The 71,283-nt window shown below is 44.8% G+C and overlaps 2 protein-coding genes across 2 annotated transcripts in view; both read right to left on the reverse strand.

Moving 5' to 3' along the window:
• Positions 1 to 15,815: 15,815 nt before the first annotated feature.
• Positions 15,816 to 36,604, reverse strand: TNFSF15 (TNF superfamily member 15). Its single transcript, XM_084299095.1, has 4 exons — positions 36,221 to 36,604; positions 29,755 to 29,806; positions 29,341 to 29,388; positions 15,816 to 24,104 (listed from the first exon to the last, which is right to left on the reverse strand). Exons 1-4 carry the CDS (start codon positions 36,416 to 36,418, stop codon positions 23,677 to 23,679), a joined length of 726 nt encoding a protein of 241 aa, XP_084155221.1. The 5' UTR covers positions 36,419 to 36,604; the 3' UTR covers positions 15,816 to 23,676.
• A 32,779-nt stretch (positions 36,605 to 69,383) lies between these two features.
• TNFSF8 (TNF superfamily member 8) overlaps positions 69,384 to 71,283 on the reverse strand; it is a gene marked incomplete at both ends in the record, with an annotated part of 14,043 nt that continues 12,143 nt past the window's right edge. The window contains 2 exons of the mRNA XM_084298787.1: positions 69,384 to 69,781; positions 70,158 to 70,229. Coding sequence (XP_084154913.1) covers positions 69,384 to 69,781; positions 70,158 to 70,229 — 470 coding nt within the window. The remainder of the gene's footprint in view (positions 69,782 to 70,157; positions 70,230 to 71,283) is intronic.

Here is a 71,283-nt window from a genome sequence, read left to right on the forward strand (position 1 = left end):
TGCTAAAAGGTCTTGCTAAATGCAAGTCAAGATGAAAATAAATCGCATTGGCTTTTAAGACAAGCCAAGGTAAATCAATTTCTTTTTGTTGTGCTCTGATCAATTCTGCTGATTGGAGTGGGGTCAGGCTCACACTAAATTACAGCCAGCTATTTTCACTCTCTTTGGGCTGTTTGTTTTGGCCCAAACTGGAGAGGTCAAAGTCACATTAGCTGAAAACCATAAGTCTGGTTGCTTGCAAGCTGATGAGTGTAGGCTTGAAAAGACCTACTAGGAAGATGACTCAAACTATGTCAAGAGTTCCCTGTTTGTGATGAGATGGGTAGATGCCAATAGCTCTGCCATTGGTTGTACTATTTCTGAGGTATGAGTAATTCCTATGTGGGATGCTTCTTGCAACAGGAAGGGAGAGGCTATGTAGTCTATTGACTCCAGATATTCTACTGTTGAATATTTAATTTTAAAATTTCTGTATGTAATTTGTCTGAAATTGTATATACTGACCCACAGGACAAGGTGTACTTGCTGCTACCTACACAGCAGTATTTATAGTGGGCTCATTTGACTAAGCACTACAAATGGCACTCCAATCCTGTTTGTTTCTGAAGCAGGTAAGCATGTCTGAAATCATACATCGGTTATTTGGGACAATACTCACTGGCAGGCAGTGCAGGCTGGCAGTTTTGAAGACGCATGAGTTCTTTGAATCAGAGGGAAAGTGATAAATTTTCCTGGCATTTTAATTGGAAGTTGCATTAGGATTCTTAGTGATTACAGCCTACTAATTAGAATCAGGTATCCTACTCCCATTCAGTTTTAACAGAACACTTGGGAGAAAAAGTCTTTTCCTGGAAGTCAAGGAAGTGAAACTGGACAACATCCATCACTCTGGCCTCTGACCAAAGATAAGAACAAACTTTACTGATCTCTTGATAGCCTCTATATGAAATGAAAAACAATTTTATATCTAAGAAGGTTTTTCTCTTTGTGTCACAGAAGACAAACTTCTTTTGGTTAGCTTTCTCATGCAACCTGAACCCCATGGCCAGGAGATTCAACTCTGTCCAACCTTCATAAGACTCAGGCGGTACTGATCCAGCACTTGGTTCCTTGTAGCCATTGTTCTGTCTGACGTGAAGCCTCTCAAGAGAAATGGAATGACAATGGGCACATGGGCTTGTTGTACCCCTGTGCATCCCCGGGTCCCATCTGGGGCTGATTTAGGGAATTCACACTGCTCCTCAAGAGCAGGCACAGTGGAGTCATCTGGTTCTGGTCTGGCATCCTTCAGTTGCCTCGGTCAAAGGCTCAACCACTGTGATGTTGGGAGGCACTTCCTGGCCTCCTGGTAGGCTCAGTTTTGTTCTGGGAAGATTTTGAACTCAGCTGATGTTCAAAAGAGATAATAGGGAGTGAACCTTTCCCTTTGTTCTCTAAAGCATGGTGAGAATCCACCCTGTTTACTGCTGATCCCTGCCAAGGTAATAGCAGGCCTGCTTCATGAATTTAATGTGGTGCTATTAATTCTTCTGGAAGGGCCTTTGGAGAGATATTTTGGCCTCTCCTATCCAAGAAAACATCTGTGCTTGCTTTCTACAGTCCTGCAGGAGAGATGTTGGCTTTGGGGTTTGTCATGTTTCCATGTGTACATTTGGTTTCCTTATTCTCTGCCTCTTTGCTCCAGGCCAGTTACTTATATTTCGCAATGTTCCTGAAGTAATAAAGCTTCACAAAGCTGTTCAAAGCTGCTTGCCCTCGCTTCTCTACCAGATATTCTTGGGAGGTTTTTGCGCTGCTGTTTCATGATGGCCATCAGCTTTGGGATCAGCCTCATTGCTGAGGCTGGTGGAGTTCAGGACCAGCTGCAGAAAGGCCATACAAGGGATATTATAAAGGTTGAAGAACTGGAAAATGGCACTGGGAACTCTCCTGAAATTTAGCAGCCCTCATTGCTAGTCCAGCTTTGATGTAGATGAATTCTGTGATCTTCTACTTCACCTCTGGTTCTCTGCTTTTTATCTTTTTGACTACTTAAGCCAAGAACAAGTCACTAGAGGTTAGTGAAGGCCCTCACCAGGTTGTCTCCAGTGGTGTCTATGAGGTGTCATGGGTCTAGCATGCAGCACTGGCAGCATCTTAAGTCCCAGGTTGGTTTTCCAAGGTCTTAAGGGCACTCTTCTCCCTGGTTTTCATTGTAGTGTGCCATGACAGTGTGCTCCTTCACCTGCCACCTGTGAGGTCTCTGCCCATGCAGGGCTAACATCCTTCTCTGCTTCCAGCCTTGGTCCTAACTTCAGCTCCCCCCGATGCAGGACTTCCCAGGTGAGTCCTGACTTCACGGCCACCTGTCAGTGACTGGAGTCATCTGCCAGGCTCCTGGCAGATGGGCACTCAGGGATGAAAACCAGCAGAGAGATGTGACAGCCCTATGCAGGGGGTGAGACCCCAGCAGCTCAGCATGCCCATCTGAGCCCGGGCTGTGGTTTGGGGTGCTTGGCTCCTTGCCTCTCTGTCGTGCACGGTGACCTGAGAGCTGTCCCCAGTCTCTTCAGCACACTTTGAACTGACATATGAGCAACTATTGTGTCTACACCATGTGAAAATAAATTAAAAAACAACGCTTCTATTTTCCTTATCTTTATGCTTTATAAATTCAACATCCTGTTCCATTTCATCGATGTAATAAGCCAAGAATGGGAGTAAATAGCAAAAAAACCCAGAGTTCCCTAGTTTCCCCTACTGTCCCTCTTCCTACAGTGGTATTTCCACGGAAACCTCTCACAGCAGCAAACCAAGCAGAAAAAAAGGCAGCCAGGAATAACGAAACAAGGAAAGTATCCCTTGCAAGCCAAGGGCAATGGGATTTGGTAACTTCAACATGAGCTGCGGAAAGTATTTATGTCTGCGCAGAGGTTTCAGTGCTGGGAGCAGCTTCGTCTTGCAACCTTCAGACAAAGACAGGAAGAGTCCGAGCTGGAGGTGGCATCGGGTGCTCCCTGCAGGTCAGAGGGCTGCTTTGTGGCTGGAGATGTTATTTACTAAAGGTCAGAGAGGATAATTTGTAACGATGTTCAAAAAGTGGGGAAATGCTGTCCTGATTTTCTAGCCAAGGTCAGAAAATTGCTGAGGCTGGAATTGATCCAAATGTCATCTTTGTGCATGTCTTGCTAATGCGTGCCTGAGTACTGTTATCAAAATTGTTAACTGTGGTGTATTTAGAGTTGGTAGTTGGCACGTTAATGCAAAATAAGCAGAAAGAGAAAACTGGGCTGGCTTTGGGGGGGGGCTCTCCTCTCTGCCCATTCACCAGGGCGTTTTTCCTATGTTTTGTCACACTTTTTTTTTTTTTTTTAATAATCTTTTTGATGACCTTGAAGACAAAACTACCTTGTAAAATTCAAAAGCAACTTTGATTTTTTTTTTTTTTTAATTTCCTGATCTATTTCCCTTTTTTATTTTTCCTGCATGTCTCATTTCATTTGTATGTGAAAAGGCTCTTGGTTGTAAGCTTCTTCCTCTGAAAAATAATGTGAGTCATTTTCTGGCTTCTTGTCAGTGGCAAAAGTATGCGTAGAACTAACAAATACATACTCCAAGTGTAATGGCATTTTCTTCAAGATTTGCAATGTTTGTTCATTGTAATTTAGTATGAAATGAGTGGCATAGTACTGAAATACCTGAAGTATATATATAAATATATATATATATATACTCTCTCTATATATACACTGAAATACTCCTTTTCAGAGCAATAAATCCACTATCATTCTAAATTTTATTTTTCTGTGTCATGTTAGGTGTTTCTGTGGTGGTTTGAAAATGTTTTTTGAAATAAAACCATTAAATAGGGTTCAAGACCTAAACTTGAAATTTAATTTGAATAAAGGTTGAGTATAACTAAAACAATAATCCCAATGAGACATCATGATACACCAAATTGGGTATTTTTCATGGGAATATCATGTTCTAAAGCAAAACTTCTGGTTTTAAGATAAGGAAACTTCAATGAAAAATGTCTGTAGGGGAGATGTTTTGAAACACCAACATTGGAAATGAAATATATTTCTTTAGAAATTACAGAAGTTTTTGTTTCAGCTTCTTCAAAGAAAAAAAATCTTAGGTGGCTATATTCAGTGAACTTTTACATTTTTACTTTTCGTCCCCCTTTAAGGTAGAAAAAGCAAATGTCAGAAATTGCCCTGGGATGGAAGTTCTGGTTTCGAGTGTGGTAGACTGAGGCTTCAAGGCCACAAGTCCCTCTGTGTTCCCATCATTAAACTTGCTTAGAAAAAATCATTGTTTGTATGAATTCAACCTGTTCTTCCCTCTTTGCTTTGCTAGTTTTGCATATTTGAAGGTTAAATATTTCAAAGCTGTTAGATGTAGAGCTTAGGGATATGGTTTAGTGGGGACTGCTAGCGTTAGGTCAGAGGTTGGACTCGATGATCTTGAGGTCTCTTCCAACCTAGAAATTCTGTGATTCTGTGATTCTGTGTGACTTTTAACTGAGGAGTAAATGCAGAAATAAGTTTCTTTTTTCTTTCTTTCTTTTTTCTTTTTTTTTTTTCTTTTTTCTTTTTTCATTTTTTTTTTCCTTTTTCTTTCTTCTTTTTTCTTTTTACTTTTTTTCTTTTTTCCCTCCATATCTTTCACAGTAGGGCTTGAAGGAAGGCAAGCAAACCATTCACTACAGATCCTATGGCATGGAGATGACCTCTCACATTTTCCTTTGGCGAAAGGATGTAAGATTCCCATGCTTGCCCACTGGCACAGTTAGGTTCCTGTTACCTATGGGTGGCCATCACATTTTTCCAAACCTCAGCCTCTGAAATGTCAGGTTTGATCTAAAACCACCCCTGGGCATGTCAGGGAGATTCGGAGGTGACTTCCCCAGAGGAAAAGCTGTTCTGCAGCCCCCGTGGCAGAGTTCACTGGCGTCCAGCAGCTCCTGCCATTGGGGATGGGGAAACCAGAGTGAGTGATGCTCGTGTGGCTGCTCGGGGGCTCACAGGTGAGCGCGGCTCTCAGCAGCTCCCCTCGTAGGGTTTGGTCAATGGGAGATCATGGGGCTGGGGCTTTGCACCTCTCGTGCAAGTCAGTCAGGAAAAGAGGCGTTGAAGACGTCGGGCTGTGTTTTGGAGGTCGAATGCCACGACCAGTCCCCCACTCTTGGCAGAGCAAAGCTGTTTGTCTCAAGGCACTGAAAAGAACCAACAAAACCAACATACCCTAAAGCAAATATACCAAAATGAAAATCCCAGTTTGCTCAGTGGTGTTGAAGAAGTGTGAGCTCAGATCCACCTCCTGGCTGTGCTGTGGAATTTTGGAAAGTGGAATTATGTTTAATTTCCCCATGCTATGGTCTTCAGGTTTTGCTAGTCTCCTGCCCTCTGGGTGCTCTGTTGCTTTGCTCCTAGACGTTTCCATGCATTTCTGTGCTGTGCTCCTCCTTCCACGTCTCCTCTTTTGCCATTGTCAACATATCACAGAATCACAGAATTTCTAGGTTGGAAGAGACCTCAAGATCATCGAGTCCAACCTCTGACCTAATGCTAACAGTCCCCACTAAACCATATCCCTAAGCTCTACATCTAAACGTCTTTTGAAGACTTCCAGGGATGGTGACTCCACCACTTCCCTGGGCAGCCTGTTCCAATGCCTCACAACCCTTTTGGTAAAAAAGTTCTTCCTAACATCCAACCTAAAACTCCTCTGGCGCAACTTTAGCCCATTCTCCCTCGTCCTGTCACCAGGCACGTGGGAGAACAGACCAACCCCCACCTCGCTACAGCCTCCTTTGAGGTACCTGTAGAGACCGATAATGTTGCCCCTGAGCCTCCTCCAGCTTCTTCAGCCGCTCCTCGTAGAACTTGTTCTCCAGAACATATCCCTTTGCATGTTTATCTTGGCTCCAGCTTTAACAGACAAGTCCTTAATTTTGCTTAAGTAAATTTGGGAAAGGGAGAGCACTTGGTGAGGTCCTGGGTGAGAAGCCCTGTTGGTATCTACAGTGCTCAGTCCCTGGGGTAACTGCAGGGAGGCTGTCTGTCTGTGCACAGGAGACAAACAGTCAAGGTCCCAAAGTTGTTTTTTTTTTTATTTTTATTTTTGGTAAGTTTGCTCAGCATACTTTGTTTATTCAGTGAGTCTAGTTGAGTCAGGGAAGAAACACCCTAGGGAGGGATCCCTAGAAATAGTGAATCCATTAAAAAAAATACTTGAAGGACAAAGTTGATAGTGACTAGCCATTCAAGGAGAGGTCTTGTCCAAGAACCTTGGTGCATGAACACTTGCTCAGTTCAAGCTAAAGCTCAGATGCAGCTCAGCTGTGCAGGCAGATGTTGTGCATGTGGTTTTTGGCATGGTGCAGAGCAACATTTGTGCTGCGGTGCAGACAGGCCCCTGCATTCATCCAGCCTTTACTCACAGCATCTGGCAGTCTGCTCTGGTGCAACTCTTGCCAGAAAGACCTTCAGTCCAACACCCCAAACTCCTGAAAGTGCAGCGATCTACAAATCACGCACAGCATGCAGGATTTATGGCTCTGTTAGATGTTGTTCAGGAAGTCTCTGATTTCAGAGAGATTAGTCGAATAAAAGGTTATCTCCAGGGGAAAAAGAGATTAGTCAAATAAAAGGTTATCTCCAGGGGAAAAAATTATTTGGACACCTAATCCAAAAGATTCCTATAGAAAAATGTACTTGGAAAATTCAGAGTCTGCGTAGAAATCTACGTAAAAGCTTGTATACAGCTCCCTGGGGAGAGGAGGTGAGTGTCCTGCTGCCAGTCAGCCTCCTCTGCGGTGATTTACCCCCTCCTCTTGCTGATGCTGCCCCGAGGAGGCCAATGCTTTCCCTGGCTGTGGAGTATGAGGAGCAGAGATGCTCCAGGGTCTCTGCAGGAGCACTGTATTTGTCAGCCAGCACAATTAAACTCATATTTTTCTGCTTGTTTTGGCAGACTGCAGAAGTTGGGGTGCTAATTCAGTTGTTCTCTGGGATCTCTGGAGTGCAGAGTGTGACTTCACTGAGCTGGAAACATCTGCGGGAGATGATGTCTTGCTTTATGACAGCATGTTTTCTCATGAGCTGTGTCTATTTAACAGGTCCAAGGGTGCATCTCAGCCATGACTTGAGATCACACCCAGGTGTGTATCAACAACCACTGTCCCCAAACCACAGCAATTTCCATGGGGGGGACAGCTGGATGCTCAGGACAGGCGGCGGCAGCAGCTGGAGCTTGCATTTCCCACTGAGCTGGGTGAGGGGGGCTCTGGCCTCATGTGAAATCGTTTGCATTCAGTGTGGAAAAAACTTCCTCTGATGCTGGTGGGGATTGGACAGGCTCTGGGAGAGGACAGGGGCTCCTCTGCTGGTCATCAGCCTGTCCTATCGAGGTGAGGATGGCAGACATGCAGCCACTGATGCTGCTCATGGGAATGTTATTTAGGGGACTTCACAACATTTGGTGAACAGCCCCTGGTAATTATTCTCTGGCACCTCCTTCTCCTGCTTGTTGCAGCGGTTGGTGAAGGTGTTTCATGCCAGCAGATTTCCCCTTGGAGGCCCTGCCACGGGGATCTCCTTGGCTCTGCATTACCCCTGGAAACTGGTGAGGGGCAGCCAGGAGAAAACATGGGGTGCTAACAGCAAAGCAAGCCACTTGGCTGGATAATAAATGCTTCACAAAAGTTTATTACTTCACCACAAATCTGGAAGATGGAACAGATATTTGTTACCCAAAGGATTGGTGTGTGGGACCTCGCGCTGCCCCTGTGACTTCAGCAGTTTTGTGGGAGGCTGGGGAAACATCAGGAAACTGCTGACCTCTGAAAGCTCCACGCAGGCTTTGGGCAGCTGCCGGGCTGCAGGTGTGCCTGCCTGCAGCTCCTGAGCAGCACTTGTCCCTGTTGCCCCCAGCTGTCCCCAGGGCTTGGCAGGCTGCTGGCTTCCTGGCTGGTGACTCTCTGGAGTGAGACCAGGAACTGCAGTTGCTAATTAGAGGCTCTCATCTTGCACAGGTGATAATAAGTCTGGGAATGAAAGTGGATGACCATAATCAAGGACTGGATCAATAGTTTTAGTTCAGGAGCAGAGACAGCCCATATTAATTCAAAGTAAAACCCTCTAGGCTGGGATTAATCTGTCTTCCTTTTTTTTCTTTGGTGTCTCCAGCAGAGGTGGATGAGGACAGGAATGTTGCGTCAACATTGGCTGTGGTTTCCCGTTAAGACAGCAACAGACTGGACATGAGTGTGGGGAGACACATTGCGGGGCAAGAGGAGAGAAGCCAGCAGGCACGGATGGATCAGGACACAGACGTGAGCCCTTTGCCAGCCCCATAGCTGCTGAGCCTGGCTGTGGGTGTTTGCATCTGTTGCAGCAGAGGTCGGAAACCTCTGCTCTGCTGCTTGCTAAGGAGCCTGATGGACACATCCAGTGTGTGCTCTGCTAGCCCGTAATAACTGCTGGCAGCTGCGTGGCTGTGGACCTTCAGCAGTTTCCTGAGTGCAGGGTATTCCCCTTGGCTGTGAGGGTTTTCCCAAGGGTATCCAGTCCAAGGCACATGTACGCTGCAGGGACAGCCTGCCCTGGGACCATCCTGGAGATTTTCTTCTCTGGCCCCACTGTGATTTGAGCTCTGCTCACTAAATCCTGACTTCCCTCCCCTTTCCCAGTGGGTCACCACAATGGGGGTCATCCTCTTCATAGCCCAAGCTCCTCAGACAGGACACATCCCATAAAAATATCACAGGGAACACAGGAACAACCCCTTTTTTACCCAAAGAGGGTTGCATTTCCACTGTATTTCCACTCTGTATCTCCAAATATATTTCCACCCCTGATGACTGACCATCGGGGGCTCTGCACTGCCCCATGGGGAGTCTGAGCATGGTGTTCCTGTGATCCTTCACCCACCTGCTCCTGCACTCATCCAGGCCATCTCCTCGGTGGCTGCAGGCAGTGGCGGGCAGGCACAGCCCATGTCACAGCTCAGGGGACAGCAGCGGCCACCGCTGGCTCAGCCCGTGCAGGAGGGGGAGGTCTGCACCATCTTTGCCTGCCTGGCTCCACACATGGGGGCTCTCGCTGTCTCCTGACCAGCAGCTCCCACATCTGGAGCTGGGGAATGGCAAAGAGGTGAGAGGACATGTGGCGACCTTGGGGGACCTGTCTGATTCCCTTTTCTTCCTCCCACTGCAGATTTCCTGTGTGACTGTGGGCAAGTCATTTAGTGTCTCCGCAGTTCCCCATTTGCAAAAACGGACTTTCCCTATCTCACAGGAATGATATATGGATAAATACGCTAATGAGCCTCAGATACCGTCCCAATGTAGGCCAACCGAATCCTGTTAAGTGAATACCTCCGCTGAGTAAAAAACCACAAAACATCCTGATTTTCTGAGAATGCATTAGTTATTCCTAAGAAAACAAGCAATATATTTTATGACGGCATCAGAGCACACGGTGGTCTTTGGGAGACATTCTTGATAACTAATTTCATTTGGTATTTATTGAATACTGTAGTTCAGTTTCATTACAGGATGCTGCTTTCGGTTGTTGAATGCAAGAAGGAAAGGATGTAAAGACAGAGGAAACAGAGAGTATGGAGAACATAACATGTTCTCCAATGTAGACAGTAAATATTCTTGTTGAGAACATCAACAACAAGGAACTTACTAGTGAAGGGAGCCATCTGTGGATGGGGATCAGGGCATCACTTGCAAGCGGGATGCACAAGTCAGAAGAGTGGTGATGGGAACCTTGGCTTGGAGGCCAGACCCACGCAGCAGGGGAGAAGGATCCTAGAGATCTCAGAGGGCTGGAAAGCACCAAGGCAGTGCTAGAGGGTTTTGATCTGGTTTTGTCGGCTGCTGTATTTTCCTGAAGAGGGAGGTGCAGCACAGAGGGACTCACACAGAGCTTGCACTGGGTTGGAGAAGTCCTCCCAGGGCAGGTGGGCTGATGGGGTGGCACTGGCTTGGGTCAAGAAGGTGTTAATGATGGCTAATTGGCTCCATTAGCCCCAGCTTGCTTTGTTCCTGCAGCTGTGTGCTTGGGGAAGATGATAAATGGGTGAGTGGGAGAAGCAGGTGGTTGTGTTGTGCTGGGGTTCCTTATGCAGGGTGTGTGTGTGGGGGGGAGGTCTGCAGTGTGTGCCGGGGAGGTCTGCAGTGTGTGCCAGGGACAAGGTGTCTGTATGCCCTCATCCCTGAAGGTATGGGGGAAAGTGAGGTGTTTATGTCTTGTCTGGGGAGGCTGGCTTCTTATGTTGTTTATTTAGCTATTTAGTCAACTCTGAAAAATAGTCTCTTTAAGAACATGAGTGGAAACTGCTCAAATAATGCAATAGTTCAGGCTAATGCTTATGTTATGTTTCCTGTTCCATGTGACTCTGAGTTAGTGCTCAGCTTCTTCAGCCAAAGGCTTTCTCTGCTCCCTATCCACAGAAGCAGTTGATAGGGATGACTACTGGGTGAGTGAGGAGACGTTATCCTGCTGCCTGAGACTGTTGGCTTGACTTTTGAAATTCCTTGTAAATCCCTGCTGTGTGGGAAGGCAATATTGTGGCAGATAGCAACCTTATGCTCCTCCTTAATCCCTGGAACATGGCTCCCCAAGAAGCATGGGGTGGGCTCCTGGCTCTGTGACCACATGCTCTGGAATCAATTGGGAAAGAAGAGAAGAAATACTTGGGGTTTGTTGAGGAGCCACATGGAAAAGCCTAAAAAGGGGAAAAGGCTAACAAGCCAGCTGATCTGTTTTCTTTCTGTCTCCCACATCAAAGACTAAGGGCATGTAAAGATGAGGGAAGGAAGGCAGGACAAAAAGGTTTATCTTCTCAGTGGTGTTTCTTATTGGAGATGGGAAGCTAGCTGGGACTATCACCTAGTCCTGGCCTCTTTGACTAAGTTGGTCCTTACAGCTCCCTTTGACACAGGGCCCTAGTAAGGATCTCTCTGCTCAATGGAGAATGCTCTCTAATGTTGCTGTAAGCTGACTGCCCTCTGGGTTATTAGCATCTGTGCTGATTCCTGTGGCTTCACATCAGACTTGGTAGAGAGGAATGCCTACAGCTCAGATGCTGTATCCCTATGGGAGGGAAAGACTGTGGTTGTGGCTTCTGATGAGGTTCCTCTAATGTGCTACAGGTTCCTGGATGACAATCAGCAGGAAATATGGATGTTGACACACAACTGTCGTGTTCCAAAGCCTCAGCCAAGAAGGAGAGTGTCCCAGATGAGACTAAGCTCATAGCTCCTGTGCTCCAGGTGAGAGGTGCTGCCCTGGCTCAAGGGCTTTTATAATCTTCAGGCTGAAACTGATAGGAGTGTTCTGGCACAGCAGACATGGAATTTAAGGAGTCCCTCAGAGGAAACTAAGGCACAAATAATTCTTACCAACTTGTTTATGGAATGACTAATCTGTTCACGAGTCTTTCTTTTAGTCATGAGTTCAATATTAAAAGGAATAGGCATGAATGTACTTTCTGAAATTATTGTTACAGTGAATGGTGATGCAATAGTACAGGAGGGAAATGCAACAAAGCCAGTGATCAGACCCATGTGTTTTCCCTAAACAGCATCTTCTACCACAGTTGTTAAAGGTCTAGCCTGATATCTTGCGATGTTTCTTGTGCTTTTATGGTCTTCAGTCTTTGCTTTAGTGGGAGAATGCTCTTGCTGCTGGGTTATTGACTGGCAGTGTGTCTCATAGACTCCAACAGACCTCCTGGGAGGTATGGGCTGTGTGTAGAGCATTTGGCGAGGGGTGTAAAGGTACATTCAGGGCACTGTATGAGAGCCTGGACAAGAGGAACCTGTGGCTTCTATCTTCTCCTGGTGTGTGTAATTCCTTCCATGGAAAGCAGGGGAAAGGGTGAGATGGCCTTTTCCTGGGTCTTTGTGGTTTCTGGTTCTTGCCAGGTCTCTTTAGACTTGGCAATACTCTTGGCTATTGTAGCTTCTGTCACGTAAAAAGCTCCAGCTCAGAAGAATCACTTTTTAGTGGCACAATCCTTGGAAGACTGGTCAAGGGCTCTGAGAGCCTTTGTGGAGCATGGCAGGGCCTTGCAGGAGGGGACCGCTGGAGGACCTGCACTGTGAGGACCCTCAAGGTCTCCAAGGTTGTTAGAAATCTCATTTCTGACAATTTTTTTTTTTTTTTTTTTTTCAAGAATCACAGAATTTCTAGGTTGGAAAAGACCTCGAGATCATTGAGTCCAACCTCTGACCTAACGCTAACAGTCCCCACTAAACCATATCCCTAAGCTAAGAACTTCTGTTAAAGCTGTTATCTCCTCACAAAAACCTCTTGTGTTACCAAGTGGTGTTCTGGGAGGTGAAGGGGTGACCTTCAGACTCATACCAACAGCTTGTCCTGAGGCAGAGCTGTTTGCTCCCATGACTTCCAAGAAGAAGGGAGTGGCAGCGTGACTGTGATGTTAGCCTGACTGCCGGATTGATAACAAGTGCAAAAGAGGTCAAAGATGCCACTTGGATTTCTTCCCCTCCTCCTGCAGCTGCAGTATGGGACTACTCTGAAGTAGTGTAAGAGAAGCAATGAACTGACTGAAGTGTGCTGCACGCAGCTGGTACTGTATGTGTAATGGGGTAAAAGTCTGGTTTCCTTCCTCTGAGTGCTGGTAGGTTGCTTATCCAAGGTTGCTTGGAGGAAAGCCACTGAAGGCAGAGTGTTCTCAGAAGCTGGGGGTAGTGATTCCTGAGGTCAATAAATGGTGCTGGAGGCCTTCAGTGAGGACCAGGAGTGTGTTTTGTGAAGCATGAGATGAAGTTGCTGTTTGTTTGCTGATTTCTAAGCTGTAAAAATATAAAACTAAATGTGTAACCAGGATGCGTACTGAACTGGCGCTGGAGAAGTCTTAATGTAAAATAGCCTAAGCTGTATTGCCTACTGTGGGAGGAGAGTTATCCTGTGTGGGAGCAGAGGGACCAGGGAGCCTTTAGGGTTGGGGGATGAGTTTCCTTCTAAAGGGGTGGCAGGGGTGGGTAGAGACAAGCTATGTTGGGGCTGTGCACATTAAGGAAGCTATCAGCCACCTTCTTAGGCTACCAGAAGGTGGGTATAAACCCATAACTTAGGAAATAAGGATAGCTGGCTTTAGCACTTGGAGTTTTTGTCCTGGTGATGTATATACTAAAGGGTGGGTGACACAGCTCAGAACCGCTGGGCTTGGGAGTGTCCTAGAAACCTGCCTGGTGTCCCTTGGTGTCCCTTTTCTTCTGGCCTGGGCCTGGCTTGGGTCACAGAAGATGCAGGCAGGTAGACCACAGGCAGTGCTTTGACCTTCTCTCTGCCTGCAGGAGGTCAGCCCTGAGGTCACAGCTGACTCACTGCAGCCATGCTCATAGCATGTGTGCCTTCCTCTGGGATTTTCCACAAAGTAGAGATCGGGTGCTGCTGTAGCATGATAGTCAGCTTTATCACTTAGGAGATCCACCCTGTGACACAGTGGGGCATTTCTGGGAAGAAATTTCATGAAAAATCCTTGTGGCAACTGTGCCAGTGTGCTGCTTTGCCCAGGATCACTGCAGTAAAAATAGTGGGTTTTCCTCAGCTACCTCTTGGGAGCTGTCTATGAGAATAAACCAACTAAAACCTCCTTAAAGAACTATGGTGTACTTGTTGCACTTACAACCTTAAAGCACAATCCCCACGGTGCCCCCCTGAAGCAAGAAAGGACTCCCACAGAAAACTATGCTTGCCAAAAAAAATGGTTTGTGGTTATGTGCTTTGCTTTGATTTGTTGCATAAGTGCTTTCCTGAAACTTGGACTGTAATTGAGGAGCTGGGGTAAGGAATAGCAAACGTATTCAACAGGATGTGCCAAATGAATCAGCATCCAAGTCTGGTTTACGACTGTACAGGGGCAGCAGTAATGGGATACGCAGGAGATCAGTCCTATGCTTCTAGCCAGAAGTGACAACTAGATGCAGACACTGGGTAAAGAAAAAGCCTTCTTCAGTACTCTTTGTCTCACCTCTTCTTTTTACCTCCTCCTTTAAAATACGAAGGGATGACCTCTGAAGGAAAACTAATGAGATGTCACCATGATTAAGGTGGTGGTAACAGCCCAAGGAACTGTCTAGTTTCAGAGGACCTAGATATTTGTACAGACAGGGGAGTTCTCCACACATTAATACCTACTTGCCAGATAATTCAGTAGTGAAGAGGAACAGTCCCACTGCTATAGGAAAAAAGTTGTTTCATATCTCCTTGTTTTTGTTCTAGAGATTCCCCTGATTTACATGCAGAAAAGGAAGCGGGACATCTGCAAAGAGTGAAGTCATCCAACTGAAGGGCTGGGACATAAGCAGCGCTTTCTGCTAGCCGTCTCTTTGAGAGGATGCCGTTTTCCCACCTATGCTTTTAGGAACTTATGAGAGAGGAACTTATGTGTAGTGAACAAAACTATTTTGCATGATTTGACAGATAATCCTGCTATGGCAGCTGTTTGCTTGATTAAGTTCTCTTCCACTTTCACCTTTGCATGCACAACTGCCTCTGTATCCTGCCTGCAGAGGGGAGATGGCTGCGTGCCTCTGTGGTAATCCCCTGGCTGGACCATCAGCAGGGAGCGATGGACCTCTTCCCCTCCTGTGGTACAGGGAGGGCTCTCCTACTTTAATGAATTTATATCAGATAAAGGGGTGGAATACAAGGGAAAAGCCAGATGCCTTGCTGTAGTGTTGGTTGTTGGAGGGGAACAGCCACAGGGGCTGGTGCAGTAGCCAGCTTCAGGCCCCAGTTCTGGCAGCTGCTGAGAGGTCGCAGACCAAATGGTCACTTTCTCAACCCAGAACTGAATCTCAGTGTGTGATTCCTATTGCTTAACCTCAGCTGTGCTGGAATTTCTAGCTGTATGCAGTTAATAGAGAAAGGGACATGTACCCAGAGCGCAAGTCACCCCATCTTCCTCTGGCTTCTGAGGAAGTCAGACTAATGACAGGCTTCCGGACTGCAGGTAGGAATCACCACTAACTTTATTTGACAGCCATGAACAAAATGTATTAATGCTCTTTTTAATATTTTTTTCATTGCCATTCTGGCAGAAATATTAGTTTATAGGGTTGGTCAAATGGATTGTGTTGTGAGACTTAAGAATTCAGTTCGCCCACATAAAGTTCTTTTCTGGACTGCAGATGTAGTCCTGCTCAAATGTTATGAAATTCTATACGAATCTCAGAACATAATGAGTTTTTACTAAATATTACTGGTATTGAACAGAAAGCAGTTAAATAGGGATTTTTTCATACCGAAGCATGGTAGGTGGTTTTCAGGATGTACTGACTCTTTGGTTGGTGTTTTTTTACTTTTTGTTGCCACAGAGTTAAACACCTTAAATGATGGTGAGATTCAGCTAGCTTTGTCTGGGGGTAGGGAAGGGGGAGGAGTAACAAGACTATAACTTTCAGTTCCCTGATATGATTGTACGCTACTGGACCAAAATATTCTAATTGCAGGCGTTAAAACAAAGGCTGAAGAAAATGTCTGAAACTGGTCCTCAGATGAAGACCAGTTCCATGCTCCTGAAATACTAGGATTTATAACTTGCTGAGTGTATATTTGGTATGCAAATGTATTAATAGCTTGCATACAAAAAAATCTACACATCTGTGAAGTCATGTATTATGTGAAAAATATAGCACACTTAAACATGTTGTTATGGGTAAACAAATGTCTGCCTTTCCCAGCTGTAAATATGAGCACTTGGTAGATATTAGAATACAGACAGACTCAGGAGTCAAGGTGAATAGAAGTGCTTTTATTTTTTATTTTAAGGCATGTATTTAAAAAATATTTATAAACTTGCTTGTCAAAAGACATCAAAGCCATCTGCTAAAGTAAATAGTTAAGTTTAACAGATCTCAACTTTGTACCTTGTTTTTTACAATTTCTTACGTATAACTGACATCTATACATAGTACCAATAAATATGCAGTAAACATTTTCAGTGCCTTTTTGGCATTTTGATAAAACTCTACAATCAATGAAAACATAGCTTGATTTGTACAAGAATGAGAGCATCTGGAAGCTAGTTTAGTTCATAATTCAGCAAAACCGCCCAAACCTTCCTACTTACAGCACTTAATAATATAGTATTTAATAATTTAAGACTTAATATAATATTAAATAACTTAATGACATACTATTTACAGTAACCTGGTGTTTATGGGTACTAGGCTCTAACTTGTGAGGCGATGTCTTGCATGCTATTCCAAAGGACTTGTAGTAATACTTCTAAGTCAAAATGAATTTGGAACTGCTGGTATTGATAAACTTGGCTTGTCGCTTCACTTTTGAAGAGATTCATGTCTGGCTTTGGCACCAGGTGTCAAAAAAACCTGAATCAATGGATTCTTAGCTTTGAGAACCTGTCTGACAGCTGCTGAGTGTGTTGGAAAAAATTGGCCCTTATTCAGCTGCCTGTCGATGAGCAGGGACTCTTGAAATAAAGTCTCTTCCTATGAGTGTTCCTTCCATTTACCCACTTTGTCTCCTAAGCATCTTGCAGGATGGAGCACCAACTGAGACAGTCTTCTAGCCCTGCCAGAGTGAATTCAAAGCTTCTTCCAAAAAGCTGAGTGTATTATAAGTGACTTTTGAATTTGTTCCCAGCCTGCAAAAAGGGGTCTTCATGCAAGAACAAAGCTGGTGAGCAGATCTAGCTGTGGTTGGGCACCTCAAGAAGTTAAACTTCCCTACTGTCCAGGGTGAATTTAATGGAATAACAAATGCATCACATGAAAGTAAGATTCTCCCTTCAATACCCATGTCCATGGATGTAGTTGATAACACCAAACCCAGCGAAGATTCTGCTCGGGCAGTAACTGTCTGGGCAGCTTTATCCAGCCTTCTTGGGAAGGGAGTGCAGTGTTGTGTGGGGGCTGGGGATAGCTGTCCCTTGCTGAGTGCTGCTATTATAATCTCACTTGCATTTAGCTAGTAAAAATTTCTTTTCATACATTCCGCTGCAGCTTTGGGAGAAAAGAAGGTCTTATCTCCACCCATTCCAGGGGATGTAGCCTTTTAGAAATCTCTACCCTTGCTAGAAAGAAAACGTAGAAATTCATTAAGAATATCCAACTTTTGGATGAGAAAGGTAGGGAAAATGAAGTAAATTCCTCATGTGGAGGGAATGTACATGCCAGTGTATTTAGACCACAAAGATAGTAACTCAAGCTATTACTGCTATGCTACTGCCATTTCACTCTAAACAGAGTAAGTACAATAAACTGAGGGAATTCTGCTTAGCTCATGTTAAAGCGGGAAGTTTTTTTTAAAAAAGGAAAAAAACACCTTTTATATTCTTCAAATCTGAGGTAGCTATTGAATTCAAAAGAAATGCACCATTTTGTTGTGGAATTCTTATGGGGGAAAGCCTGTTTCCTACTAATTAACTCCTGGCTGCCACCTGCCTAACAAAATATCTCAGGTATGTGAGTGGATGAAAGCCAGGGTAAACATGCTTCCTCCATCAGAGTTTCCAAGTGAAAACCTTACTTGAGCCAGAACACATAGCCTTTAATCAGAAATCACTTCTGAATTAACTTAGAAATGCTACTTTGTGTTCAAGCCAGGAAAATGACAAGTTGTGGAGATAAGAAATATGCCTACTGGGACAATGTTTCTGAATTTTTCTAGTGGAAAAGGAAGAGCTTGTGCTCTTGGCAGCAGAGGACTGAAGATAAAACCATCTGGGATGAGAAGTAGATATCCAATGGGTACTGCTACTACACTGAGATTAAGGACAGCAAAGCTCAGTGCAGAACAGGACCAAGGGTGCCCAGAGCTCTGTTGCTTTCACTCAAGACTTGAACCCTCACTTGTCCAACGCTTCCCAGCTGTGTTACCTCTGACAGTCAATAGCAGAGAAATTGGAAATGCTGAGTTTCTAAGCTGCTGAGGTGCTCTCATGTATAGCTGTAGTCAGGGCAAAAGTTTTTTTTTTTGTTTTGTTCAGGTGATGATTTAAAAAACTGGCTGGAATAATGTGGTTCCCATCTCCCTTGTCTGCTCAGCTTTGGGCCCTGACTCAGGACTGACAGTATGACTGTGATGCAGTTTCTGATGAGCATTGTTTTTCCACAGGGCTTTCTTCAAAATATACTAAGAAATGGCAAAGAAAAAAAAAAAAAGGAACCAGCTGTTTCCCACACTGCAAAGGGGAAAAATGAATGAAAAAGAAAATCTGGTCAGCTTTTGTTTTGCCTTTCGAAAGGGAAGCCCATTACCTCCTGGGGCAAAGAAAAACGTTTGAGTTCGCTCAACATGGGTGCAGGATTGCTGACTGCAATAACAATGACTAACACACAGCAGCATGGGTGTTTGGCTGTATTAGCTGATCACCCTTATGTGTGCAGTTGAGTTAGTGTCTTTAGAAGGGGACCAGGATCAGAAGCTCTCACATTAGTTAACTTGCATTTTTATTGTCATAAAACTTAGAAACAAAAAACTAAGTCTGTTCTTCTGGTAAAAGTGAACATCAGTACTGAAGCATAAGACAATATGCAATCACTTAATGAAAACACATTACAGTAGCAAAATGCTATACTGGTGCTTAATACCCAGATTTGGGCAAAAATTCTTGACGCTGTCTGATTCTTCTAAAGAACGAATTTTCTCCTCATTTCTCATCTGAAATGATGGGCCACCCAGGAGATTAATAAACACAGAGCACAGTGTGGTCAGTTATACAGAGTTCAAAAAGACAATCTTTCAAAATATGGTTTATCTGTATTGAAAATCACAAGTAATACCTTAATCCATCCCACTTGGTCTGTGCTACGCTTTGATACAGACTGGTCGCATCCCTTCCTTCTGGGGGTCTACTCAAGCTGACATCTGCTAAACTGCGATGTCCAAAATCATCTCAGCAGCCTACTGTTTGTTATTTGGGTCATGTTTTACTAAGGAACATGACCTTCAACTTTCCACCTCTAGATCCTAATCCTGCCAACATACATGTGCTGATGATGGTCTGTGAGTGCTCCTATATTTAGGGGGTTACTCCTATAATGGTGTAGTTGACGGTAAACACAGGTTACATTTACATCACTTTTAATTTGATTTTACTCCTCCCATACACCAGATAGGAAAACTGAGCTCACTTTTACAATGTCACCCATCTTAAGCACATGCTTAAGACTAAGTAAAGCGTATGTTGGTAAGATTGGAGCTGTAATCCTCCATAGCTTGATTTAAATTTACTTGGATATCTATACAGAGAGAGAGTTAATGCTTATTAGTTTTTAAGGCGAAAGGAAGCAGTAGGTAAGTGAACCATTATATGAATTTGGGTTATATTTAGTGTTAGCTTTTTGGAGATCAAAGAGATTGGGGAAGAACAAAAATCCAAAGAACAAAAATATTTTGACCATGCTTCATACTAAAAAATAAACATTGGAAGAAAAATGATTTTTTTTTTTTTTTCTGTATAGTGCTTAAATATCTCTTTTACTGGAAAATGGAAGGGTCAAAATCCGAAATCACATAATTGTTTTAGTTCACGTAGCACGAGCTGCCTACTTGAACCCTATTCCTCCAGTTTGGAGTTTTTCTTATAACTGTTCTAGTTTCACATCCACCCAAAACAAAACATTTTCAGTCTGACCACAAACTGAAAGGTCACTTGTTCACAAGGCCTGATTTCATCATCTTCTCATTCAAGTGAAAATGCTGATGTATATGCATTTTCACATCTCCAGAAATGATTTACATTAAAGAAATGTTCTAATTCAATAAATGTGATTTTCTGAGAACACTTCTATCCTTATTTAGCTCTGGGAAAATCAGATCATTTGCAACTTGGGTTCAGTCTACTTATGATATTTCTCTTTGAGCCTGAATTGTCTTAAGCAGCTTTACCCTGAGGTTGTGCCATTGGTTTCTGTGGAATCCCTGGGTCAGAAGCAGCCCGTGTACTTGCTATTATACTTGCTAGTCACTGTTACAGAAGCATTAGCACTGTATGTGAGGGAAGAGAAGTGAAGGGGAGAAAGGGGGAACTTCCACTGGGGTAGATGTGTGCACGTTAATATGCCTGCACCACTTTAAAACAAGTAATGCCAGATAAATTACTTTATGATATATACAAAGTGTGCTACTGTGCTAAACGTGCTAGAAGCTGGTGTAAATAATGGGGTAGGAGAGCTTGCTATGGACTAAAATATTTTTGTGGTATGGCTAATGGAACAAGAGTCATACCTGCATTGTTAGAACAGCAGGTAAGTTTTTGCTTGAGAAAATTATCATCAGTGTACTGTGGACAAAAATGATGTACTTTGTTAGAGAAAGGGCTCGTTATTGCCAAAGCACTTCCTAAAACTTGTATGGAATATGCATAAATACACAAGCATGGCTATATCTGTATGTATTCCCTAGAAGTTTCTTTTTGTTATATATTAAATACTGCATGCACAATCCTGTCCTCTGGAACTCATATTTATCATATTCAGTGCAACAGTCATTAAGTGATGATGACTTCAGGTATAGTTCTTATGGAAATCTGCTCTACAAACCTATCAGGATTGCCCTATGGCCTCAGAAGAATGCTATGTTATCTCACTTGTAGAAGTAAAGAGCTTTCTGAATATCTGTAACTTAGTACAGCTAGAATTTGCATTCCGATTTTCTCCAAGGATACATCAAATTCATCCTCTATAACTTCATAAAAGCTTTCCCACGTAGTTGCTGAGAATCACCTGTCCTGGAGAGGTTGCTTAAGTCTCCTCTTTATGACATATGCCATGTTCTTTGCTGTGCTAGTCACATTAAGTGCCTCCATGTGGTGGTCTGCAAGACCTGCAAATGTCATGTTTTCATGAATTTGGATCATATTTTGGGCACACAACAAAGGGATCAGCAGCTCAGAAGGACTCAGTGTGGGGTGCTGAGAGAATGTTTGAGAAAATCTAAGAAATGGCAAGTCTTAGGGTTTCCCTAAGAACATCCTTTTCCTGAACTTGCGATCTCACCACATTTTTTGATGGTACGAAGGGAAAAATGGGATTTCTGAGCAGTAGGAACAGCCCTGCCAAGGTGGTGAATGATAAGTTGCCCTTTCTGAGAAATAACAACTAGATTGTATGCTAGGTGCTGAGTAGATACATATGGAGTAACTCCTCTTGTCTCCAAGAGGTAGTTTTAGCATAAGAGACTGAACAGATGAAGGAAACATAGCAATAAGTGTTTAAAAATGGAAGTGAATCTAGCTAATAAAAGAATTACAGGATATTTTGGCCAAGAGCATTTGCAGCTACTAGCAGGTGCACCACCTTCACTTTCTGATGTCTTGATCTATTTTCAAATAGCAGTTTTCTGACATGATTATAAGAGAGAAGTGTGTGGAAATTTAGATTTGGGCAAAGGGGTGTATTTATACTTAATGGATAGAGCCAAGAAAGAAGGAAGGTGCCTGAGGGAGACACGGATCAAGAGGACAGCTGGGATGTGGGTGTGGGGAAAGTGAAGACTTTGACAAGTCAAAGAAAGGATGAGAAGCTGAACTCTAAGGAAGTTTTGATGCAGCAGCAATGTCAAGGTGTCCTAGGTGGGCTATACTGCATAGTGGACCAACATCTGATGCCTAGACTTGAGGAGCAGAAAGCAAGAAAGACATCCGCTGAGGAAAGAAGAGCAAGGCAAGATGCCAACATCCTAGCTTTTAATACTGTGTATTTCAGTACTGTGCTTAATACTGCCTCAGTGTAGATAAAACAGTGAAGGGTGACTGAGAACCTACTATGGGACCAAGGCACTGCAGAATAGGGAAGGATGGTCAAAAAGCTTGCTTTTCTGAGATAATTTAACTAGATAAAAGATCTGCCAGGATTAAGAAGCATAGTGGTGTTGTTAGCCCAGAAGTGCTTATACCCAGGCCATGAAGAGGTAGAGACCCAGATATTGGTTGGATTTCTCACCTCTCTGCCTCTCTCTTCCCTTTGTACCCTAATCTGCTTGGCCCTTCTCTGTGCTTCAGTTGTGTTTTGCCTTCTCATCTCAAACAGATCTTTATATAGCAATAAATTGTCTCTGCTTGGAAGAGGCTTGCTGTGGCCAAAGCAGCCCACTGCTGGTCAGGCTGCAATGTCGCACGTGGTCTTTTGTAGCTGGGCTGTCTCTGCCAGAGAGCTCCTCTGCCCACTCAAGCTGTTCAGCTGCAAGCCCCTGTCTCCAGTCCTGTGGGTCCCCTGGCCTTGGTGCCCGTGTGGCACTAACAGCCTGCTATTGGGCCCCGCCATGGCTTTGGGTGGAAACAATAGCTAGGGAATCACGCCTTGCTCTCACTTCCGGCCAAGAAGTAGAAAACAGAGGGAGCCTGATGAGGTAAGGAGAAAAAAAAAAAAAAGAGCTGCAGTGAGCAAAGCCTGGCCACTGGCCAGCCCCTGCAGAACAGCTGCATGGTAGGTGCTTAGGTGTGAGACCTCCGGGCAGTTAAGAGTGTGAAGCCTGCATCTACTGGAATACGACCTGAGTCATTGTCAGTGATGTATTTATTGTGGGAGGAGAAGGAAAGCTGTGGAATTTCCCTGAGAGACAGCAAGGCCCATGAAAAAAAGTAAGTGTGAGATGGGAAGTGAGTGCTCCTGAGATCTGCACCTGGCTGTGGCACACCATGACCTTGTCTTTAGATCCGAGAACCTTTTGTATGGGCAGCTGGTTGGCAGCCCTCGCCCAGGCAAAGGCTGGGGAGTCCTTTGAGTTTTGCAGACTGCTGTAGCAGTGGTTGCAAGGGGGAGAGCACCAAAGCAGTGATTTTTTTAGTTGCACTTGCTTTCAATTAAACGGATTGGAAAACCAGTTATTGCAGAATGTTTCTCTTGAAATTTCAGTGGTTGATTTTCAATAGTGCAGAAAATTTTGTTGCGTGCCTCTGCTTTGTTTTTTTTCTGTTTTCCTAATGTTAGGATCTGACAGGGGGATTCCACTGTCATGCTGAAACAGAAAGCATTTCTGCGTTTTCCCTAGAAGTTTTACATAAAGGCCTAAGCCTACATATTGACTTACATAACTGTAAACAATTTCCTGGAAAAAAAATAATCAGGTAGCTTCTGCAAAACGCAATATAATTTTAATCTACTTTACAGGGAAGTTGGAAGGGATTAATTAAGCAGTTAATGATTAATGTGGGTTTTATATTAGTGCAAAGTACTGATCAAATCTATTTGTAAGGAAATGTTAAAAAATAATTACCTTTTAGAGCTGAGAGTCTAAAGTGAGGTAATGCAAAACTATACTGGAAGTGCTGGGGAAAGTTTAAAATGCTTTTTTTTTTTTTTTTTTTGAGATGAGGAAATTATATATTAGAAGAGGAGTTAGTGATGCAGCCTAGCTGTAGTATTCAGGATAAATAGGCCTGTCCCACACATATAACAGGTCCCTCCCAAGCAATCAAAGTTTTGAAGAGCTCTTAGCTTTTGCTTTCAAAACCTTCTATTTTCCTCTAGCCTGACTTGCATTTTTCTGGATTTTTTTGCTTTGTTTCAATTCAGCCTGTGGCTTCAGCTTTCCCTACCCCATAATTTAAGGCTGCAGAGAGTGCTGCAGGTGAGTGACAGTACAAAAGGAGCACAGAGACCAGCACCCCGACGTGCCCTCACCAAACCAGAGTCCTGCAGGGCCATGTCAACCCCCACCAGCTGCTGCCAGAGACCTACAGTAAAAAGGCACCGAAGAAGGTTTTGTGCTCCTTAGTGTAATCCACCAGCTTAATGTCGCTAACGTTGACCATCAGCTTGTCTCCTACTTCTAAGGAGACCACAGCTCCCAGATAAATGGGCTGGAACCAGCTGTTCCCTTCTTCACGGAGGGTCTTGGTGCTGGTCAGCAGCTGGGTGGGCTCGGGGTAGCTGTCGGTGACTTTGGTGATGATGGCCGTGACAGAATTTGCTTTCCCTGAACTTTCAATGTGCCCTCGGAAAGTGACCTGAGCATACACATAGTAGTCCCCAGACACAGGTATCACCAGTGAGTTGCTGAAATAACTCAGGTTGTTCTTGGTAAAGGCCAAGCCTCGCTTGTCTTCCCACTGTAGGATTGGCAGGTGGTTTCCCATGGTGCTGGCAAAATCTTGTTTCTTCACTGTGGGACAAAGAGAGAGGGAGAAGAGATGGGTTACTTTGCATCCTGCTGAATGTGCTAACGGATCTCTACTCCAAAGGCGAATTAAAACACCAGGAGAGAAACCTTCTTATTTTACAGCTAGAAAGCTGAGACAAAGTTGGCTGCAGGCCAACCGGCAAGTGGCATTTTTGGAGCATGCCTGGCAGTGTTTGGATCTGAGCCATCAGGAACCAAAACTGGAAAACCTCAGCCAGAGCAGGTTGCAGCAGGGCTAGGCTACAACTGGACACCCTAGGTGGTGTGACAAGGCCATCCTTCCCGAAGGCTGAATCTCACAGCACCATGGGGAAGTACAGATGGCTTTACCCCACAGTTCTGAGTATAAACCTTGTCCTGAAGTGAAAGCAGTGCTGGGGAGTTGTACAGACCTGTGCTGCAATGGTTCACACCTGTACATCTTGGTTCAGGGCACTAGTAAGAGGCATTAGAGCAATGTTTTCTTGAGTTGCAGTGGACTGAAGTTATGTTTATGCCACCATAGTGCTAATGCAGGATAACAGATGCTATTTGCTTGCAAAAGTTTCACAACAGTCAGCACGATCTGTCATCGAGCACTGAGACCCTTGAACTTTTCCTGCCAAGTTGCTTTTGGTTAGCCCTTGCACCCAGCTTTCCTTGTGGGTGTTCACAAGAAGATCTTTTGCTGTACAACTGCCTTTCATTTACTGGTGCCCTTTGATTTTACCATAAAACTAGAATACCCCAATGTGCTTTAAAAAGACCAGTTTCAAAGTAACACTTTATATTAAAACCCAGTTTTATCTCAGTGTTTTGAAAATGTTTTGATGGAGCAAAACACTAAGCTTGATGTTATCTTCAGCTTTATTTCTTACTTAACTGCCAGACCGTTTTGTTTGTTTTTTTAACAGAACTCTAATCCAGGCCCTAGCATTGGTCTGATCCAAGCAGAGGCTGAGGATGCTCCTCAGGTTGCAGAGGCTTTTGGGAAGAATCAGGGAGCTGCTGCCCTCTTCCCTTCACCTCTCCTCTGCTGCTCTGACTTTATTCACATGACAGTCAGCAAAACAAGCCTTAGGACTTATTCCTTCTGCACAGCAGCAAAAGAGTTTTCTCTGCCCTTAACCAACTGCCACATAAAATTGTTGTGCTAAAACAGCAGCTGAGGTGGTGAAGAGCATACATGCTGTGGAGATTCTGCTAGGTGTTAGAGCAAACCTGGAAAGTTGATGTTAAACAGCGAGAAAGACTGAGTCAACTGATTTCCAGGAAACCAATCCTTTTTCTTTTTCATGAACTTAGGTTAACGTTTAAACTTGATTTTGATTCAGTGTTTGGGGAAGAGGTGTGTGCATGGGCAGGGAGGCAAGATGAATGCAGGTAAGGGAGAGCTTTGAAGTGCTTGGCAATGACCTTTAGGTTTACCCTGGGTGACATGAGATTCAGGAAAATGAATATGCTCAGTCCCATGGCATCCTTTTTTTCTGGCAATAGATAACCAATGAGGAGACAAGCAGATGTTAGAAGTGCAATTTATTGCATATTCTTCAAGTATACCAACAAAATAATGGCATTTTTTTTTTCTCAGCCTGCCTGTCAGCGCTGCTGAAGAATTATATCTGTCTATTTTTACCCAGGAGGCAAAGCACATGAAGAGAGTATTTCTGTATGGGAAGGCAATAGACAGGGATTGTGACAGCAAGCCAAGCTAAAATATAGAAGTATTATAAGGACTATGAGGCTTACAGCCAACAAAGCGTTGCCTTATACACAAAGAGGAGTAAAGGAAAGTGAAAGTATTTGTGGTCTGCCTTCATCCTCCTCTACCTTCATCTCATAGCCTCGGGTGCCTGTGCAGGGACTGGGCTGCATCCTGGCAAAAACTAAAGTAGCAGTTGGGTCACGCTGATTACAACAGCTTGGGGTAAGACCTCTCAGAGTTGAGGTGGTAACAGAGGGAAGCTTGTTTGAGGTAGACGATCAGAAAATTTCCCAAAAATGTCCTGGGCTCTTTTCCATCTTTTGAAGTTTGTGGGAAAATTGTGGAAAAGCTTCATGAGATTTTTTTTTGTTGTTGTTGTGTACAATGACGCACTTAAAATGTCAGTGACACTTAATTCTTCAATGTTTTTAAATAACTAAAAGGCAACTCGAAGTACATGATTTCATAACTTCTAGAATTAGGCAACTCTAAGTTTTGTAGCTATAACCTTCCTTTTAGGCTAGTGCTCACTGCAATGATGCTCTGTTTCCATGTTGGTTATTTTTTTCTATGCTTTAGAGATATGCCAAGAGGAAAAAATGCATGTTCAAATGCCTTTGAATATGGTATAACTTCTTTTCTAGCAGTATTTTTACTTCTCATTGATTTATTTCTTAAATATATGGAGCTGCACTTTCAGCAAATATACATATTACACTAATCCTCAAAGTAAATAAAATCTGCTTTTAGTAAGGGATTCATTGCTACAGCTCCTTCAAGTTTCCTCTGCATTTTTAATTTCTGGTATCACTTACGTGCCAGATTTCTTCTCTTTTCCAAAGATCCCTTTCAGTTTAGTTTCTTGTTGGGGAATCCCCATTGCTTAGCAGCTCTTGGGTGCATGTTGGTGAACTTGTGGGGTTTCTACAATTCATGGCCCTCACTGGTGTGATGGCCTAATACTGTCAGCTGTATTATAAGAAAGATGAGGGGCTGAGTCTCCTGTGGAGTACAGCTTTGTGTGGCATGTACTGCAAAGTGCAATGGCTGCAGAGTCACTGTTGCTCAAGATCATGCCCTGGGAGTTTAATTACTATTCTTAGAAGGTTCGACAACCAAGTTGAACCAGAAAGTGTTTTTCTACCCAGATTTAGTGGACTGCTTATTATAATTAGCATCATGATAAATGCCACCCAGGTACTTGATGGGGTTTCTGCAACATGCTGCATCCAGCTGTGCTCCAGGCTGGTGACAAGGAGGAATAGGCATTGGTCTGCATCTTTCCCTTTATGCTGACCGTGCCATTCTTTACTAGCTACAGCCACCAGGGAGATGAGATGTCAGTGTCATAATAGGTTCAACATGCTCGATATGTGTTAAAAAGGCCAAGAGCAGGTGGAGAATTTTTCATAAAGGAACAGAGACCAAAACATTGAGTCATCCTGCTACTGTTAATTCAGTGGTGCATTCCCATACTAAGTACTCCAGCTAGTTCTCATTCCCCTCACTCCTCTGTTCTCACCTTCATAATATATGTTCCTAAATCTAGAAGGAGACAGAGAGGAGCAGATAGGGATCTGGAAGAGATTTCCTGTGAGGGAGAGTACCTAGTCTACTATTTTCACTGTGCAGATGGTGCCTGTTTTGGTGGAATGTAGGAAATATCTAAAGAATAATTATTCCTTTTTTGCTTTCTACGCACAAGTCAGTCACAGGTCCTGAGAAGCAAAGAGCAGGATGACACCCAAGAAGTTACTATAGAACCAGTTTAGAATAGCACAGCTTTCTGACTATGGTGCACCACTAAGTTTGGGAAGTCACTGCTTACAGGGTGTGGAGAAGCCCCAAAATATGCCAGGGCTCAACAGGCTGCCCTGAGGAGCTGTGGGTGCCCCATCCCTGGCAGTGCCCTAGGCCAGGATGGATGGAGCTGGGGGGCAGCTTGGGCTGGTGGGAGGGATTAGATGGGTTTGGGCTTAGATGGGCTTTAAAGGTCCCTTCTAACACAAACCATTCTGAGACTCAAAAAAAAAAAAAAAAAGAAAAAAAAAGCTTAAAGACAAGTTCATGGAAGTCTGGTTTCCTGATGGCTATGTAGCACAGCAGCCTAGGTCCCGGACTCCATTTTGCACAGAAAAGGAGTGAGAAAAACATCTCAGCTTTTTCCTTCTCATGGCTAACAGCGATGGGGCTGAAACAGCAGGCTGGGGTGGACAGGCAGCATCCCGGGGGCACTGCTTGGGAATGATGGTGAAGGAGTTCTTACAAATGGGAGGCCTGAGGAAATTTGTAGTAAACTGTTGGGTGCTTCCCTGCGACAAGAGGACTTTTGTGCAACCCAGGGAAGTTCCTGTCAGCAGCGCAGCGCTTTGGCTGCAGCTCTGAGTCAGCCACCCCGGGAGCTTTTGGGTCTCAGTCATGTGGCAACTTGGGAAATGGGGGAACCTCTGTTAGCAGATGTGGTCCTTCTGCTCCTGCCAGCTTGCATTTACGCAAGGATGTGCTTTGAGCAAGGACAGGCCCATTTGGATGTTCTAGCAACCTGCGTGAGGAAGGAGATGGGACCGAGGGTGTGCATTAGGAAGGAATTTGTGGATTAGTGAAAGTAAACAATGCCAGGGAAAAACTGAGCCCTGAAGCACTAGTTGCTTCAACCCCATATGTAAATTTGTGTGAAGCTTCATGCAGCTTCTTGCATGGTTCAGGTTACTGCGGTGCTCCCCTGGGACAGCACACAGGGTGCTGGGGAAGCCTCTGCAATGCAAATTGCCTTAGTGGACAGATGGGAGAAGCTCAGAGCTGCTGGGGGGCCCTTCAGCACTCCGTCCCATCCAGATGGGAATCTGCCGTGAACCTGTTCCCCTTCTGGTAATCCCTAAATTTTCCAGGAAGGTGGAGCTGGTGGGAGGGGGGAGGGCTCAGGACAGCAGCCTTGGTGCGATGAGAGCCCCAGCTCCGTGGTGAGATCACCCCCCCCCCCTCCCATGGCAGCGCTTTGCGAGGGCGTTTTCCTGTCACGTACGGGCTCAGAGGGGTTCAGCTGGGCACAGCTCTTCCCTTGCTTGCTCCAACGTGTTAGAGATGATCACACCAAAAAGAGGCAGCTATTTCATAGGAACGTAGTGTGTGTGGCTTCAGTCAGGGCTTGCAAAAATAGGGGCCCTAAAACTGGACTTACTGACCTCATTTGGCTTCGAAACTGGTAGTTCTTCCTAAATCACAGCTCACTGGGCTCCTTTCCGAAGAAAGTGGGCACTCATGCTTGGTTTCAGGGGCCTGAGCACTCACTCGGTGGCAGCAACCACCAGGAGAAGTGGCACTGGTCCCAGAGGCACTGGCTGCCTCTCCTCTGTGGACCCTTCCCTGTGGACACTGCTTTGTTAAATCTGCAGCGCTGAGCGAGGCAAAGTCAATGACTATTTCTCCCCTGCTTCTTACAACACCTGATCCTATCAGAGCCGTATAAACTGAGGTTTTTGCACTGCAACAGCTGTAAGGCCCGAGGGGAACGCTTTGGTATTGAACAAGCATTACCTGTCAGGTGCGCTCTTGGCTTCTCTGCACTGGGAATTGTATCTGTAACTGAAGGGAAAAGAGAAAAAAAAAAGGGTTAAGTGAGTGGAGGGGGAGTGCTCCTCTGCTTGGCTGGGCACAGGGTGTGCATGGGCTCCAAATCTGCATTTTTACTCTCTGGGGGAGTTGTACCGGTCCCAGTGAGCTGCTGGGGAGGTGTGGGCCCATGCTGGGATGGGGACAGAAATGCTTGTCCCTCACTACAGCCCCGGCTGTCCCCCATCTCCCTGCCTCCTGTGGCTTATTCTGCCCTGCCTAGTGTGGATCTGGGCCATGAGCGTGGGTGGGGAGGTGTCGGCGCTGGGCGCAGAGGCAGCAATTGCAAAACCTAAGTAAACAAAGGTGCCGGGGATGGGAAAGGGACAGCAAACTTACCAGTGTCTAGTGCCCGCTGCTTCAGAAAGTGAGAGCCCCGCTCGTCTGCGACCTACGGGAGAGAAGTGCAAATGGTTACCTCCAGGGCTCCTCCACAAGGGTCCGGTTTGTGATATCCCAGAAAACGTGGGATGGTACACTGATATCTTTCACCTCAGCTACAACTTTTAAGTAAAAGGACAAGTCCCAACAGAGCTTTGCCTCATTGCGAGAGGTTTTTTTTTTTTTTTTCTTTTTTTTCTTTTTTTTTTTTTTTTTTTTTACTGTTTGTTTGAAACCACCCACATCTTAGAAAAGGTGCCAGGGACAGGAGCTGGGCTCCTGTGATGGCTGGGTTTCACTCCAGCCTTGTTCATGGGCTGGATGAGCCCATGGCAGTGCTGGGGCAGAGGCCATTGCTAACTCTCCTGTGCGACCATGTGTCCACCCAGCACTGCTGCTTGGTGACTCCTGTCTCCATGCATGTAGCAAAACAGAGCAAGCAGAGCAATGTGAGACATTCTTCCCTTCTTCCCTGCTTTACATCTCAGCAGGGCTGAGTAAATTGCATCCAAAACACCAGCAAAGAAAGTGAGAGGTGTACTAGCTACAGACCTGCTGCTTCCCCTGCATCCCTTTCTGAGTTATTTCAGACTGTAAGTCTATCACTTAGGTCTGCCTTGAAATCTTGGGAGCCCCAGGGCAAGGCAGGCTATTTCATGTTCGCTTGCATCTTACGTGTAAATGTTCCTCTAGCACTGAGCACCAGCATATTTATGACCCATCCCTGTCATAACAGGGCCTGTACCAAGCGGTGCTGACATTTGGGTCAAGCAGCAAAAAAGGGCCAGCCACTGGCTCCATGCCATGCGCCTCCGGGTGGCTCCCGAGTTATCCTGCATGGCCCGTGGCTCCTTGCCAGGAGCAAGCTCTGCTATTGCAGCCTGAACCCAGCATGCTGCAGGGGGAAGGAAGGAGCTGCGGGATGCTGACACTGGATGTGGCCTCCCCGTGGCACGGGGAGCATCTTCCCTTGTGCTTGTGCCAGGCACAGTGCTTGGTAGGAAGATGCTGGCAGTGCGGCTGCAGGTAGCTGGTGGTTGGGGATATGCAGCCAGCTCGGGGCTGCCTGGTGAGGTATGGTGTGTGTCAGGGATGGCTGCAATGAATTTAATGGGTACTGCAAGCTGCCACTGACCGGCTTGCAACAGACGGTGTGATGCGCATTGGTCAAAAACCAGGCTGAAATAATATCAGCATGTAGGTGCTGAAGTTGTCACCTGGTGGCTGCATCTCACACAGCTCCAAGTATTGCAGGAGAAGTTGAAAATGCATAATTTACACAGGTTATGGCAAGGAGAGTATGTGAGGGGAAGAATCAGGTCATATGGGACTGCTGGCTGCTCTGGTGAGCCCGAAGATACTTCACCAGCAGTGAGCAGCCATGTGCTGCTGCAGAAAAACATCATTTCTGAAATAATGGCTCCAGTGTGTTGGAAAAGAAATGGAGAAGGAAAAATATCTTTTTTTTTTTTTTGCCCTCCCTTTCTGCTGTGAACACATACACACAGAGCCCAGGCACAGGCTGCCCTGCAGGAAAGGTCATCTAGGAGAGAGGCTGGGAGAAAGATGGGTGATGGCTGAGAGAGGAATGGTGCTGAGGTGTCTGCGCCTCTCATTATCACCGATGACTTTCTCTGAGGTCCTGCCTGCTTGCTGTGGTGTCTGAACGCAACTGATGGGACACAGTCAGAGCAAGGTGACTGTCCTTCCCCTGGTGAGAAGCACAAGGTCGTGTCGAGGATTTCCCTCAAACATCCCCTTTGCTTTCCACCAGATGCCTATGTGTATATTTGCAGCTTTATTTATGTGGCCCTTCCTATATATTTACCAAGTTACATATTTCCTAACAATGCTAAGTACCACAAAGAGCTATAAATCAATCACAAACCTATGTTTAATCATCTAACTTCAGTGGGACTGGTTATTTAAAGCCCAACTTCTGCCGAAGTAGTTTATATACACACAGCATTGCAATACAAGCAGAAATGATGGGGAAGTGGGAAGGATCTCAAGAAGAATCCTGCTGCTTTATCAAAAATGCTCAATTTACTTGTTTCCAAAGAACACCGAGTGAATAGTCCTCACGGAGCAGCTGCTTTTCTACATGCTAAGGGACAGCGCATTGCATTACATAAGCAGGGTATTACAGGGTGTGAATTATTCTTTTATGTGGCAAAGGTAGTTGTTTTTTTTTTTTTTTTTCCTGATTGTGCTGGTTGATTGGGATACAACTCTTCTAAACTTTCAAAGAAGAATACTTCAGTACCAGAAAATGCCACATAATGGTATTAATAATATTTGTCCTAAAGATGTACATTGATGGTGTAGTTGAGGTGCATAAAGAGCATTCAGGATGAATGAAATGAGGGAGAGCCAAGCAGCATGAGATAGTACAGAAATCATTTACACAATTAGATTTTTTCTCTATTTTCCCTTATTGCTTAGCTGTGATTCTGAAAAGTTCAGACCATGGCCTCAGTTTTCCCTTCAGTTACTCCAGAGAGATTGTAGCCAGTGCCAAGTGACTTTGAAAATCCTACCCTACAGCTGACATGGGGACAAAGGATTTCTCCAACAGCTCTGCTTACCCTGAAGACTGCAGTATACAACACACTGCTCTATTGCTTTGATACCAAGAATGTCCAAAAGTCCCAGTGCATCTACATCCATGTCTTGCTAAAGCCAAGGAGAAGGACCAAACATCCCCTGAGCACGTGCTTTGCCTCTCGTACCTCAAGGAGGGGCTGGGGTTGTCCAGGGGAACTGCCTGGGAAAAGCAGCTTGGTGCTGGAGGCAGGGGGATTAATAAGCAAAATCCCCCCCCTGCCTCCCCAGGCTCCTTCACCGCTCTGTTTTTAGCACAAGATGCTAATTTACAGGCAGGTCTCTGCAGGGCATGCACGGTACCTGCACCCCCAATTTTGTTTGCTCCAGGGGTGCTGCATGACCTGGACAAGATATGTCTGGTCCCCTGCTGCTGAAAGCTGCCCTTGGTGGGAGCTTTTTGGCAGGGCCATGGCATGTGCTGACATCTCTGCCCATGAAGCATGAAGCAGCACTTTCCCGATATTTGGAAGGGCAGTCCTGCACACGTAGGACTGGATGCAGTGCTCCCTGCTGCTCCCCAAACACCTCCCCATCCCTAAGGATCAGGAAGCCATTTGGGGGTCTCATTCCCATTTGGACAGGCCACGAGGGCTTCTGGCTCTGCACAGGTTATAGTTCTGCCTGTCTCATCTAAGCATTGCTGCTGTATCCTTTTGTACTGCAGGAGGGAGATCTAGGTGGAGCTGCTAAGACTTTAAAGTCCCTCCCATCCTGTGGCACCTCCCGTCTCCATTGCAAGGCTGACATGGCACACGCATTCATGTGCAACCCGTAGGACTGTTTCTGGATTGAGTTTCCCATTTCACTGCTTGTGGCCCTGCCATGCGAAGGATGCCACCAACAGAAGCCCAAGTACCAACATCTGCAGGTCAGGACTTGACTCTCTGCGTTATGGGGCTAGCAGAGTGAGTTGCTAAGACAGATGGAGATACTTTCCTGGCTGCTTTGTTCTTCCCCTTGGTGGATCTGTGCACTCAGGCTGAAATTTGACTTCCCTTTTACAGATTTCCTGCTAATAGCCCAAGCCATGTGTCATTGCTTAAAGATCTCTTTCCTCACCTCGCTCTGTCTTGAAACACGAAAGAAAGTGATTTGTACTTCCAAAAGGGAAGCTGTGTAGTGAGCCTGGAAGGTGTCCAGGGAAGCCAGCATCAAGGCGTCAATTATTCATGCAAGACGCAACATACCACAAGAAAGAGAGAGCCGGTGGTTAACACATGTTGCTGTAATGACATAATTTGCCCTGCTCTTTCCTGAAAGAGGCATTTCCAGAGGAAAAGGTGAGTTTATGCCCCTTTTGAGGAGTATGTGACAGCATGTGCCCCCGCACAGAAGCTGAGATGAGCAAACCGTCGTACCCCGCAGGCAAACTGAAGAGGCACACCCCTGTTGCACAACCCTTCTCATCCTCCTTGCTCCAGGAAGGACGGGTTCAGGGATTTACTACGTTTGCTTCTCACCTGCCTGGCTGCACCAGTGCCTCCCAGGAGTTGCTGGGGCCAAGTCCCTCCTGCTGCCCCGGGCTGGCCCAAGTGCAGGAGGAAGGGAAAATCTGGCGGGTGCAGGCTGAGCTCTGGGCCTGGGGCAACAAGAGGGCTCCTCCTGTGAGCTCAGTGCTGCAAGGGACAGTGAGTCAACCCACATCTGGTGCAAACTGGGACCGGTCCACCTGCTCCCAGTATGCCCAGGACACCTGCACCCAAAAGCTGTGTGCAGAGAGCTCCAACATGCATGCCTGGTCCCAGACAAGTTCTTCTGGCCCAGGATATCAAGGGTGTGTGTGAAGAAGGCATCCTTTAACCATGTGGTTCACACTCTTCAAATGCAGATGGAAACGCAAAAAGATGTGATCCTGAGAGCCTATACACCCAGAAACTCTCCCCTGGACTGAGCTGGGCTGTGCTGAGCTGCAGGACTGAGCGCCTGTACTCAGCCCACAGCATGGCTCTTAGGGGGATTAACAGCAAACTCCGCAGGCAGACAAATCCACCCAGCTGCGCTCTGTTGCTGGACAACACTGGTGACACTGTCAGTGATCCTTGGAGTGAATGAAATAGGCAGCAAAGGCAGGATCCTATGGAATTGCAGCTAGGCACTCCACCCACTTGGCTTGGCACAAGCGCCGTGGGCAGGCAGCCAGCCCTGATGATTTTCCCTCCCTCAGTAGGACACGCAGCGGCTGTAACTCATCTGATCACCTCGTTACATCACTGTGGGAATACTATGCACTAACAAGTCAGTGTAGATGCACGGAAGTACATGCTCGTGTAATCCAGGCTAGAGCAAATCTAATGGTTTATATTGCGCTTTTCCTCTTTAGAAGCCAAACCCGGTCGCAAATATTTTTCTCCACTAACTCTGCCAGCAAGGTTAACAGCCAGGAACACGTTAGTCCTATCAAACAGCTAGCATTATACTATTTCTTTTTACAATTGTTTCAAGAATGGAACTTTCTGCTTGGTACTGGAGAACCTCAGAGGATGGGAACAGAAAGAGCAATGAGACCATCCGAAATGCCTTTTCACTCCGTGTGTACCCGCTCCAACTGGCCTAAATAATAGCGAGGATAGCGCAGCAGCATGTACATGTGCAAGAAATCAGTAAATTTAGCTGTCTGATGTACTATGCAGGGCTGTCATACTTCCTTTCAGCTGTGCCTGAAGTTACAACTGGGTAACGTGGATGGACTCAGGAGCTGGCTCTGTTTGGGTGTGAGATGCCGGCCATGCAGACTTGGGGTCAAAGCAGGGCTAGTGCTGCTCTGTGCAGCCGAGCACGCACATGCGTGCAGCTACAGACACAGCTGACAGACTGTCCAAACATCTGCAGGCAAAATGTTTCCTACATCTGAAGTTCGCTCTTAAGGCCGCTTACTAACACTGTTTTCTTTAGCTGTTCCATAAGTATACATACATGACAAGCAGGCTAATTAGGTGGGGAAATTCAGACCTGAAGTTAAAATTCCTTTAAACCTTAATTCTTCAGACCCAAATGCACAACTCTTCCTCCTGGCATGGGGCAGTCCTGCTGGATTCATAGCCTGCAGTGGGTATAGACACTTGCAGGCTAACGTAAGCAGGAGTGGGGCAGCACAGGAGAGCATTAGAAGTGACCACACCAGCCAGCCTGTATTGCTAGGAGCAAAGAGTTTAGCTGTCTGTCAAAGAAAAAGAGCTCAGAAGTTCCCTGGATACAGAGAAAGCTTTGATGGAGAGTAAAAAAGTGGGATGCAAGCTTTAGGATCAGACTGTAGTTGTCCCAAATCTTATCTCTGCAGGAGTTTGCATTGATAATACAGGACAGCCCCAGCTGTCTGCCCGATCATGTACACATGCACTGACCCACTGACATCAGCAGCACGCTCAGCAGATGTTTGCTGGAACAGGACATGGTAGGGGAAGTCTCAGAGCTAATCCAAAAGAAAGGTGGAAAATGAGCCGTAGTATCAAAATCTGGCTGAAATCAGTGGAGAGACACAAATTTCAATCAACTAGAGCTTTCTCTTAAGCATTTTCTGCAGCACACCAGTAAAAGTTTTAAAGGTGTACGTTGTGCTGTGACCTTAGTGAAATTATGACAAGAGGAACAGAAACCGTTAGTTAAAAAGACCGAACGATCGTAAGAGTTGTCCCTGGCAGACTGTCTCTGAGTAAGGAAGGTGGAAGGTAACGGTGAACTTCTTGCCTTCCCTTAAACACAAGAAACTCATAAAGAGAGAAGAAGAACCAGAAAAACAAATAAGCAAACGATGGGGGAAGGGGAATGCCACGCTCCCCTCCTCGCGGGGCAGCAGGTCCGATGCACGGCAGAGCCTTACCTGGCCAGAGCAGGAGGTGGGGGCTCGGAGATTTCCAACCAGCAGGTAGGCGGTGGGCAATGCCAGCAGCAGCACGGCCAGCAGGCATAGCAGCACGGCACATCGTATCCTCCTCAAGTCCTCCTTGAGGTGCATCCTGGAGGCTTGGCCGATCACCGGAGCCTCCTCCTCCAGGGTTATCTCAGCCCCGCGGTCCATGCCGGCGCTTGACGTGTGAGCTGCCGCTGAGCCTGGCTGGGAGCTGGCAACGGCAAAATCTCCTCTGGCTTCTGCCCTGCATGGAGACCCCCATTAAATAAGAGCTGCCCCGAGTGTGGGAAGGCACCGACACACGCACACCCTCCCTCCCGAGGAATGCACCGCCTACAATAGAAACCTAGCTCAGGGAAGGGAGCACCGCGGCTCATCGAGCTCCCCGAGGTGCCTGCTGCCTGCCTCCCTCTGCCTTTTTTTCCCCTCGCGTGTAGGAGGAAGCTAGGAAAGTCCCAGTGGGTGGAACCAGGATAAACTCTGCTGCTGGGCTGGATGAGCTTGAAAACTTTTCCGTGTGGCAAAGGGAACGTGAAACCAATGGGAGTGAAAGTGAGAAGCAAAGGGGGGGCGCGAGGGCGAGTGGCCACAGCGCCACAGTTTCAGCGTGGCCTCAGGACAAAAGGGACTTTTAGGGAAGGTGAGCAGGCTGCAAGTGACACCCAGGAGTCTGTTTCTCTGAGATGTCACTTTGTTCCCACAGAATAGGACGTAAAGCAGGCTGCACAATGAGTACCTTTTGCACCAAGCAGCCCGGGCTCAGGCCCCAGCCCGGTGTTTGGCTCCCTGGCTGATGGGGGCTTGCTCTCTGAACTCGTCATCGCCATACTTTCACAGGAGTCTGTTGTCATTACTTGGAAAGGGAAAAGCTGTGACTTTATTGCACTTGGAAAAATGTGAGGTCATTTTGCTTTATTGATAGCTGCTATCTGAGATTAAAAAGGGCAGCTGCCTATCAGCACCCCAGGAGCTGCAGGGCAGCAAGATTTGGGGGCGCCAGCTCGGCTGCAGTGCTTCCTGGCTGTTTGCTACAAGGGCTGCCTGTGTGCTTGCCCCATGCTGCATTGTCCCCATCTATGTACTGGCCTTGGTAACAGCATTTGGTGGAGATGAAGCTTTTGGAGTGATCCAGGTTTTTGAAATTGGAAGGTTTTTCCTGTGAAAACATGGTCTCATCAAAAATGAAGCTTTGATTTACACACACACATGCTGATGCATAGAAACTTCTTTTTTTCCCCTCCGTGTGGAAATGTATTTTTTTTTTTTTAGTGAGAGAGCAACAAGTTTTGGTTCCCCCCACCTCCCACATTAGAAAAAAAAAGACGTTTTTGTTATTACAAAATTATACGTAAGCAGGAAAAACTTTTGTTCATATTCTAATGTCTGCCACTCCCAACCCCCCACCCCTAATCCCTCAGGGAGGACGAATAGTCAATCAAAATTCATCCAGCTGTTATCACTTGCACTTTGATAGCACTGTTAGAAATCTCCCTATTGCAATAGTCCTGTGCAGCTGGGTATATGCCAGGAAGCCAAAAGCCATGCTGTGAGCAGAAGGTGTCTCTTCGTGGGTACGGCTGGGACCACCAACACCTGGGCTGGGATCTTTACCGGGGCACAGTGTTACAGGTCAGGGAAAGTGTGAAGGTAAAGCAGGAATTATTGAAGAATGGTTTGGTTTAGGGAGGTGAGATGAAAGCTGCTAAAACACCAAAGGATGTGTGCTCTAATCTATGTGAAGCCACATAAACCGTTTGTGACCTTAGACAGGTCTCTGTGTCCTTCTCTAGGTATTCTTCTTTCTTCATTGTTTGTGTTCATTTAGGCTGTTAAATCTCGAGGACAAACACTATGCTCTGTTACTTTTTCCCAGCATCTGGAACTGATTTGAGGGCATGTGTGACTCCATTTGTCTTTTTTTTTTTTTTTTCCTTTTTTTTAAGAAGGGGCAGGAATGTGCTCCTAAGAGTAGTAGCAGAAAGAAAACTCATATTTCTGTGGAAGTGCTGTGGGGAGATGTGATTTTCTGTTTGCTAGAATCCCAGATGTTAATTCTAGGGCACAGTGTTACAAAATGAGTACTTGTATTGTGAAGATGAGCATCAGAGTTCATTTTCTCTTCACTGTGAGTACCTCCAACTACTTAATTTATCTTCATGTTATGTGACGTAAAAGCAGGCAGCCACTGCTATCCCCACCTCCAAGCCAGCAGACCCTCTGGAGTTGATTTTTTAAAAATTTTATTTTCTAAGGAATTTGAACAGAGCCAGTTCTGAGCTAAGGCAGCTGGCACCAGTTTGTATTGGCCTGAGAGCCCATGCACTGGTATGTGACCTGCGGACCCCGGGCTGGAAGGGGATGAGCTGCTGGAGCCTTTGGGATGAGATGGGGGCAAGTTCACACCCTGTCCTTGGCACATTAAACCAGGCTCTGTACTCACAAAAATTGCTAGAAAGGAAGGAGATTTTTTTTTTTTTTTCTTGTGAGAGCTCAAGTGCACCTTTTGTTTGCCAGAGGGCAGCTCAGCAGGAGCATCCCAAACCAAAGGCACAACTGCAGACCTCCTGCAGCCCAGCTGTGCTGCTAGGCACAGGGAGCACCAGGTTTCACTGCCATCCCCTTGCTGCCCAGGCAGGACCAGTGACCCAGGGTACTCACAAAGTTCCCATCGCTCCCTCCCACAGTGCTGGGCTTGTGCAAGCATACTGCAAGCAGGGTTGGTCCTGCTCGGCTGTCTATCTATTTCTGTCAGTCCTGGTGCTCTCCGAATGCCTCATGCTGCTCCCCCTCTGCCCCCAGCTCAGCCCAGAGTTGGGTAATTTCCCCTGCTCATGTCAGGCATGTCCCCGCCTGCAATCCCTGACAAGTTTGTACTAATTAGAGAAAGTCTGCAGTGATTACCAGCCAGCTCACTTCCATGGTTTAGTGATCTAAAGGGTGGTGGGGGGGGAGGGAGATATTCTACTGTAGAGTTAGATAGGACTTAGAGATGTTTTTGAGAAGGAAAAGTACCAAAGGAGTGAGGCATCCTCAAGAGGAGGAAGAACAGCTTGCCATCGGGGCTTGCCGCATGCATGCTGCTGCCTTGTGTCTTCTTTCCACAGTGCTTTTTGTTCTTTCTGCAAGCTAGTGCATGATACGCATGAGGACATCTTGTCTGAGGTCAAATATGCTTAATCACGTATATTGTGAAATAAAGTACTACACACACAGGTGGTACTTCAGGTGCTGTTTGGCCTCTGTTTGGCAGATACTCAGCACGCAGCATCTTCATTCCTTGTCTACATCAGGTAGTGGCTGCAGTTTTAGTGTTTGAGCTTGCAGCAGCTTTGGAGAAATATTAATTGAGCATTCAAAGACTATGTCACACATGTTCTGAGAGTGCTCTTTTTTTCTTTTTCCACCATGTTGAGCATGGTTAATGTTTTAGCTGTGAGATTTAATCCCATGAGGTTCCCTTTAGAAAGACAGAGCATCCTTCAGCTGCAAGGAGAGGACCAGCATGTGATATCTGCCCCCATCAGCCTCACCATCTCCATCTGGCTTGGTGTCTTGTGAGGAGGGATGGATGCTCATCCTGCAATGTCTAGCAGCACCTAGGAAGAGACGTGTGCCCTGCTTCGTGCACCAGTGCTGTGGGAGGGGTTGCTGTGGGCACAGGCAGGTGTGTGTGTGTGTCTTTTCACACCCGTCTTTGCTGTTACACAACCCCGCTCCCAGCCACCGATGAGCAGAGGTAGGCCACAGCCGATGGCTGTGTGGAAATGTTTCCGGTTAGACTAGGTTTGTCTCCAGAGAGGAGATGGGGACCTGCTCCTCGAGCTGCCCCTTGCCAGGGCATGACGTGAGACGGGAAGGAGTGGGAGGGCTCGGGATGGTTCCCTACCTGCAGCGCCATGTCCCGGCCATGACCTCTCATCTGCCCGCTGCTGCGCTTCCCTCCCACACACACCGAGGAGACGATCAGCCTTTACAAACTCTCCTGTGGTGCCAGCAGCTGCAGGAGAGGGAATGTCATGGCCTGAGGGGATGCCGCTCCCGTATCCTTGGCACCGGCCTTGGCTGGGGAGGAGGCAGGGGCTGCGGGATGGGAGCTGCTTCCCCAGCTGTGCCAGGGCCTCTGTGAGAGCCCTTCAGAGCAAATCCTGGTCTATCTGTGTGCGTCCTTTGGCAAATTGTGGTCCCTGTTGGCATGATGTAGAAAACCTGAAATATCCTGAATTTAAAGCAGCTGCTCTGGGCACCACTCTTGTGACTGTGCTGAACTGCCTCACCCCCTACTGCTGCTGCTGCCAGGAGATGTTCCCAGCAGCAAGACGCTAGATGGGGCACAGGCAAAACAGATCTTTGGTCTTCTCTGGTGCCCAAGCAGCCTTTCTGCACCCCTGTACCTTTACTGCAAGGAGAGAAAGGCAAATAACACACAGGGTGGTCTGCACCCTACCAGACTTCTTGTATTGAGGGCACTGGGGTAAAGTGGGATGGCATAAGGGGAGGGCGAGGTCACAAGGTCTCCTAGAATAATTTTGAGGCAATACATTGACAAAACTCTGATATGGTTCCTGTGGGGTGTAGACCCTGGAAGAAATCATCTTGCATTACCCCGCCAGGGAAACTACCTGGTTTGCCCAAAACTGGTGCCCAAGAGGGAGCAACATGCACAACTTTTAGATGACCGAGGGATAAGGATCATGGCATGACACAAAGAAGAGACAACTAGACAAGGGAAGAGCACCTTGGTGTCTACCCAGTCTTTTGAAGCCAAGAGACCTCAAGTGCAGGGCTCTCTAGTTCTCCTCTGATTCAGCTTTCTTCATTTACCCAGGGTGTTTTGCTTCCAGCACTTTCTTAGGAGCTCTGGCAGTTCAGCACCGCAAGGTGGTTTACTTGCTCTGAAATTCTTTTGTGGTGATTTGAGATCCTTCCACTGTCTTTGTTCCTTTCCATCCATGAGCAACTCAGCTTTTCCTTATACTTTTCCTTCTAACAAATTTCCCAGGATCAGAAAATAATCAGAGATAAGGAGGAAAGGTCATGATTAATACCAGTGGAAAATGTTCTGTGAGCCAAAATGATCATTTTCCATTTAGTTTTGCAGTAGTCCATGCACAAAAAGACACAGAACTGAGAAAAGTATTCTTAGCCAAACTTCAAGCAAGGTTTTAAAAAAGATGCTCAGGGGCAACTGCTCTACTTCTGACCACATCAGTACAGATGAGTTGAAGTTGGCTCATGAAACCAGTGCACATCAGTCAAGAATGAACTGCCCTGCTGTTGTCTGTGTGAAGTTCACACAATGTACCTGTGCATGATAGCAAAGTCTGACCCCTGCTCATTGTCAAGAGTTTTTTTGGGAACAGACAGTGCCTGAGGGAAATAATATGATCAGGTCAGACATATAGGGTTTTTCTCCTGGGCTGAGTATAAGGTGTATGTACAGAGGTATTGTTTATCCCCGTCTGTTGCTGGAGTATTGTTTGCTCAAGTTTTGCAAGAATGCATTTGTATTGTTAGTAACAGGTTAGCTGGATGTTTTCCCACCTGTTTCAGTAATTACAATTTAGCTGGCTCCATGAATTGTTCTTTTCACGACACAGGGTTTTGTTTTCCTCCTTGCTGCTAACAGTCCCTAGCAAATGAACCAGTGAATCAGGGCTTTTGACTCCCAGGACTAACGTGCCTGTTAGTCCTACAGAAGCACACCGCAGCTACCAATTGTTGTCTTAACATAGAGTGGTTGCTGAGGATACACAAAACAGCATCACTGATGCATATTTGTGTGGTAAATGCAAACAAGTGAAGAAAATCTGATTACACAATGCAGTTCCTGGTAATTTTGTAGAATACATTATATGGCATAGATTAGCGGAAGAATGTCCTTATCATTGCCTTACTTTTATATGTCATGGCCCGTCACAGTTGAACTTTCCTTTTCCTGTTGCCTTCTCTGGGAACAATGCAGTCTGGAAAGTGTCAAGTGTGAGCAATGGGATCAGAGTATCCTGCAGCTCACTTGGTCCAGACTCCAGCTTTCTGTATGCAGGGCATTGGTGGCATACTCTCAACTCAAGGTCTCAGCATGTATCGCCCTATGTTCCCAACATCCCCTATGTTCTTTGTGGCTCAGGCTGCCAAGGCATGTTTGTGAGTGATGCTCATTTCACTTTTGGGCTTCAAGGGATTCAAGTTTTAGGCTGTTACCAGCATATAACATGTGCAGGTACTGGTTTAGGCTGGGATAGGGTTAATTTCCTACATAGTATCTGGTATGATGCTATGTTTTGGATTCATGATTAAAACAGTGTTGATAAGACACGGATGTTTTAGGTGTTGCTGGGCAGCACTTACACAGTCAAGGTCTGTTCGGTTTCTCACCCTGCCCTGCCCGCCACCAGGTTGGGGCTGAGAAGGGACCCAGCCAGGACAGCTGACCCCAACTGACGTCATGTGCAGCATGGGGAAAAGAAGAGTTATACTTATTTTCCCAAATAGCTGTTAGATATGATGGATCCCTGGTTTCCTGGAAATGCCTGAATGCTTGCCCACCATTGGGAAGCAGTCCTTATTTTGCTTTGCTTGTATGCACAACTTTGGCTTTATTTTTCAACTGGCTTTATCTCAAACCATGAGTGTTTTCATTTTTGCCTTTCCCTATAGGGATGCCCCATGTCTCCTCAGAAAAGGTCTGCTATTTCCATAGATGACATCTGCCAAATTAGTTCCAGGTGTGCCTGAAACGTGGGATGCTGCCGTCGTGCCAAGCAGCAGGGCTGCATGCCAGCCAGGCACACGGAGCAAGAGCTCAGCAGAGCCAGGGTGCCATTGCCACCGCTGCCCTTGCTCCTGCTACCCTGAGCTGCAGAGGCATCACCAAAGCATGCAGGGATGTATTCACAGGCAAGAAAAATTAGGAAGCAAAAAGCAGATGCTTTCAGATAAAGCTCAGTGAGAAAGAGTTGTTTTGCACAACGAGTCAGGAATTTCAGGAGGTGTCTTCCAGATATGCTCTGAGAAAGTTTGTGGCACAAGGTTTGTGTCGGATCCAAACTTTTTTCACCGTATTTCTGGTTTCTGTATTTCTCCAGTGCTGAAAAGCCATTTTAGAAAGAAAAATGTTCTGACATCAGACTTGGCTCAGAGGTACAGCGAAGAGAGGTGTCTGTGGAGCCACACAGAGAATAGCTTGGCAAAAGATATAGCCCCCGCGCTGACTGAGTACCGAGATGATTGAATGCAGACTCACTATGCTTTGGGAAACAGAACATTACCTGGGATCGAAAGGAAGATTGCCCTGCTTGTATCAGAGCATTGTTGTATCACTTTGCATAAGCCAGTATGATTGTAAAACCTCATCTCAGGCATCAGGCTTGGGCCAAAGGCAGAGGCAGGAAACAGCGTGGATTAACCTTAGCATTTCTATGTCTTTCTGTGCGTGCCAGTAGCACAGCAAACTTTAGCTTTTGTATCTGAGAGTAGTTAATGTTTCTCTATGTGCTGACAATTTTCCGGTGCTGATATGACCCTGTTTTTCTCTTGAAATGAGCTGTGAGGTATTTTCATTCCTATTTACGCACCTCCTGACACACTATTTTATCAAATATTTTGCTCTTCACATGTTTATTAGCTTTAAGGCTTGCTTTGCTGGAGACTTTATGGCCCATTTCCCTTTGCTACCCTAGCAGGTAAATAAACAAACACAGGGTCAGAAACCTTCACTCACTCTTATTTCAGAGTTCTTCCCCAATGGTCCTGGACTATGTGTGAGCAGACGAGATGCTTAACTCATAGCCACATGTTAGACATGCACTGGAACTTTGACTCTTCAGCACGCAACTTGGAGGTAGGACTTGCATTTGGCCCAGCTCAGCCATCATTGAGCTTTGTGATGCATAGACCTGTGGTCTGTCACCATATGAAAGTTATTAGTGAGCATTGTGATACAGAGAAAAGCGCTTGTTTGGGTGGAGAGGATGTAATAAGTGCATGAGAAGAAACCTCAGTGAGGTCATTGCCTCTCTGGTTTTGGCAGGATGCTCAATCTTCAGCAGACCAGAATTTCAGATATTTAGAATATTTAGATATTGCTGGTGAGGACATCTACAGTTTGGTTCACACTGCGGTCTGTGAACATCTCAGGAAGTTGCATATGTACTTTACTAGCCTTCACTGCCAGGTCTTTATGTCCACCACAACCCGAACCACTTAAATTAAAGATAGGATGGGTTTGCCAGAACGTAATGAAAATCCAGCAGGAGAGATGTCCAAAAATAAAAAATAAAATAAAAAAAATAATTTAAAAAAAAATGTATTTTATCCCCCTGAATATTTAAGCTGTAGACCTCCTTTTTGGAGGATAACATGGATGCTGAAAGTTGACTTGGGTTCAAGGGCTTATTAGATATGTTTACAGAAGGGAAGTTCTCTGTGGGTGGCAAATATTCAGAATTTGTGTCTGTCTCAGGAAGACTATGGGCCTCCAGTTGCTGGAAGCTGGGGGAATGTTTTGCTTAGGTATTTTAAATGCTTGCCCTGTACATCTACGTCTGCATCAGGGACAGAGATATTTGACATGTTCCTGCGGAGATGCTCTGGTGGAGGATCTCCAACTGCAGGCAGCACTGGGACACATCTGGAAACATCTACAGGGTGACTTCCTGATACTGGTGACTTATCACTACTTCAAGGGAAGGAAATAGATGGAATCACTGGACCAGGTCTCGAGGCTATAGCTGCAGAGTGGTGTGGGTACATCTTCATGACCAGCAGATGACGGGCACCCACATCAAAAGAGGCCTACACTCAGGCTGCTTCCTTCTTTTGTATTAGTAAAATTAGACATTTCCTGAGCTGAGCCTTTCAGCCCACTTGTTTGTCTTTTCCAGAAACTTGGTCATTTGTGTAATACCTCTACAGTTTCCCCAGGTGGGTTGCGGAAGAGTATCCCCAAAGGGATTGCTGGCAGTCGTCTTGTGTGCTCGGCGTGGGAGAATCCTCGCTTGTATCGCTCCTCTCCTCCCGCCGACACACCCTTTCTGTTGGCTGCAATTCTAAAGAACCTCTTGCCCACACAAAACTCTTCCCCTGCCTCAAAGGAAATGCAGGTACTTGAGATTAAGAAATAAGTGCACTTTAATAAAGGCTGGAGAGTCAGCTTGGTTCACGTCTGTTCCTCAGGAGCTGATCTTTTAACCATGATGTATTGTGAGAAAGTTTGGGTTTCCAGGGTGGAAATAGGATGGGAAAATTCCCTGAGACCAGTTTTACATTTCTGAACCTGTGACGGAAATACACGTTTCAGACCTGAAGTAGACTGAAAAAGGCAGGGAGACTGTATGCAGCATTTTTTTTCAATTTGATCTTAACATTTCATCTCTTCTTTCTTTGAGGTTCTGTGTGAGACTGCACAATCTCATTAAAACAGAAGGGATTTACTTCTAATGACACAGAAATTATGAACTTGCTACAAGTGTCTTTTTGTTGAATTAGAAGTAGAGACAAGCAATTGTAGATTTTTGTTATGACAGAAAAAAAGATGCAGGTACTAATATTGGTCAGGCTTGAGCTCATAGGATTTACCTTGCAATGGGGCAATTGCTGCTTATTGATTTTCCTCCAGTAAAAAATACGCTTATTGGTTAATGAAAGCAAATATTTCATGGTACTGCAGTCCAGATATTGCTTTGTAGAGATGAGAGACAGCAGACTGTTAGATTTATAAGAAAGCACGGTGAATATCCTTCTGTTTCGAAGCTTTTTGTTCAAGAGGGATTAATAAATACTGTGTTGCCAGAGGCACAGAAGATGCTCAGATCTTGGTGAGGGGAGGACAGTGAGCTCTCAGTGTCAGCCTCTGGATGTGTTTGTAGATATATGCTTGGAAGATGTAGATATGTACTGAGGATGATGTTTCTTTGTTGCAAAACTCTCAGTAGATGTATATATTTTCCATATGTATATACATATATCATACACCCGTATGGCCTGGTGATATGAGACAACTTGTCAGATAGCATTAACATGTTTTCCATCTATCCATAAAGGGTTGACCTTGTTTTTCATCCCTGGAAATGGTAATGCGTAAGTGGCTCTGTTAAATTATATACAGTAAAGATCTTTGTGATTCATATGGGTGTTTCAGCCTGAAATGCAAGAAAAAAAAAATCAAAAATCAAAAATTAGAAAATCAAAGCAAGAGACGCTGTGGACTTCAGGACTTAGGAGCTGCTGCTGTTGGTGGACAAATATGTATGGTGAGCCAGGAAGTCAATCACCTTATATGAGGACGAGTGGGACAGAAGAAAGGGAATTACAAAGAGAGAGAAGATACTATTTTTGTGTTGTACAAAATATGCTGTCATGCCTTCAAATGCAGAAGTGACACAAATGTGAATGAAGAGGGCCTGACTCAAGCCTCGTTCACTAAAGCTTTGCTATATTTAGTGATGAACAGAGTCGTGTTTCAGAGCTGAAATAAGCATCCGGAAAATCTGAATAGAAGAGCAAAATTATGTTGGTTTTACAGAATTAACAAAACAATCAGATTAGCTCTATGCATCATTTACCTTGAGTGTTTACATGGCTTCTCTCACTGTGTTCTGTCAATATTAACTTTCTGGACCTCTCAGCACCCAATAATGCAGATATCATATGAACCATTACTGAGATCTGCTTTTCTTTGACAGGTTAGACCTGTTAAACTTGGACTAATGTTCAAAAAAGTGAAACAAACTGCAGCTTCCCCAAAGACAAAGTGGTGCATTCCTGAGATGCACCATTTGAACTGGAATGAAGCCAGGGAATTACCTTGTTTTCTGAGCTGACTTTTGTGTGGAGGAAAGTCTCCTATCAGGAGAGCTATGTGTTTGCATGCATTTCTTCCAATGCAAGTGCTTTGATTTTTTTGCTTCGAGATTCATAATTTGACTTGAGATTTTGATTTCAGATTTCTAATTTCATTGAAATTGGTCAGGGAACTGGGAATTGGTGCCCCCTTAAGATTCATTGTGGGAGTATATCCAGTGGCAAAAGTACACCTGCAGCTTACACTGGCTCACTAGTAAGCTGAGACAATGTCCTGCTGCAACCTCGTGGTGTGTGCAGAGGGCTCACTGCCCAAATGCTGACCAGGGAGAAAATAGCTATCTGCACCAGAGCCAACTACAGACCAACAAACTGAGTTACAGTACAACGGGACCAATAAAGAGAACCACTCAGGTCACTCTGTCGAGGGGGTATGAACCTGGTGTTGGTAGGAACTGACATAGGAAGCGAAGTTCTGTCATGAGCAGAGCAGACAAAGGAAGTGCTTATGGTGGACAGACTTGAACCATAGACATATCTGGCTTTGTGGATAGATGTGGCAGAAGGAGCACAGAGAACAGTCAGGGAAGACTTGATCTGTGGAAGGCTTGATGGCTGAATCTCACAGTTAACCTGTGCAGAAGGACTTGGTGCAGGTTGCTAATTGCTTCGCCACTAGGATCTTGGTTGAGTGGACCTGAGCTGTGAAAATGAATCTACCATGTCCAAGAAATCAGATTAGAGAAGGTTTGAATGCAACCAGATAAAGTGTGCTCCAATACTGAGCCAGTTTTGGTAAAAGTAGTGGTGTAATTAGGATGAAGCTGCACCTCTGAAGTCTAACTGTTTGGGACAGTAGAAGAGCATAAGAGGAGAGAAGATTCATCTCAGCACAAGCAAAAGCTGCTGGGGTGTGGTTATTAGGCAATTCACTGTAAGGTATTATTGCACTGTCAGCTTCCTAGGTTAAATTACCTATTGAGTGGGTGAGGAGGGAGACTTGTTGGAACAGCCCAGGTTCAGATGAAGGCTCCTGGTAGGAGTCTCTGAGGCTAACGTTTCTGGTTGCTTTCTGAGGTCAGAAGTTTGCTTCTTCTTAATTGAGCCTTTCTCAAGTGCCACGGAAGTTAATGAGTCAATTCCTGAAACTTGTGGCAGGTTGGTATCCCTTATCTGTTTTCCTGGGATCTCTTGGCAGAATCTCACCTATGGGATGCAGAGCTCTCTGCTATTTGCCCAGTCCCAATTTGTGGGCGTGCTCTCAGTCCATGCACCTCCTGCAGGCCAGAGCAAGAGCTGGAACCACAGCATCCTCTGGCTGCTCAGGGATGTGCGAGTGTGGGCATGCAAATGGGGAGAAAGCCATTGTGTGCTCCAGTATGTCCATGAGCCTGGACAAATGGTGCAACAGCCCTCATCTCCCAGTCCTGCCGTGTGGGCCAACTCAGTGAGTCAGTAACCTCTGGGAAAGAGCAGAAATTATCTGTGCGGAGCATTGGAGCTGAGATTTCCGGTGGTTGAAATAATAGGGTTGCTGGTGTATAGCAGTGGCTCTTGGAAGGATCACTATCTCTTGACACAGGATGTGACTATACCACAACCAAAACTCTGACTTTTTGACTATCTGATGGGGCTGATAGGGTCTAATTAAAGCGCATTACTTTTGCAGAGCTGAACTCTCAGCTGAAGTTGCTATAGGAAGTTATTGGTTAACCTTTGCAGATACTGAGCTGTAAAAGTTCAATTTTTAATAGCTGGGATCAAGGAATTATCTGAAAAATCAAAATATGCTAACAGCTTGTTATTTTGTCACACTTGTGACCTCTCTGGCACGGCAAAACAAAAGGACGGTAGTCGATATTAAAAGAATTATGTGGGAAAAATTCTTAGAAACAGCTGCTCAAACAAATAACATAGACTGTGCGTTATCACAAAATTGTACCAGATTATATAATTCATATCTTTAAGTGCAACTCATTTCCCATGTTAAACATCAACTTGCCTTTATAGTCTAAAGTCATTGTTACTTACATATAGTTGTCATACCATAATACTTCCCAAATGATCAGCTTTTAGAAAGCTTAATTACCCAATTTGTTATGATTTGAACCAAACAAATTAACACACTGCCATTGGTGATCTGAACACTTTCTGAGTTTTGAGTCTTATAAGTGGAGAAAAAATGTCTTGATATGCCTAAGCTACGACATGGGTAGCATGCAGGCCTCTCAGAAAAGATGCTCCCTGATACCTGCCCCCATTCAGTTGTTAAAGGCAAATAACTTCTGTTTTTTCTTCGATCTGCAAAGTTCTGGCCGTGGTAATCTAAAAATAGAAGTGTGGTGAGACTGTAGGGAGGGTGAGAACACTGCAGGAAGTAAAAATTCTGTTAGACAAAATGATATCCTGCAGTGCAAGGGAAGAAGTGTGTAAGAAATATTCTATGTTCCTCATCCAATTTAATCTTGCTGCATATAAATGTCATGTAACATACATACAGATAGATTAAAGTGTTCCAGCTATATCAGCCAACAGTGATGTGTCCATCCAGAAGGCACCCTGGACCCAAGTACATCCTGCTCTCCAGGCACAGAAGTGCCTTCCCAAGGACATCTATTTCCTCCTCAGCTATGTGGTGAGCCCAGCTTTAGGACTGGGAAGGGGCCAGATGCAGGGCAGGTTGTGGAGAAGTGCAGATAGACTGTGAATGGGCCGTGGAGCTGCCATGGTAAATTAAACAAGATGTAGGCAGAAGGATTTCAGTCTCATCTCCTTATTTATTTTTTTTTTCCTGCCCTTACATCTCTCTACTACCAAGCTGAAAAATGTGAACCAGGACTTTCAGAAATATCTGGAGAATTTGAGCAAATCAAGTTTAGGGGATCAGTCTGAAGTACTTACAGAGAATTTGATATTTAGGACTTATTAAACAACCTGGAATAAGAGAACTGGCACAAATCACAGTCTTTCCCTCCCTTATGCTATACACATGTGGAACAAGTAAGATGAACACAGCTTCCCTCTGTGCCCCACTGCTCTCCAAAATCTGCAAAATAAAAATAGCCAACGTTCTAATCTCTCTATGTCATGCATAGGTTGCATGGCATCATCCGTAGCTGAAGGACTAATGTCCATTTTTTTGTGGTTATTATTGAAGAAAATCTATTCTTTTGTTGCTGGGTGGTGAATTATTTTGGAAAGCTTAGCAGATCTCCATAATGGCTAATAAAGCTTTTCCATTTGTACAAACACTATGTAAGTTGCCACGTCATTCCCAGAAACATTTCCTGTAATCTAAAATTGTGAAGTATAGCAAGTTGGGAAAAACATACCAAATCATCTTGTATGCTGAGAAAAGGTAGTGACCTTAAAGTAATGAAGCTGTAGAAATCCACAGGAGGGTCATTGTAGTGACTTCTACAGCTTTTCAGCAAAACAATCTTGACAGAAATAGTCAACATGCATTCATTTTGAGTACATGCTGGGTGAAATATCCCTTGCACTTCCTTTTTCCTGCTCCACTGAGCCTTTAGTAGAGCAGCCTTCCCAGATACACGGGAAGAAAGAAATGGGCCCAGATCACAAAGCAGTTCCCACTGAGCTGCCCAGGCTAGCAGATTCCTCTTTTTGTTTTCCAATGGACCTGTCCACCATTTTCTTGAGTCACACTATTTCTCTTGTCTTCCCAAATTGCTCCCTTCCCTGTTCCATCCCCCTCCCTTGCCCTCTGGGTCATTCCAATAACAATTTTTTATACCACTGAATGTTCTTCCTCTATCATTTGGACCTTAGCCCCAAACTCCCAGTGTCATATTTCATCACTGAGCCCTTTGGATTTTGCAGGAGCTACCTAAAGCTTTTGGAAATCAAGGAAAAATCTCCCTTGAGGAATTGTCTAGAACTGGTTCTTAGAACAAGTCATGAAAGGGCATTTGGGTCAAAAGGTATTAATATGAAGAATGACCAGCTATTGTCTTTAATGGAAGTTACAGACATTTGGTAGATAAAAAAAGCTAATAAGTCAATAAAGGCTTTTATTTCACCTAGGGCTGTCTTGTTCTTTCTTTCGTTTTCCTCTCTCTCTCTTTTTTTTTCTTTTCACAAATTGTGTTTAACACCACAGTGCAGAGGGCTTCTTGCAGGTATCAAGCTGTTCAGTTCTTTCCTCATTCATGGGTTTGACTGTGCTTGACTGCTCACAGCAGCCAGATAATATAAACAGGGCTAATAGCTCTCATTCTCATGACTGTTCTGGTGGCAGGGAAGTCATCTTGGCCTTGGAAATCACCGCCACTTCTTGCACAATCCCTGGCACCTACAGCACACAAAGATGTGCCATGATCCACCTTGTGCTGAGGTGCCAGGGGACAGCTCTGCAGCAAGGGACAAGGGTGGCTCCATTGCCAACTCAACAATGTCTTGTGCAGCCAAGGTGCACAAATCACCTCTGTGGTGAGACATGGTCCTTTGGGGGACCATCATCTTTTGGAAATCACTTTCAGAGAAGGCTAGTCAAATCTGTGTGTTTCAAAACAGCTGAGCTTTCTCAAAGAGGTTTTCTATTGAGCTCCCATGGAAAATAATACCTGAAAGAACACCATAAGGTGTTATCTTGTACTTTCCCCTAGCATCTATGTAGCAGCATGTTCAATTAAGGTCTTCTAGGAAAACTGAGTGAGGACTACTAGAGGTATGGAGAATGTAAACAGCATGAGGCATAAACACAGATGAAGTATGTGGCTAAAAGATGACTGCAAACTTCTTTGAAGGCTACAAGTATTGCATAAAATGCCTTCAAGAGGAGGAGAAGGACAGAGCGCTGACCTGCAGTTTAAAAACATTCATTCTGCACTGGCTAGTTGCTTTGCTTGTCTGGGCTTTGAATTTATACCTGGAAAATACAGGCTATGACACTGGGCTTCTTAATTGTAAAGCGCCTGGGGATTTCCATAATAAATTATTACTATTATGTAAAGAGTTGTCTTCAGCAACAGGCATTATTTACATGCTAATAATGTTTTCACCTGCAATAACAGTGTTGTCAAGATTAACCTGTTTAGGGGTGCAGCTGTAGTATGGAAGTATATTTTATATATGTAGTATGCTTTCTATGTCTTCCCAGATCATATAACACAAAGTGCATGCCATCTGCCATGCTGACTGTGGAGAGGGGAACTTACACATCTTTCTTGGAGGGCTCACTTTTCTGTACTGTTCTTTTATTCATTTGGGAAACCAGGTGTGGTAACGTGAGGCTGATCCTTGGTGCAAATGCAATAACACTCATCTGGAATGGTTCTCATGTAATATATTTAGTTGCTTTTGGAAATCATTCTTGATCCCTGACAGTGAAATAGGTGTTGAAGTGTTTTAAAAACCGGACTGCCACACAATGGCCTTTGCCACAATGCTCAACTTCAAAAATAATAATAATCACATATTCAAAATAATAAAAATCATGTATTGCCTCTCAGCTCCATTGCACGACAGTTTGAACAGGGGTTGTTTCATGCTGTGCATGCAATGCATGCAGCACCAATGGGTTGCACCACAGTTGGTGCAGTTTAACACAAAAGTACCAAAATGCATCTGTATGAAAAGGAGGAAGGACTGTCCATGACAGAGAGGTGGTAGCAGCTGAAAGAAAAGTTGGGCTGGCAACTCTAAGGGAAATTTGTTGTAATTTAAGACCAGTTAGCTCATGGGACTCTTCTCTTGGTCTGATGGGAAACCCCTTCACTGGAGTTAATACAGAAGTCTGCCAGCCCCAGGCAGGCCACTTGCTGCATTTGCCATGTGCTGCAATGATGAGCTCATCTGGCACCTGAGTCAAAATCATGGTATGGCAGAGAATATGAGCACCAGAGATAGCCTGGTGTTACAGGGTTCAGAGATTATGCAATCCAAGCCATCAGCCCCAGGGCACATCCATCCCTTGGCCCGTCAATTTGTGCCATGTCACATATGACCAGAATAATTCTGATAGAAATGTTTTTCCTCTGGAAGAAGATTTTGCTTGAATGAACTGAAAACTCTTGGAGGAATGGCACTATTTTTGTCAAGAATAGTCATTCATAGGTTTAACTATAATGATGTGCTTGGTTGTCCTGTTTTGATTTACTTGAACTTACTTTCATACTAATTTAATCACTCCCCCCCCGCCTTTGGCTTGGTCAAAATTGCAAAGAAGCATCTCAACTCTTATGAAATTCAACCTTACACAAATTATGAAATTCTGTTCAGGAAAAAGTTTACATTCTTTTTTATTCTGTACTAGAGGAAAACAAACTTAAAACTCTGAGCACTGCCCACAGAAAGGAAATTCCAAGTATTCTTGCAGTAACAAAACAAAACCTATGACTGTCATAGTATGCGACAGTGACCATGGGAAAACGAGTATTTATGGTAATACAAGCTGCACTGCACAAGCACATTTCCAGTTGTTTACCATGTCTTGGGGTCACTGGCCAAAAACAGCTGTTGCATTATTTTCCTGTGCAGTAGCTTTGGTTTTGAGCTTAGAAAAAGGACTGTACTAAAAATAGAAGCAGAATTTTAAGCTATTTCATGTTAAATTTGGTATGACTGTGGTGCAATCAACAGACGTTCGCAAGACGATCCCAATGTACGGGTCTGTCTACTTTCCTCTGATACTTTTTCTATGGATTCTAGCTTACATTTGCCAGTTTGAGCTCTTCCAAATATTCTCTGAGGCTACAAAGGAGACGAGACCCCAAGGCAAGGCCAGCTTCTGATCGTTCACCACCTCTCACCTGGCCATCCATCATCTCTGCCAGAAAAGTCTAGGCTACAAATGACTAAATGCAGAAATGCAAAGGCTTGTGTCTGGGACCTAGCTTAGGGATTCTCCAAATGTCATTTTTTGCAGAGCTGGATGGCTTTGACTTTTGATACTTCCCCTCATACTGTTTCAAGCAGATCTGCTATGTACTCATAGCAAGCAAGACTAGGGACAACCTCCTGATCCCAGGTTGAGAGCTGCACAACTTGCCACCTCAGTGCGTCTGCTTGTGCCAGTGGGTGTTGGTCTTTGCACAGTGGTCCTCAATGGGACTTCTCCTAAGAAATGTAAGAGAAAGACTATTTTTTCTGCTTGTAGTTGCCTCTCTGCTTTCACAACTGGCATCCTGTGCTGCTCCTGAAGCAGCCCAGGAGCACCGAGACCTCTTGGTTGTGATCTTGTATCGAAGCAAGCCCTGTCTGGTCAGCCCAGCATTGAGGCTGCCAGCTTCAACGTCCATATGGTGCTTTCAGTCTTCACCAGCCTCTCTTACAGGTGTCACAAGGTGTCAATAATTCCCCCTCCCCATTCAGCGCCGACCAGAGGGTTGGGTATGTCTGAGCTGAATCAGAAGTTTTAGTGCCTCAGAAATGTCCCTGCAGTGATTTTTGACCTTTAGTGCGGGGATACCTCAAGACAGCCACTCACTGCATGTTTCCTGAGAGAGATGCTCTGGGGAAAAATGCTGATGAACCCAGGGCTCTAGGACTCCACCTGGCCCCTATAGAACTGATTAAGTCAGAAGATGTTTAAGAAAGAAGTCAATATATTTTCTTTTCTTTTTTTCTAATCCTGTTAGTTGAGTGGAGCCTAGGAAGGGAGGGACAGCTCTCTTTATTTCATAAAGGTCTTGAATTATGGCAGAAAAAAATCCCATTCTTTCTGCTGGGGAGGAGAGGGAAGATCCAGAAATATGGCAAAGTATCATTTTCTTGCATTATTGTTCACATGTCCAGTTCTTTCCCACTTCCATCACTGTATATGGTTTCTGTAAAGATGCATCTAGGAAAAAAAAAAAAAAAAAGAAAATCTGGGAACCTGTGCTTGTGACCACATGGGATGAAAGTCCCATTGCTCTCCTCGACACCCACTCTGAGAGATGTTTCCTCCCCACTACTGCATCCGGAGGTTGCTGAGAAGGCTGCTTCCACGTAGAGAACCTGCTCTGCATTGCCCTGGCGAATGAGGTGCCAAGGAATGATGTGGGTGTTGCAGCCGCAGGGAGCTTCGACGCTGCCAAGGGAAAAAAGGGATTTAAAAAATACTTTCCAAGTACCTGGGCTTGAGAGGGATGCAGTGAGACGTAACGTTCTCTGCAATCCCAGCTGGGTGACGCTGCTTATTTGAACGAGGGAGGGGGAAGCCCGAGTATCCTAGGAAGGAAAATTCAAATTTGTGCTCTGTGGGCATCTGACAGCATCATCCGATTTGTGGCAAAGCCAATAAAATACGAATGTCTGAACCAGTGAAATAAGTGGAGGGTGTTCCACTGTTTTTGATGAAGTTCTGAATCAGGCCTCACTACACTGAACTGAGGCGTAGGATTGTAGGTGTGGGTGGCAAAGAAAGATAGTTTCTTTACATCATGATAAAAGTCTGGAGGAGTGCGGCCAGCAGACCAAGAGGCATTGTTAGACCCACCACTCTGTTTGGTGAGGATGAGGCCAGATCTGGAATACGGTGTCCAGTTTTGGCTCAGGAGGGATGCAGAGAACCAGATAGAACATCATGGGGACTACAGGGATGCTCGGGGTCCTGGGCACCATGACCTACTAGGAGATGTTGAGGGAGCAGGGCTGGTTTAGTCTGACAAAGGGGAGATGAAGAGCCTTGGTAATGGGCAGATAATATATCAAAGAGCTATTCACAGCCATGAAGGGCATATTAGGAACCTGATGATGGACAGTAAGAGGAGCTTTTTCACTCAGACAGTAATAGAGCAGAGGAGCAGGCCGTCGGAGAGGTGCCCGAATTCCTTCCCCAGGAAGCTGTCAAGGCTTGGCTAAAGAAAGCCATGGCCAATCTGAGCTAGTGCTGGCAGTGGTCTTCCTTTGGGCAGGAGGTTGGGCTAGAGAACCCCGAAGATCTTTTCCAGGCAGTATAAATATGATTCTTTAACTCATCAATTAAAGAGAGGAATGTATCAAGGTGCTTATGTCTCAGATATTGTAAAAAGTGAAAACCAAGTTCTGTAGCTAAATTCCTGCTATTTCCTGAGCTAGCTTCAGCTTTGCTTAGCACACCTGTAAGATACAACCAGCAAAACAATGTTTTTTCAGCACACAGTTCTGACTATTGCTTTGGGACAGGCTTGGTTATCGCTGCATACAAGTTTATATATGAGATAACTTGCTTTATCTCAGAATTTCTGGGGAGACTTCTGTGTGTCCTTAAGACACAACTGCAGTGATAACTGCTCAGTGTGAGAGAAGAGATGGCCACATGCCATTAAGAGAGCACAGGGATAAGAATGAAGCGAGTGAAGTTTCTGTGCCTTTGGCAGGGTGTGCTGAGCAGAGCTGCCAAGGGCACAGTGGGGACCTCAGCTTCTTTTTGATCTCTTTGGGGCAAGTGCATCATTTGCTTCCCCAGGGTGGTGCAGCTCCAGGGAGGCAAAGCAGGCTGCGTGACGGCAATTGGACTTGCCTTCCACAAGAGCCCATGCACCAGATGTGGTTGGCAGCAGCTCAGATGCACAAGAGCAAGGACCTGGAAGGATCCCAGGGAAGATGTGGGAATGGGTTGTCACCAGCAGCACTGTGGAGCTGCAGGAGGACAGTGGGTATCGCTGGGACAGGGGAAGCTCTGTCCTTCCCACAGCACTTCCAGATGTGTGGTTGTCCACAGATCAAGGTCCCCTCAGTGGGAAAGCAAGTGTGGAAAAGGCTGTCCCCTTCTGACAGCTCAGGGGGGGAACTAGGGAGTAAAGCCATGTCTCCAGAGGTGAAATACACCTTTACTGCCACCCCCTGCACCCTGTCCTTTTGGTGGGTCAACTGTGAAATGTCTCATGGCTTAGGATGGATCTGGACCCAAGGGCTGTCCCACATAGTTTCTTTGTTCAATCTTTCTTTTCTTAAAGTGTGTATCCCAGAAGCAGAGCTGTCCCTCCCTGTCAAAATGAGCTAATTGTTTGCCGGGATTGACCCAAGTCCTGGAGTCACTCAGATCCCTGTCAGGATGCTATTTATTTTGCAATGTGCCCAGTCAAATGTGCCAAAGAACCGACCTCTGCATGTTGCAGAATGAAGCCAAGAGCAGTGGGAAGCATGTGCAGGGCTCCCTACTGTGCACCGTGCAGATTTAGGTGCAAATGAGAGAAACTACAATGGGAGATACAATAGGACCTTGAGGTCTTGTGCTGATCCTGATGAAAATATTAACGTAAAACGATGTCAAGTGGGTTGTTGGCTACTTGTCTGGACATTTGATTAATGTGAAAACTCTTATAATTAATATTTCAAGCCCTTTGAAAAAGGGGGAAGCTCTTTCCTGGCATCAGGGTTGTGGTGGAAAGCAGCAGGAGGTAGGTGCTGTATCTCAAAGGCATGTCTAAACACATGTAAAATAGGAACGTTCAAGATCTGCACCGCAAGGATGTCACTGTGCTATTAGGAAATCACGTAGGTTGTTTTGTTCGCTTCTGAGCAAGAAGCCAGGTATATAAGGGGAGCATGGAAATGCAAGGCAAACTGCTCTGGTTTCTAGGCTTGTGATCTTCCTCCTCATGCTCCTCATGCCCCTTCCTTTGTAATGGAGCTCCTTTCTCAGTTATGGAAAAAAGTGGTAAGGATGGTATCATTGCCTCCTCTGTCACAGAGGCCTGAAAAGAGACAAGGCATATAACAATCCTCTTAGCAGACTGAACAGAAGTTGCTGGCTCATGTCTCACATGACTCGCATTCTCCCATCACTTTTTGCTTTAAGCAGTGGCACCTGGGAGCATCAAGTGTCACTGTCTCAGAGACAGGGGGACTTTTCACTGCTTGCATTTGAATCACATCTTCCACTTGTGCAGGACTTGTACATACCCCTCTTTCCATCACGGGGGTGATCAGAGGTTTTGAACTGACCTCTTGGATCCTCTTCTGCATGGTGTGCAAGTTGCCACCAAAGGCTGGCTGTTGAATTCGGACCAGGCTGCCCCAATGCCTGAAAAAAGAGTGTGTAAAATCACCTCCCAATGGTCTGCCTTCAGTGATTTCCTCCTGTTACTCACCCAAACGATTTGCTGCATTAATCAGAGCCTGTTATTTTTTTTTTTGTTGGTTTGCTTTGATTTTTTTTTTTTTTAATTTATTTGTTTATTTGGAAAATTACTGGGTATCTTTTAGAGCCTTGTATTAGTAATACATATTTGCCATTTTGTCTTGTGGCTCCATTTGTATCTGCTGACACACAAGAGGGTCAGGCTGCCAAAAGCCCTTCCTTTCCTGCCGAAGAAAGCCACAGGAGTGACAGGAAAAATACCGGCATTCCCAAAGAAATTCTCTGGGTGGTAGTATCTGGATCACTGGGGAAAGGAACAACCCTAGGGATTTTCCCCTCCTCACCATGGCTATGGGATGTCCAGGCCTGACTGCAATGAAAATCAGGCTGTGTGACTTCATTAACGACTTGCCATAAACAAATGAGGTACTGAGCTTGTGTTGCAGCCAAGAGTCGGCTACGGGATTTGCTGTTCCAGATCTGATTGCAGCTCGGGTTGCGGTGGCTTTGCACTGCACGTAGACAGCTCTGCTGCAGGGGCGCCAACCCGGGGAGGGTGGGGGAAAGTGTGAAAACCAAAACGGTTCTTGGGCTGCATGCTGTGCTTGACAGCTGCTGGCTGTGAAGGGAGGAGGGCTTTTCCTTTTCAGTCATAAAAAGGAAGAGAGGGAAGGTAATGAGAGTCATGCTTGGAGTGAAACATATGAATAACTGCATAAATGTTGTTTGCAAGATTTAGGGTATTCAGCAGCTCCAGGTTAAGCTGGTGGGAGTCTTTCCAGTGCTTATGTTTGCCTAGGACCTTTAAGTAATTTTTCTAAATATTTTCTAAAAACTAATTGAAAGAGAAAGACCTTCCACTGTACTATACAGATAATTATTTTTCTGCATAACATTATTTTTTTTTTGCCCATTCCTTCCAACTCATTATAATGAGTCCCAATTTCTGATACACCATGTCAAGATTAAATTATTTTGAGTAACCTGATATATTGCAAATAGAAAATATGGTTAAATAGCAACACTTTGAACAGAGGAATGGACTGAAATTTAAAATTCAGTTTAATAGCAATAGTAAACATTAGCAGAATTAAACTTTACAGCATTTTTCCTCGTGATTTGTTCCTTGGAAGACATCTCTTGACTTGTGGTTGAAGTCCTATGTGTGATGAATGGTTGAAACATCTTCCAGCTATCTTCAGTCTATCTAAGCTGTCAAGTTGCTGTAGTTATTTTGTGTTTTCATAGAGAATAGTTGGATCCTGACTAATGGTACTGTGGGATCTGCCTGCACCACTTCTGTCACAGGGATTGCATGCCTGGGTGTAGTTCATGCACACCCCATAGGGAAAATCGACCTTTTAAACCCGTGTCTTCTATGGATACATTTGTCATCATCATAAGTTTCTCTGTTGGGGTCACCACTGTAATTTTGGACTGCCCGTCTCATGATGCAGACCTAATGTATTGTTAGGCATTTTATTGTGGATCAGAAAGCATAAGACTGAGATGGGATATGAGCCAATGTTTTCAGAAATGGTTGCTCATTTTGTGCAAGTGCTTTTGGAGGACAGTGAGGGCAAAGATGCACCTCAAGCAGTGCCTGTGAAAATGAAGACAGCCTCCAAAGGTTGCTCTTGACTTGCTGGAGCTTGCAGATGATGCATTTGCATGCTGAATGCGGTTTTCAGCAGGATCCTGACTCCAGCCTTGCTGTCCTTTTGCTGTCCCATGCTGTCAAAGCATGGTCTGAGACAAAACAGAAACAGGCACAGCATGAGACTTGGCAAGGGATGTGGAGGAAAAGTAAGCCTTAATATAGGCCATGAACACATCTGTCAACAGATGCACTTGGCCAGCCTCACTGCCGGCCCTGTAGCAACATCACTGGTCCCAGCATCCTTCCCAGGATGGCACTAGCCTTGCTCCATGTGGCAGGAGTGGGACTTGACATACCCTGACCCCCACAGGTGCTGTACCAGGAGCATCCAGCACTGCGACCAACACCATGCAAAGACAAACTCTGCCCTGAGGTCAGCGTAGGCACAGCCATACAGAGACAGTGACAGAGCTGGGAATGCATAGAAATATGAGATCGAAAAGAGCTGGTAGTCAAGTGTCAGAGAGTTTCTAAGCAAGCTGTGTTCTACTCCAACTATTTTTCAACTTGGAAAATCCCAGCCAAAATACATCCTGAGGTCTGGCAAGTCAGAAGAACATTGCGTTCAACTCACAAAACTTTCTTCTCTCTCCTACTCCTGCTACATTTTTTTTTTCCTAAGAAGAGGAAGCAGACATTGGTGTCCCAGTGCCCTTCTGCTAACAAGTTTCTGTCTGCCTCTGTCTTCAAGACGTGGCACCTCTCAGTTGCATGACGCTGCCCGAGAGTGCTGGAGATGAAGGTGGCAGAGACCTTAGCTGGCATGAGCAAACGGGCACAAGAGAGAGATGCACTCGAGGAAAAGGAAAGAGGAAGCACTGGTCAGTAGCTTGCACTTTCCACCTTCCTCTGTGGAAAAACAAAATAAAAAAGAAAATAGGTCCTGGCACATGTTTTCCATAGATGTCTTTGCTTTTAAGAGAGGAATCAGAGCCTGATGCCAGGAGGAGAGTGAGGCATAGCTGGAACATACATAGGAATGTGGGTGAGGGTGAGTAGTCCCAGTGCTGCTTGGTGACTGATGCTGTTCCACGCACTCTTCCAAGGGAATAATTTGCAAAATCTGTGGGGGGGATGGGAACTGCCCTCACCAAGGAGTTGCATAGGATTTTCCAGATGAGCCCAACAACTACAGTCTGTAACTGTTGAATTTGGCTCCAGGATTGCTCGTCAGTTTTGCAAGTACTGCAAACCAAAGAATGGAAACCTATTTTCTAGACCTCTGGTACATGGATAAGGCATTCAGGTTCCCTTGGGTGAAATCAGGACTACCTGCACCACTGACCCTTCCACTGGGCCCCTGCAGTGCTTTTGTTGCAGCAGTAATCCCCAACTGGGAGGGCAGTATCTGCTCTGCTGCCGAGGACAGGGACACCCCAAAAGCATGTTATTTATCCTGCCTCTGGGGACAGCCAGGCCACCTGGATATTTTGTGCTCGTGTCTTGGTCTTTCTGTGGTTTTGACCAGAAATTCCAGCCTGGTCTTAGCAACTTCTGCTGATAACTGTTTCGGTGAAACTGGTGCTTTCCAGAAAAAGAGAAAAAGTGGTTTTGTTGAAAACTCATGGCTTTCACTTTCTGGGATATTGTTTTACCTTGTGGGGCTGAGCCCTGCAAACTTTGGGGAAAATAAAAAAAAAAAAAAAAAAGGGGAAGAAAATCAATTTCATCTTCTTTTATGAGAACTGGCCTTCTTTTAAAGGCTGGTTGCCTTTAACTTCACCTGTAAGCAACTACTAATACAGAACTGAGAAACAAATTTTCTTCTTCTCCTTTGGATCCTGTTCTTTCAGGAAAAAAAAAAAAAAAAAAAAAAAGGAAAGAAAGACAGAAGGAAATAGAAAGAAAGAGAGAGAGGGAAAGGAAGAAAGAAGGAAGGGAAGGAAGTGAGGGAGGGAAGAAGGAAAGAAGGAAAGAAGGAAAGAAGGAAAGAAGGAAAGAAGGAAAGAAGGAAAGAAAGAAAGAAAGAAAGAAAGAAAGAAAGAAAGAAAGAAAGAAAGAAAGAAAGAAAGAAAGAAAGAAAGAAGAAAAGAAAAAGGGAATGAAAAGAAAAAGCAAAATGGAAACTTAATACACTTTCCCATCAAGCACAGATGCACATTTGATCTTGGAAGACCGAGAATATTTTCGAATTCTGAAGGATAAATCAACTTATTAAGCCTATTCACTTCTGAAAACAATTAAAGGATAAACTTTCTTGCTATTAGAAGCCAGAAGTATTGCTAATGAACCAGAGCAGATTTGAGTCTGATGGTTTATGTGTTGGTTTATGTGTTGTAGTTACTGTTGTTCAATGCATTCACTGTGTCCGTTTGACAGGTTGTGTTGCAAAACCAGATGATTTCTACAGAAACACAGTGTGTAAAGCCAGAATAGCTGAATGATCTCAAAAATTTAGTAGGCGCTGTATGACTTGGCTTTTCTTCATTCATGTTTAACTACTCCATCTTTCATGCTTTAGCTTCCACTGCCTACACTTCAGTTAAGGATGGTTCCTCCCCACATTTACTCACTTTCGCTTGGTTTTGTGGATGGCTTAGATAGCAACAGGAGAGAGAACATGTGGGATAGACTGTAAATCCCCCAAAATCAGCTCTGACACCTCAACTGAGGGACATTTGAGTCACATCTACTTTTGGAACATAATAAGAAAAGCCAAATAACAGTGTGTCACTCTGACAGAATGGCATAACCTAAAAATGAGAAAAAAGGCTTATTTTTTCCCTAAATCTCCAAAGAATTCATCCATGGTTGCTATGCTCCATGATGATCATGAGCTATGAGATTTTAAGCTGATCTGTAAAAGCAATGGGACATTTATATATATATAGCATGCTAAGAATGATAAATGGAAAACATGGTGTGAGAGCTGCGGGCAATCTGTGGGGACAGGATGGTGCCAGGGCACAGGCACCATCTCATCCTTCACCATTTAATGGGGGTTCAATGGGGGGGGTTAGGCTTCAGCTGGCAGTCTCTGATAGTTGCTGCTAGTGAAGCCTGTCCTTGACAATTAATAACATCTTGGTGAGTCTGCCTTAATAATTCATATTTTTCTTTCATTGAAGTCCTGCCATTGGTAAATCTCAGACCTCAATAGAACAAAAAAAAAAATCACCTTTTGAATTGTACATGGTGTGTCCCTTGTGGTATTGATTATTTATAAAGCTATTTTCCAGTTTCTTTATCTTTTACAAGTGAGTGCCTTTGTTTGATCTGCACAGAATTTACAGTAAGAGAACTTGCAGGTTGATTCATGCCTATTTCGTTTTCTTATGCAAATTTATGGTTGTTTTAATTTTCAATAATAGTTTAATTTAAAGTTTTAAAAAATCAGCTTAATAATTTTTTTGATCTTTGACTCTTCAGTTCCTGTTATCCTTTGAGTGACTTTACGTAATACCTAAACAAAATGCACACCAAAGTCCTTGGTGCTTAGTGAGTTTTACAACCTTAAAGTTGAACTGAAATTATTTTGAGCTCAAAAAAACATATATATATATATATAAATTACATGGCAATGAAGGATCAAAGTCCAAGGAAAAGCTCAAGTGACTCTTCACAAATATTGGCACCAGAAAAATACACAGTAGTGAATTGTTCCTGTAATGCCATGGTCCGAAATTGCTCAAGCTTCTCATACAAAAGCACCTGAACTCTTGCACTGTGTCTCTCGTGTTTAAAAACACTCAGGGATTTAAGTGGCTGTGTGGTTTCAGAGCCGTCTGCTTGTAGGGAAGTGTACCCTGCAGTGCTCCCCTGAGCCACAGCACAAGTACTGAGAGCTTTCCAGGGCTGGATTCCAAACCTTTAATTAGCACCCAAATAAATGTTTAAGCCAGTCAGTCTTCATACAGACATTTTGTTGTCAGCAGAGAAAAGCAAAAATTCGCAGAGCATTGAAGGACCCTGCTCACTTTGTGCAAATTCCTCTGCCTTTGCGAACTCACTGCAGGCTCGCAGCTTCTGTTATGTTTTCGGGGGCCAGATCCACCTCTCAGATTCCCATCGTATCACCCAGACACTGTGTTCAGGCGTTTTCCACCCAGATGTGTTTGATTAAAGACATGCTGCACTGCAATATGAATCAGACGTGTTTATTCAGGAAAACACTCCCTCCCCATCCCCAACTCAATATTTTAACTGGAATAATTAACAACATCAAAAGAAAAAACTTACGTCATTTTACATGATACAATTATTTTGACATTTCATGTGTCTATTGCTAAAGCTCCCGATGCACTGTCTCACAACACAGTCAGGTTTATACATGAAAAAATACCCTTTAAATATAAAGGCTCTGATATTCTGCACACAATCTGCTTGCCAAAGGCAGAAGTTCTACTCTTCTACCACTGTCAAGCTTGAGGAACTCCTTGAAGCCCCTGGAATTTACATTCATATAAAGTATTAAAAAACTGCATATTCTCATTTTTAAGCATTAAACTTATTATTCCTCTTAAGCGTAAGCTTTAGAAATACCTATTTTTAAACTGTTGCATATGCCAACACACACTCACATCCTCAAAGTTAGAGTATCAATAGACCTCATTTAACTGTTCAATCAGTTTTTTTCCCAGCTCTTCATGTTTCGGTGGTTTCCTTCCTTTTTCCTCCTTTACATTCTTTTTTTTTTTTTCCCATCCATTTTTATGAGAATGAAAAATAGAATCAAAAAGAGGAAGAAGCAGAATAACAGAAAAACAAGGAAAGGAGGAATTTTCAAAATTTCTCCGTCACTTCAGTGCCTTCAGCAGGTTTGAAAAAAAAAAAAAAAAAAAAAAAAAACACCACTTAATAAACAGTTTTAGGTGAACAAATACTCCCTTCAAAACTTAAATACTTAATTGGTGCCTAATTCCAAAATGTTGCTCCCCCCATCAGTTCTGGACAAGTCCAAGCAACATGCACTAGTGGTAGTGAAATGGCCTAAGTGGGAGAGACTTATTCTTTTTTGCACTCATACATCTAACAACTTACTCAGTTGGCACTGGCATTTTATCTTACAAACATGCTCTGCAGGAGAGCCGCGGGCTTTCCAGGAATCTCACCCAGCCTCACAGCACAGGTAGTGCTCTGCTCAGAGCTGTAGAAAGTGCCATAAATTATCAGGCCACAGATTAAATGATCGTTTATCATCTCATCTTGAATGGAGCTGTTGAGAGCCAGGGCTTGGTGGACTGAGTAAAGATTCAGTCACCAGCTGACAGTGTGTAAAATAGGCAGCTAATTTGGGTACTCTGACTCACCGCCTGGACGTTCTTGCTTCAAGACAGCTATACAGGGAAACAGGGATCCTAAATTTAGATGGTGTGGACATGGCTGAAGGGAAATGGTGTGCCAATATCTGCAGGATATGGCATCTGAGGAAAAACTGATCTTACTCATGGTCTACGACATCCTTGTCTTGCAGCAGAGGAGGGTGGTTGCTGCGTACAAGCAGCCCAGAGGTGATGGTGAGTGCGGAGGGGCTGAAGGCTCTGGCTGTGATGCAAAGGTCTCACAGCAGAGCCTGCATGCTGGGAGCTCTGGAGCTTCACTCTCCTTAAGGCATCTGAATTTTGGAATGCGCTGTGCCAGGCTTCTTTGGTCTCTGCCCTTTTCAACTCCAAATCTTTAAGCTCATGGGACCACTTCTGAAAACAGAAATCAGGGGGTCCTAAACCTGAGCTCCCCCAAACATTTTTCCAAGACTCCATATCCTCACAGCCCATCATGTTTTCTTGCAGTTGAGCCTATTACAACCATAAAAAGCTGTAGCTGGAAGAGATTTTGAAGGTCACTCAGTGCAACTCCTGCTGTCGCAAGTGTTGCTTGTAAGAATTTGCGTCGTTACAGTTGTTCCTCCTACGGAGGATGCCTTTGCTTTCCCTTATTCTTCATACTGAACACCCATTGTATCACTTCCACTTTGGAAAGACCTGCCAGCAGACGCAGTTAGAGGTCTCCAAGATCAAAGGCTTCTTATTTATTTTGCTTTTTGGTTGGGTATTTGTGCTGGTTAGTCCCTTTCTTACTTTAATTGCATGATAGGGTACTTGAAAAAACATAGACCTGCTTGCGCTTTTCATATCTAATACTGAATTATGAAGAATAACATTCAGAAGAAAAACATATTAAGAGCATGAGCTAGTGGCTGAGGCTTCTGCAGAATGTTGTTTGCTCTCCAAAGGAATTTGGGTACGTAAGAGGCATGCGGAGTCAGGCAGTTAGTTGGCAGAAGGCCAGTGCGGCATTGATCCAGGTGAGGTTTTTCAAACAGGACTGTTCATTTTTGGGTAATACACAGCCCCTTGTCTGGCCCATGGCACAGTAAGGAATTTCTCTCTAAGTGACTAAGAATTCCTCGCTGTGGGAAGTGTGGAAAAACATAAAATAAAACAAAACCAGAAGTGAAGTGAATGCAAAACTCCAACTCCATCCATCAGCACTTGTTCAGCCTAACTAGTGCATGTGTGTCAGATAAGCCGTGACCTCATTTTCAGATCTGCACTTTGAGGAGTTTGGGTTCAGGCCAGTTTCACAGGAGGTGTCAATGAGCCCTGTGCAGTGTAATTACAAGCCTGAATTAAAAGCCTCTGCAGCTTTGGGGAAGTTTGGATCCAACTCTGTAATCTCTTATATTAAGCTTGATTTGATTTTGATTTGCTGCCCCCGGGTGAGCTTGGATGGAAGTGTATTGCATTGACTTGACTTCATTTAAGTTCCTACAAACGTTTCCTACAGCAATTAACAATGGCCAGAATTAAACCAGTAATACACACTTTTTCTATTAACCAGGATTACAAATAACAGCATGTATTAACTCCTGTAGATGCTTCTTCCTCAAGCAGAACACGGTTTAAGAGTGCAATTTCTTCAGTGTCTGAGAAGGGCCAAGAAACCTCATCAGAGTAGACTTCCTTGTGAGATTGCTGCAGTTTCCTGTTTCTGGTCAGGTTAGCAATAGAGCATATGCACAGAAAGCCACAGGTTTGCCACATCTGAGGACCAGGAGAGGAATTTTCAAAATTTCTCCGTCACTTCAGTGCCTTCAGCAGTTGCCCTTTGCCATGGACTGAGGGCTGTGGTGGGGCACCAGAGCAGGTTCTGCTGCTGCTTGGGAGCTCCAGCACTTGGGGAAGGGCAGGTCTGGGTGAGGACCCCAGAAGCAAAACGGCTCTGCTGCCAGCAGGGAAGCTGACACCACGGGAACAAGTTCTTCCCCAAAGCATTGCTGTTGCTGAAAAGACGTGGTGGTGTGTAGGATCCGCTTGGATTTTTTTTTTTTTTTAAGTATTGTTGTCAAAAATAATCTGCCTCAAAGAACTAGGAAATAAAAGAAGGAAAGTGATGAAAGAGTGAAGTGACGTGGAGTCTGCCAGAAAGTAAGGAGTCTGTGCTGCTTGGCTCGCGGCCCTGCTTCAGTGAAAGCTATTTAACATTTTTATAACTGATGGCAAAATTGCACGCTATTAATGGGCCCTCTTTATGGCTCTAATTTATTCTTATTTCTCAGAGGCAATGAAGTAGAGGCCAGATTGCTTTATCCTGCGGTATTAAAAAGCCCGGGGCTGAGAAGCTTAGCACTGCTTTGTCAGGATTTTCTCCATCTGGCAAAATAATAGAATAAAATCATCCTATGCAGAGAGCTGCTTTCTATTTTTTTTTTTTTTTTTTAAATAATGGGCTTTCTCCTTCAATTCAAAGCCTTCAGGGAAAGGCAGTAGTGGAGGGAGTAAATGCATATTTTCATTCATTAGCTGCCTTTTCGATATTCAGGAGCTATGATTCCTAACTGCCAGACTATCTTAAACTTCTCTGAGTATTAGTGGTGTGTATCGAGGTGGAGGCAGACAGAGGTTAAAAACCCTGTTCCAAGATGGGATAGATTTACAGGGGCCAGGCAGGTAATGTGATCCGAGTGGAGGTTACAATGTCATAGGCAAGGCAAGGGAATTCTTATAAAAATAATTTTCCTTCCTTTAAGGGGGAAAGAGAAAAAGAAAACATGAATTTAGTTTTCTTTTTTTTTTTTTCTTTTTTTTTCTTTTTTCTTTTTTCTTTCCCCCAGCTATAGATAACAAAGGAATTTTTGCTTTCATCAGTATCTGTCAAAGCAGAAAGCAGGTATCCCTAACAGTGAATGAGCTTGACTGTTCGTGATCCTCTGAAAGGTTTTTGTGTATTTTGAAATCACCTGGTCAATGGATTGAAACCTCAAGTATGTACCAGGAGTTTCCAGTGAAATAACACAAGTAGGAAATTAGTTCCATGAGGAGTAATTTGAGTGTGCTCACACAAACCGTTCATCAGATAAGCCTGAATAATAAAAGACTTCCTGGGTTTCTGATGCCAGAAACTGATTTTTTAACCAAACTCATGACTAAAAGGTTTGGTGAAAACTGTTCACCCAGCTTAATTATGTATAAGGAAGAATGCACAGGTACCCAGGGCTGAGTTCCAAATAAAACAGGCTTTAGTAGAACCTCGGTGATGAAGAGAAAAAGGAAAGCATGAGCCCTTTGTAACTTTTCAATCCCTCCCCTCACTTTAAGAATTACATAGAAAGTAAAAGTCTGTGTTACTGAAATTCACAGAATAAGAGGGCCTGAGATTATTTTAAGTATACTTAATTATCTAAACTTTTAACTCAAAGAATATCAAATGACCTATGTCCACTGGACTGTCTGAAATCATCTTTGGGGAAGTCTGAACCTCAGATCTAAATCTTGGATTTTCCAGGAGTGCAGGTCTTTGGGTGTGTTTGCACACTGGCATGCCGTCGTGTCACTTAGGAAACTGCCAAACAAGCAGAACAGGATTTGAGGAAAATATATCATAACAAACTTTGTTATGTGGCACAAGATTGTTATTTTAATATTCTTTATGGAAAAGTCTAAAAGCCCTGGGTGAAAACAGAGGCTAAGCATTGTGCATATACGAAGTCTCTGCTCCAAAGAGCTTAATATTAAATAGAAAAAATGGATAAATAGTGAAAAGGAAGACACTTGGAACTAAATTGCATAAAGTCCATAGCAGAATGCAGCCTGGAAATGTCTGGTGAGTCCCAGGTCTCCTACATCCTGTCCCAGAGTTTTAGCTACCAGCCTAGGAGTCAGTAATTTCCTCATCTTTACTCTCTATGTTCTATCCATAAACCTGCTCCAGAGTTGTGGTTGCATGCTCTAGTTGAAAAAAAAAAAAAAAAAAAAAGCCTTAATTACAAGCTTTGACTGTTAGTTAATTTTTTTTAATGACCTTGCCAATGACTAGACCATAAAATTTAGACAAAAGGATTTCTCCATCTCCTGAGCACAGGCACCTTGCCAGCAGTGCATTAGCCAAAAAGCCTTGATATTGTGTACTCTTCCCATAATGTGGTTGCATTTTGGCCTCTATTTGCACAGCATTGTTTTGAGGAACCACTGGCACGTCTGTGGGTTGTGTGCTGGATAGTCCAACACCAGTCCTACCCTGAGCCAAAGCAGAGCAACCCTACATCTGCCAGGTGTGGGTCTTGTAGCTTTAGATTTCATTCTGGGACACAAAGTTCCTTGTTTACCCTAGCAATAAGGTAAGATAGGAAACATGAAACAAGGTGTAGCCTAGTAAAAGCAGGCTGCTGTCATTCAGAGAAAGACAGAGAAAGTCTGGGCAGCAGTGGGAAGTCAGAGGACTTCTCACATTTCATCACTGTACCTCAAGACCCCAAGAACATTATCATTGGGAAGGGAAATTTCATTCAAGAATTTAGGATGATTAAGTGTTACTGATATCCGGTCCTCCACATTCAGGTACGTCAAATGGAACTGGAACAAGGTCTTAAAAGTCTTTTCTTGGCACGTGTCTGATGCGCACCATGTGGATAATGTTTGCCGGTTGACTTTGCCGTTTACAAGGAACTCTATCTTGAGGTCCGTGGGGCTGTTTGAACAGTTGGCAAAATGAAAGTTCAGGTGGCAGTAGATCAAGTAGAGGCCTTGTTGCCGTATCACCAGCTCTTCGCTCTTGCACTGGATGTCTTCACATATGCCCTTCCCAACCAAGCTCAGTTTTGAACCATTTACTGGACTTGACACTAGAAAGAAAAGCAAGGAAATTGTAAAACGAGCTGACAAACTTCACTGAGCTAAATTCAAATGTATGGGACGTGCAGCAAGGTATTTTCTAGTAAATGGAGACACCTGCTCTGAGGTTGTCCCATAGAAAACTCACAGAGAGAGCCCCGGCCCGGTGACTGTGAGCTCACAGATGGAAGTGGGGTGCTGAAAAGTCGTATGGACTGTGCAGCCCTTTGGGAAAGCCGAGACAGGGAGACGTGGTTTAAAATGGCCTTCTGCAATATTTAAGGGAAGTGGAGATGCATATTTGTGTGTCTGTGTGGGGAAGGCATCTATTATGCCTTTTGAAGTTAGAGAAAATATTAATGGGATCAGACAGGGCACCTCACTGACCTCTCATGTACGCAGCAGCTCCCTTGGTCGGGACATTCTGTAGAATTCTTAAAAAGTCTTCGGAGGTGTTCCCTGAAGGAAACAATACGTTAGGTGACCAATCCTGATTTCTTTGTACTGTAAGACATACCGTCAGTGTTCGGCACCTCTCCTGTTGCACCCGGGCTATGGACAAACCGCACAGCAGCAGCCAGAGGCGTGCGTGCTTGGGAGCTGGTTCCTGCACCTTGGCTGGTAACACCTAACCTGCACGGGGCTGCCATAGCGCCGCAGCTCCCTCGGTAAACCCTTAACACCCTACAGTGCCTGTAGGACGCAGTTCTCGCTCCCAAACGCGGGCTCCCCGCGGGCCGGGGCTGGATGCGCGGGGCCGGCTCCCTCCCGCGGCCGCGCCCGGCACTGCCGGCGGCTCCGGGACGCCCGCACCGCAGCCCGGTGCCAGAGCCCGGCCCTGCAGCCCAGATCCTGCAACCCGGTGCCACATCCCAACACCACAGCCCTGCACCACATCCTGGCCCTGCATCCCAGCTCCTGCATCCCAGCTCCTGCATCCCAGCTCCTATATACCAGCTCCTGCATCCCGTCTCCTGCATCTCACCTCCTGCCTCCCAGCTCCTCCCTGCCCCTATCCCCTTCCCCCCCTGCTGCTTCCTTTCCCATTTCACCTCCCTTTCAGCCACCTTTCACTTCCTCATCTACTTTTCCTAAGCCTCTCCTCCTTACTGAGCGCTGAATGCATGGCACTGATTATTCCTCTTTTATTCTGCGATTATAAAGCGCAGAGTTAGCACAGCTCTGTGTAGCCCGCATGCCTGTGGATTCACAGATGAGATGTACATTCAGGAAAAGAGTGTATCCCCCATGGGGCAACCAGGCAGGTTGGTGGTTGTTCCTCATTGCACTGACCTCTCCTTATTTACATCTCCTGGCCCTGCTGATGCTGGGGAAAGAGCAGCTCAGATGGGAGATTGGGAATTCCCTGTGTTTTATTCCACAGCTGAATACAAGGAATGCAATATGAAGAAATTTCAGGAAAGCCCAACCAAATTATACAACCCTGTCCCAGGGAACACAAATCATCTCTATTTTCCTGTGACTTCATTTACAAAATCAGTATGAGTCATCC

Source organism: Netta rufina (genome assembly GCF_964035555.1).
Source record: "Netta rufina genome assembly, chromosome: 20".
In the NCBI taxonomy this organism is placed as follows: domain Eukaryota; kingdom Metazoa; phylum Chordata; class Aves; order Anseriformes; family Anatidae; genus Netta; species Netta rufina.

Bases quoted from the DNA above. Each gene is read 5' to 3' on its own strand.
- TNFSF15 (XM_084299095.1), bottom strand. From the start codon at position 36,418: ATGGACCGCGGGGCTGAGATAACCCTGGAGGAGGAGGCTCCGGTGATC. The intron at 29,807-36,220 runs GTAAGGCTCTGC...TCTCTCCCGTAG, and splicing joins CCACCTCCTGCTCTGGCCAG to GTCGCAGACGAGCGGGGCTC. The intron at 24,105-29,340 runs GTAATGCTTGTT...TTTGTCCCACAG, and splicing joins GCCAAGAGCGCACCTGACAG to TGAAGAAACAAGATTTTGCC.